Source organism: Biomphalaria glabrata, chromosome 11 (genome assembly GCF_947242115.1).
Source record: "Biomphalaria glabrata chromosome 11, xgBioGlab47.1, whole genome shotgun sequence".
In the NCBI taxonomy this organism is placed as follows: Eukaryota; Metazoa; Mollusca; class Gastropoda; family Planorbidae; genus Biomphalaria; species Biomphalaria glabrata.
Window position 1 is genome coordinate 13,764,961 of NC_074721.1, and position 72,089 is coordinate 13,837,049.

General features: G+C 36.1%; 6 protein-coding genes and 1 long non-coding RNA gene across 9 annotated transcripts in view; 2 read left to right on the forward strand and 5 right to left on the reverse strand.

Moving 5' to 3' along the window:
- Positions 1-7,433: 7,433 nt before the first annotated feature.
- Positions 7,434-8,447, reverse strand: LOC106067743 (serpentine receptor class gamma-16-like). Its single transcript, XM_013226999.2, has one exon. The coding sequence runs from the start codon at positions 8,445-8,447 to the stop codon at positions 7,434-7,436; it is 1,014 nt and encodes a 337-aa protein (XP_013082453.2).
- Positions 8,448-20,066: 11,619 nt separating this feature from the next.
- Positions 20,067-21,095, reverse strand: LOC106054858 (uncharacterized). Its single transcript, XM_013210926.2, has one exon. It carries the CDS (start codon positions 21,093-21,095, stop codon positions 20,067-20,069), a length of 1,029 nt encoding a protein of 342 aa, XP_013066380.2.
- A 2,680-nt stretch (positions 21,096-23,775) lies between these two features.
- On the reverse strand, positions 23,776-34,297 carry LOC106054850 (endoglucanase E-4-like). Of its 2 annotated transcripts, none has more exons than XM_013210917.2 (8): positions 34,141-34,297; positions 32,323-32,836; positions 31,357-31,512; positions 30,528-30,738; positions 28,356-28,492; positions 27,551-27,723; positions 26,047-26,188; positions 23,776-24,520 (listed from the first exon to the last, which is right to left on the reverse strand). In XM_013210917.2, exons 2-8 carry the CDS (start codon positions 32,811-32,813, stop codon positions 24,073-24,075), a joined length of 1,758 nt encoding a protein of 585 aa, XP_013066371.2. In that variant the 5' UTR covers positions 32,814-32,836; positions 34,141-34,297; the 3' UTR covers positions 23,776-24,072. The 2 variants fall into 2 exon arrangements, with proteins under 2 accessions (XP_013066371.2, XP_013066372.2); XM_013210918.2 differs by lacking the exon at positions 34,141-34,297 and adding an exon at positions 33,950-34,040.
- A 59-nt stretch (positions 34,298-34,356) lies between these two features.
- Positions 34,357-54,433, forward strand: LOC106054851 (uncharacterized). Of its 2 annotated transcripts, none has more exons than XR_008773554.1 (3): positions 34,357-34,479; positions 48,275-48,644; positions 53,267-54,433. It is a non-coding gene; the product is annotated as an uncharacterized LOC106054851 (long non-coding RNA). The 2 variants fall into 2 exon arrangements; XR_008773553.1 differs by having other exon boundaries at positions 34,384-34,474.
- LOC106054849 (endoglucanase A-like) lies at positions 36,465-44,491 on the reverse strand. The gene is made up of 8 exons (XM_013210916.2): positions 44,348-44,491; positions 42,363-42,859; positions 41,674-41,829; positions 40,732-40,942; positions 40,007-40,143; positions 39,390-39,562; positions 38,561-38,708; positions 36,465-36,992 (listed from the first exon to the last, which is right to left on the reverse strand). Exons 2-8 carry the CDS (start codon positions 42,848-42,850, stop codon positions 36,545-36,547), a joined length of 1,761 nt encoding a protein of 586 aa, XP_013066370.2. The 5' UTR covers positions 42,851-42,859; positions 44,348-44,491; the 3' UTR covers positions 36,465-36,544.
- LOC106054848 (probable serine carboxypeptidase CPVL) lies at positions 53,995-57,208 on the reverse strand. Its single transcript, XM_013210915.2, has 2 exons — positions 56,901-57,208; positions 53,995-56,490 (listed from the first exon to the last, which is right to left on the reverse strand). Exon 2 carries the CDS (start codon positions 56,480-56,482, stop codon positions 55,121-55,123), a length of 1,362 nt encoding a protein of 453 aa, XP_013066369.2. The 5' UTR covers positions 56,483-56,490; positions 56,901-57,208; the 3' UTR covers positions 53,995-55,120.
- A 13,683-nt stretch (positions 57,209-70,891) lies between these two features.
- LOC106072090 (probable serine carboxypeptidase CPVL) overlaps positions 70,892-72,089 on the forward strand; it is a 2,353-nt gene continuing 1,155 nt past the window's right edge. The window contains exons 1-2 of the mRNA XM_013232358.2: positions 70,892-71,020; positions 71,198-72,089. The exon at positions 71,198-72,089 is cut by the window's right edge and continues 1,155 nt beyond it. Of these exons, the coding sequence (XP_013087812.2) occupies positions 71,199-72,089 (891 nt within the window). The 5' untranslated portion in view covers positions 70,892-71,020; position 71,198. The remainder of the gene's footprint in view (positions 71,021-71,197) is intronic.

Sequence of the window (72,089 nt, forward strand, 5' to 3'; positions counted from 1 at the left end):
TAGACAGGGCCGGCCTTAGGCCACTGCAGCCTATGCGGTCGCAGTGGGCCCCGCGCTTTCATAGGACACGCGCTAATTCTAAGTGTACATTATTAAATTAAACCATTATAACGTATATAAAATAACAGGGTTTTCGTGACCTCCTGATTTTCCAGGGCCTCCAGGAAATCTCATGAAAAGGCAAAATATACGATAAAGTCCTGAACTTTTTTTGAATTTATTCAAATCTCCTGAAGAATAGACGAAATTGACATTTTGGGGTGCCAATAAATAAAAAGTGGCATTGCGAGCTTTCATTTGATAAAAATATATTGCAAAGACGAAAGTAAGCCTATTTTCAAATTAAAAAAAAAATAATATTGACATTATGCTCATCCCTACCCAGACTAGGCCCCGCGCGATCCGCTTTGCATAGGGCCCCGCAAATGGTAGATATCACTCTTAAGAACTTTAAAAGGAAGGGCGTGATAATAACTTCAAAAGGAAGGATGTGCTAATATTATATGATATTACGTTATTGTTTGTTGTTTATGTTTTGTGCGAAAGCAAAAGGATTAGATGGAAATAAAAATAGAGTTTCCATTGGATTGAGGAAAGATGAATAGAGGGGTAATAACTCGAGTGTGAAGTTTAATTCTGAAATTATAGACGCCAAACCCGAATAATGGACTATTCTAGCATTATTAAGAATAACTTTTGGATCTGTTATACTCGATTCTGTAAATTTTGCTTCAAGGTTAATTAGTATAGCCATAAAATACTCGCCATTTAGATCTATTATTAGTAAAGGTAACAAGATACCTGGAATTCGCTGTATATCATGCAGTTTTATTCGTGGCAACAAAGTTTAAAATGTAAAACTAACTTTAAAAAAAACTTTGATCTCTGTGGGAAAAAATATTTTTAAAATGTCAACAAAGTCAACGTACTGATAGACCTAGATCTAGATTTAGTCTTTGTGATAAATTTTTAATCCATAAATGTTGAAAAAAAAGACACCCGTTGACACTATTTGTCAATCAAATATATAAATTTATGTATTTACAAATAAATTTCGGACACCCATTTGGGGGCCCCCCCTAGGTGGGGACCCGGGGGGATTTTAAATTTCTCCCCCCCCCCTCCTTCCCCCCCTTAGTTACGCCACTGTACAAGATTATTATTCTTTTTAATTTAGGTCTAACTTATAATGCATACTAATTAGCTTTTTCTATTTAAAAAACTGCTTGCATAACTGATTTTAAAAATTAGATTTTTTTCCTTACAGAAAGAAAAAGTAGCCGTTGCATCAGAACTTTGAATGGTCTAAAATATTGTGATGTCGGATTTTCAATATCTTTTCTAGTTTACGAGATCTAAACGGGACGGACGGACAGACGGACAGACGTTTCGCACAAAACTAATAGCGTCTTTTCCCCTTTCGGGGGCCGCTAATAGGGAAAAAAGGCCAACGAAATAAAATAAAATAATAGAAGACATCTAAATAGTAGGACAGGTACAGGTTAAAACAAGCAAAGGACCGCCCATCACTGAGACACACTTCAGTCTTATCTCAAAACAAAAGTTTGTCTTTTAAATACTATTCGAACCTAATTTTGTATTTACAGTTAAAAAATAAAAAAAAATAATTAAAAAACACATACAGGTGAGAATAAGAGACTAAGTAGACGTTTAATATTTACAGAAACCAACTGACTTACAACATATAAATAAAATCTACTTGGCTAATTATAAAAAAAAACAACATTCCTATAACAGTGGAACACTTCAGAGCAAAACAGCAAAAGAATTATATAAACATTACATAGATTTAGTTCAAAATAATGTACACTGCTCAACCCAAAGACTCAAAATGGCCATTGAAAACAGTCAACAGTGTATTAACTTTATGAGCCATCTACAGTATATAGTAGTTTTCCAACAAAAGTAGATAAACATTCAGATCTGCCTTTTAGATTTACCATCAACTAGCAAAATATCGCTTTTTAAAGGGACTAACTCTTTACAAACAAAGTAAATACCCTCATTATCCCTCTAGACACATGTGGCAATATAGTTTTGAGTTTACTTTTTTTGACAGTGGTCATCGTGAGATCGAATTGGAGTATTAATCCTGTTTCTTATCTCTTCGTTCGTGATGCGGTCTTTGTAAGTGACACCTGAGATCATGGCGGAACTGAGAGGAGCACTAGCAATAGCTGTGGTCAAAACGATGTCGTTCATGCAACACTGCCTCCATCTCTACGCAGACAATCAATTGTCCAACCAGAGGAACAGCTAATACGAAATGCATCTTGAGATCAGCATCGTCTCAGGCTCTACCAGAATTTCGTACTGGATGCTGTAAGCTGCCCTAAGGGTTACAATGTTCCTGTTTTTCCTCAGGGTTGGCTCTAGAAGCTTGCCCTCGTTTGGGTTTTAGATTTGAGAGTTTTCATATTTCTATTGTGGATTAGCAGCCATGCTAAAGAGACCCTCCTTCCTTAAGCCTACTGGTACTAGTGCCAGTTATTAAATCTAAAATATTATACAATTATTGGATTATCCTCTACTTAGATCTAGCAACTAGTTAAAGCACATGTCTCTGTCAATATTTGTAACGATCATGTTTGACATGTGCAGAGAGAGAGAAAGGCCTTTTTAGCACAATGCAGATGTTGTGTAATTGATAAGGTTTTTGTTGTTTTGAATTAGTTGTCTGATTACATTTTTTCGTTTCTTTGTGTGTGTGTGTGTTTTAGGCATCATGCCATAACAAATACCCGATTTCTGATCCTCCACAATGTCATTCAATGAGCGAATTGAATCACAAGATGATTATGCATCGGTGTAGGTGTGGAGTTTTTATAAGTTTACTGTAAGGTTTAAAAAAAATCCTTAGAATGATGATCTAAACGTGTTATGGGTATGACAAATTTTCAGCTTCCAAAAATTTTTATCTGTGTAACTTTTCATTCATCGTCATCATCAAACTCTATTCGAGTGAGGGCTTGAGAGGCTTAAATGCTCTCTTGCAAAAGACATGGACAGAAACCTGCTGTGTGGCGTAGTACATAAAGATCGATAATAATTTGGTTTCCGAGACCTTTTGAGACGGAGATCCGCAAGTCAGGGGGTGATCAGCAATTCAGGGGGAGATCAGCAAGTCAGGGGGAGATCAGCAAGTCAGAGGGAGATCCGCAAGTCAGGGGGAGATCCGCAAGTCAGGGGGAGATCAGCAAGTCAGGGGGAGATCAGCAACTCAGGGGGAGATCTGCAAGTCAGGGGGAGATCCGCAAGTCAGGGGGAGATCCGCAAGTCTGGGGCAGTCAAACAGAATATTAAACACGGTTTCCTCTTCGTCCCCACAGCAGGCGCACCGTGAATCAAAATTTGGCCGTAGCCTTGAGAAATATGATCAAACAGGACAGTGGCCTTTCCTGCACTGTGCTAAAATAGCTTGATCAGGCCTGAACAGCCTCCACAATGGGTAAGTGCGGTCTGGGCTCCTCATGCGCTCCCAGACTCAGCGAGCTTTTTGGGACTTGTCTCTGCACTCAAGCCACATTTTCATTTCTATGATGATAACTCACAGCCTGCTCGGTGGGTTTTGTTTGTGGAGTCTGTATTGGTGTTGCCATTCATTTTTCATTAACTTTAATCACATATTCTCTTTGTTTTCCATCATAGGAACAAAAAAGAAACTTTATTTATAAAATGTACTTAGAAAGTATTAAGTTATACACTGTGTCGTAACTTTTTATAGTACATAGACCCTATATAGTAAAGATCCACCCCGCCCTAACACCAAAAAAAAGTTGTAATAATTGTGACTATTTTACGAAAGCATATAGCCAACAATTGATTGCTTCCTGGTCGTGTGGTATATACTAAGGACAAGTTCCCAGGTATGAACTCTACACGACATCCTCTGGGAGGTTGGGCTAGAATGTAATAATCACCATCCCTGATAGAGCATCTGAAATTTTAGACTCTATGTTCGAATCACAAAGGACGACATTTATCAGTTTTCTCTTTTGTTTAGTTGAGTATTGTGTTGTCAGGACTTAACTTGTTATTAGTAAATATACTTCAATAGGGTTTGTTGCTGAACATAAAATTTATATATGTGTCAGACGCGAATAGCCCAATTTTCAGTAAAAGAAATTACAAAAGTCATTTCTCTATAGAAGAAGTTACGAAGGCTATATAAAATACAACCACAGACCTATATATACTACAATAAATATAGGTTTTTGATTGCCAATTACGATTTATCTAGGTAGATGCTGTTTTACTATTACATACCAAGTATAAGAGTTTAGAAAAACCCAGGTTTGTTTCTTGAGCAACGCTATTAGCTAACACCTCATATCATCTCTCCATTAGTATATTTAGATCCATAATGTAATTCTAGTCTAGATCTATATATAAAAATCGAATAGATCTAGTAATAGTATAGATTCCATCTTGATACTCGATTGCCGAGTCTAGCCTATGCTATGCCTATAGTCAGTTTTTATAAGAAAAAAGTCTAGATATTAATAAAGACTAAAGTTTTTTAATTATTAGATTATTAGAATTAATTAGATATAGACATAGACATAAGACATAGATCTAATAATACTGTAATACGTTTACTATACTCTATACTTAATCTACTAAACTAGAGATCTATCTATAGATCTATCTATAATATACTCAATCTAGATCTATACAATATTCATTATAATACTTCTACTTATAATGACTTATTTAATAAGTTAGTACTTAGACTTAGATCGATTTTAGTTTATTAATAGATTTACTTTTCAATGCCTAGACCTAAAAATAAAATTGCGAATGATGTCTATAATGACTGATTATTATTTTTTTTTTAATAATAATAGGCCTATTAAATCTAGGTCTAGACTCTACTTAAATCTAGTCTAAAATAATGACTGTCTAAGACTCTAGATGATTGAGAAGTTCACTTAGAGGTGTTTTTAATAATACGGCATGTCGGCTGAAAGTATATAAAGTTCTTTTTATTTTGTAAAAATAAAAAAGAGGCTCCTGTACTCAGTGATAGATTGCCTAACTCTCAACTAATAATAAATTAACAATTAACGTTGAATTACAAGAAAAATAATCATTTTTCCCGACATTGAAAAAATGTGCCGGTACCCCGTACCAGTGCTTACCGTCACAAAAATATATGTATATCTCAATCTTCTTTCATTTAATTTTTTTTGCGGGGTTATTGCTACTTAATACATTGATACCGGATCGATTTAAATAGGGCCTAAGTATACAAGCAGGATTTCGAGCATTGGATAAATTTATTTTTTAAGTACAAAGTTTTATGGAAGAGGCAATATATTAGTTGTTTGAAGATTGTAACTTCTTAAATTCAGGCTAAAAATATCGAAGCCTACATTTTTACTCTCATTTCTAAATAGTCAGAAGAGATGGACTGACTCATGGTGTAGCTTGTGTACATCTGCAAAAACACAAACTCAGTTAGACTTTCAAAACTATTAAAAGAAAAACTTAGTGATTATTTTTACTGTATAATTCTATTATTATTCCTTTTTAGAATTAGGATATAAACAAAAATTTGCCATATGACTTTATCTAACAGAAAAAAAATTAAACTTACATCTATTTATGCGGTTATTTATAGTTACATAGTAATATAAAATATATTGAACTAACACGTACATTCATCATAATGCAGCCATGCGATTTTTCGTTTATAAACATAGCATTATTTAGGACCAATATTTTACAAAGGCTGCTTGGAGAAATCAGGTATACCCATTAGGAGAAAACGACCCCTTTACTCAAGAAAAATTTAAGAAACTAGAACAGACACAAAATAAACAGTGACATTCATAACAAAATAATATTCAAATTGATTAGAGTAACACCTTTTTAAGTAATCATTTAAAGTTTAAAATCACTACAATTTTTTTCAACAATTACTTTGTGTATTAAATTGTGTATCGGAAAATGCCGGGTACATGAAATAAGCTAGTCCTAAAAAAAAACAACACAGATCTTGGGTAAAATACTCATAAAATAAAAAAATAAAAAAAGAGACTTCCGGCCCAATACTTTTTAATCAAAGAAACGAAACGGACTAGTCCAACAAACCCTATTGTATTACATAATTATAGATACAAATATTATTGAATTTTCAATTATTACATACGAATACTTATATAAGTTGTCTATTTTTGGTGTATTTCTGTTGTGTGATAATATTTAAAATGTTTATTATTTACAATTAGTTCAGCCTGACAGAGACACAATGAACACAGTCGTACATAAAGTAAATAACTATGTGGATGATGATAAAAAAAAATGAATCCAATATTATGATATATTGTGTCATAAGAGATTAAAGCAGCAGGGCCGGCCTTAGGCATAGGCAAACTAGGCACCGGTATTGTTAACATTGTATGATTGTTACTATGAACTAGACGTTAGACTATCCAATTGACCTCATTTAGTCGTAACGATTATGGATCATCTCCTAAGCTAGATGAAAGCCTGGGCATTGTTTATAAATGAAGCGACGTCGCCTACAAACGTAGTTCCCCCTCTCCACGCAGCTGATGTGACCAAAGGAACGGAATATCCGAAACAGTTTAGGATCAGCAGCTCCTGATTTTGGGTATAGCCGCAAGTCAACGAGGTTTAGATTCAGTTTTCCTTTTCCAGTATGTCTTTAAAAAATTATCAAATCCTAGTCCTTGATCTGATACGGATGGTTATTAGCTCAACACTGTAGTATCACTGGGGCGTGAGGCTGAGAGGCAAAACCGATCGGCCACCTAACAAGGGTGAAGGGTCTCTCGTTCGAATCCCAACTCAATCCCCGTTCGCAGCTCAGAAACCTTCTTACAGAGGCCCCAAAAGATTTTGGATCATAGCCCACTGAGCATGCTGTAAGCATGAAAGAAGCGCTATATAAAATAAGCAATTAATCATTTCTTGTCATTTATTTAGGTTGAAAGATTCAGATGAGTAGTTCTATATCGAAACATGAACTTTGAAATGGTAGTCCAGATTAGGCAGCTCTCAATATTGCTATTCTTCTAAAAGGTGGAGGGAGGAATATCTTACTTGAGCCTCTCAAAAGAGATTACATCAAGAGATCAAGATCCAATTTTACTAGTCCCAACGTTTAGCTTGTGTAATTAGTCTCAATAACGGCTAAACATTCAACTTCTGGTATGATGTAATCCCTAATGTAACATATAGAGAAAATAAGCAAGGAATAATCCAAGTTTGTAAGCAGGCGGTAGACATAGCTGATAATTCAGTTGCAGTAGGACAGGTAATGCCATGCAATAAATATATAGGTCTATAATTATTGCATGCTAAAAGAATATTTTGTTAAGATAGTTCGTTAGATAATAAGTTTCTCGTACTAAATCCCGGATGAAACGTTATTCCTTTTGGGGCTAGTGTTTCTTTAGGCGTTTGGTCCCAAAAAACATGAGTCTAAGGATGTGTTTAAACTTGGAGCTCATGTGAAGTAATAGAACAAAACTAATTATAGAATTAATAGCGTCAGTTGGAAAGATAAAAGAACTGACAAGGTAAAATACGTTCTTACAAGGTCCGTCATTGGTAAATCCTTCCTGAAACACAGCAAGAAATATAAATATCATTGAGGGGATGGAGAAAATTAAAAATGAAATGGACATGAAAATGACCATCTTGACCAGTCTCTTGTGTTTGGTTGAAAGCTGCTCACTTTTATTGGACACTTGCTTTCTCCATTTTGTACTTTGAAGAAATGTATATGTCAATGCTATGGTGAATGACGTTATAACTCCTATAGAAACTATTTGAAAGATAGCCACACACAAAAACGAGACGCTCTCTAGCTGTGCTCGCGACTCAGTTTGAACAAGTCCTAATAGTGTTAGGTTGAGTTTATCATTAAACACTGGGCCAAGTCTCGTAGCTACAAAAGCTGGTATAACACTGACCAGCACACTCAGTATCAAGATTATAGAAATTGTGGCAGCAACGGTCGGGTTGAAGATCTCTTTAACCTTTAAAGGAAATGTTACGCACAAGAATCTCTCCACAGTGATGACTGCGGTCATAAGACTTGCGACACGACTGAAGAAACCGTACGGCCAGGCCACACAATAATAAGCTATGGACACTGCAACGTCAATGTACATGACAGCTTGTTTGAACAAAGGGTTGAAGACTGTACTAAAACCAACCATCAGTATTCCAATTCCAGTATCTGCAAGTGACAGGACGAAGAAGGAAATGTTGGTGCTGTCATTAAGTCCAAGTTTGAAAAACACAATCACTTTGATAACATTCACCACAAGTCCAGTAAAACCGATAATAGCGTTCAGAATAAAATAATTCACAGTAATAACAAGTTCTGCAATTTCATCTGTGATATTGTTATTAAAACACATGATTCCTGGAGACGTATGATTCACCATTGTCCTACATACACTAGATTGGTAACACACTAATGAGAAAGCGACATACAATCTGAAAAAAAAATTCCCCTTTTCAAATAAAGGAAATGTTTTTACTAACTTTAAGAAAGAAAAATTTATTTAAAAAAAAAACAACAAGTCGGTAAATGGAATCATAGTGAACATGGCTTTATTATAAACAATTATGTTTGATACATTATGTCTAGATTTTTTGAAAAGCAAGATGTCACTTGTACAAAGCTTATATCGACTCACTCTGTTTGTATGTCTGTAGGTCTGGTAAAAAGTGTGTACACGTTATTTCTCCGACACCCAATCTCCGATCAAGCTGAAATATTATTTCTTTTACCTGACACAAGAAACAATTTAAAAAAAAACTTAGTTAAATAGTTATTGGTAATAAATTACTTTGCTTGGTATCTCAAACAGGGAAAAGAAATAGTACTTGACCGAAGTGCTGGTATTAGCTGAATACCCTTTATATTAGGCTGCGTCTCAGGATTAGTGAACACTAGCATGAAATAGAAACAATATAAAAGTAAAGTTCCCCTTTCAGACCTTGTGGTCTATATCCCGGAAAGATGATGTAAAGGTCATCTGTCTCTGTGGCCTAGGGTTTACGAGGTTGTCATATGGCCAGCACACGTACCAATCGCCCAAACTAATGTTAGGTACCTATTAGAGCTGGGTGGACTTAGAGGCGCCGCAAGATCCCGAAATAAAAAGCCCAGTCTTCACCAGGATTCGAACCCGTGACCCCCGGCTCGGAAGTCAAGCGCTTTACTGCTCAGCCACCGCGCCTCCAGAAACAATATATAACTATACAATCTTCCATGTTTATAGACTCTTCGCTAGCAGAGTGGTTACCAAAGTTCGAATTTAGGTCGTTCCCTTTAAAAAAAGAATACATTTGAAAACCGATCACCCAAAAACCCAGTAAAAAATATTTCTAATAGCACTGATTTATTATTGTTATTCTAGAACTAGATCTACATTAAAAATTATGTATATGACTGGTCCTGTCTAATTGATACGTAGAAATATAAGTTTTGTTTTGTTTTTCTAAAGTATTTTTTTTTAGGTTTTTCTTGTTTGTTTCAGCAGTAGCCATATTGAATTATTAAAGTATAATATAAATCTATCTACCTGGCAGATTTCTAGGTTAGCTCCTACAAGATACTTAAACAAATTCCTAGATTTGGGAAACAGCTATACAGCGATACTAGGCTCATATAATGGATAGATCCGTTCTAAAAAAAAATAAGATTAATACAAATTGTAAAAACTTTTTTTTGGTTTTATTAACATTTATTTGGGGATGGTAAAAGTATTTTATGAGTATGGATGGCTTCTTGGTCGTGTGGTAAGCACGCTGAACTGTCTCTCGGTAGTCTCGACGGCCCTGGGTTCACACCTTGCCCTCTGCCATCCCCCGTTGTTCTGCGGGAGTTTTGGACTAGGAAGTAGATTATCTTCAACTCTGAAGGAACATTCTAAGCATGTAAAACATTTTACAACAATATGGCTTATCAGTTGACACATTTTCTACCCACAACTAATATCTATGTCATAAGTAAATGGGTAATTAAATGCATACTTAGATTCGTTGACCTCTTTCAATCGTAAGACGACTAGGGCTCTTCACGAGGAGGAGATAGGAGATTAGACTACGGCCTTGGTTGCAACTTTGCCACCTTCACAGCAGATCCCCCCCCACCCTCCTTTCCACGCAGCTGTTGGATACGAACGAAAGCAAATGTTTTACTGTTTGGCATCAGCAGTGTCTCAGGATCTGCCAGAGAGTTCACAATATGCTACACTCTACGTAATGCTCACCGGCTCCTAAATTTGTTCTCATGGTTCACTTCCAAAGACATCATGTGTTTGGGTTTCGTCCTCCTTAAAGCAATATGTTACCCATTGACAAGATTTGATGTTTGCGTTTGGACATGTTGATAATATCAAATATAAGGTACACAATAAACACTAGGCTATATTAAGTAAGGCAAAGCAAATTTCTCAGATGAATGGACTAAGGCAGTTAATAGGATTAATATTTTGCGCTAAACATCAATGTAGAATTCTATGCAAGCTATTTTCCCTGGGTTGTACTTTGTCTAAGAAATGCCTCTCAATGGTAATTCTATTAGTCTTTTTTCCCAATGTGTGGATATAAGTGAAAACTTTATTTTAACATAAGCCTTATGCCAAGGGAAAAAAATATATAAAACCTTATAAAAAAACTATTATAAGGAAGAGCACTGCAGATTTACAGCCATATATCTTAATACGGTAAGAGTTATTTACCTTTTTAATATTAAAAAAATAATATTAATTAATTAATTTATAATTTTTATAATGATCCATGTTTTGTTATTAACAATGAATAAATGTAAAAAGTTTCAACTTCATCCGAGAATGAGAAGTGGGAACAAGGACGTGTAAAATTTAGTACCAGACAGACAGACAGACAGAGTGACTTGATAAGGCTTTGTAAAAAGCACTCAGGAGTTCTAACAGGTTTCTTTTGAACAGACTTAAATATGCAAAACCCGATTCACGAAAGTGATGATTTTAAATGAAAATGTGAAGGATTTAATTCAATGGATGGACAGTATGTAATATAAGTAGAAACAAAAAACACATTGACCATACACTTAAACACTTTAGATCGATGTCTATCTAATAGATATTTGCTCTTTTTGCCGGACGTCTGGTAACATATCTGGCTAAAAAGGACATACGCTAGTATAGACATAATATTTATAAAATGCATTAATCTTATAAACAAAATACATAGCATTCATCTACGCTTCCACTCTAGGAATATTAGATTGATGGAAGGATTTAAAAATTACAAATAATAGAGCTACGTTCTATAAAATATATGTAATGTTAGACCGAAAATAGTCAAGAATAATAAGCTTTCAATTTGGCAATTATTTTAATTTAGCTATGCTGACCCTATATAATTAGTCGCTGCTTTAATTTTAATGTTTTTTTCTCAAATATTTCCCTCTACTTGACAAGGCCTAAATAATAATGAAATATTTAAAAAAAAAAAAACCTGCACAAAATCACAAATCATAAAAAATCCACAACTATATCAACCAAAGATTTACTTTTCTAACCAAAGATCTACACTCCTCACCTAAGGACTGCATATGACACCAAAAATCTACATTTCTCATCAAAGCTTTACATTTCAAACTAAAAGTTCAAAAATTTCACACTGAAGATCTACATTTCTCTCCAAATACTTACATTTTTGTCCAAAGATTTACATTTCTCACTAAAGATTTACATTTCTCACCAAAGATTTACATGTCTCACCAAAGATTTACATTTCTCACCAAAGATTTACATGTCTCATCAAAGATTTACATGTCTCAGCAAAGATTTACATTTCTCACCAATTATTTATATTTCTCACCAATTATTTATATTTCTCACTAAATATTTATATTTTTTACCAAAAATCTACATTTCTCACCAAAGATCTACATTTCTCAACAAAGGTTTATATTTCTCACCAAAGATCTAGACTATATTTCTCATCAAAAATCTACATTCCTCCATAACATTTCGTTGTACTTTTTCTTTCCGTCAATTGTAATTAATTAATGTTAACAAGAACTTTGGAGGCGATCTGTGAACAATGAGCAGATTAATGTCATTAAATGTGATTGTATAACGCTGCGTTAAGAACGTATCATACAATGATACAATTTTATCTTAAGGTAACCAACTATTTCCCAGAATACGTTGGTGCTGCCTAATCCCTCATTGTATAGTTGTGCATTCCAGATAACATTTTTTTTTATCTTTAAAAAAAATGTTATGTCATTCTTGTATGTAAAGAACGAAACAAGTATGCACTATCAAAGTCAATAAAAGTTCACTATATCCGTATTGAGTTAGAGAGGCCAAACACACGGTGGAGCACAAATAAATAGAGAATATAAAGCCAGGCTTTAATAAAATTATTAACATGTTAATACTTGTGTTAATGTGTATCGATCACTTCCACTGATCAAGCAGAGAACAAAATCAATGAAACGAGGTGCAACAAATAAAGTCACATTTCATTTTTAAAACAATGGTTTGTTTTGGAGTGGAGCCCAATAATGTCTCTCTTTACAAAGTTCTACTTTTAAAGACTTAGATACACAAGAGACAAGGGGAAAAATTCTTTATGCTCATTGTCTGCTCCGTCCTCATCAATCTATAGCTAAAGTAATATTAAACTTTTAAACATATCATTAGCATTATTTATTTTTTGTTGCCTGTAGTGCTTATTATTAAGTTTTATTTCTTATTAGTGTTGAAATGGAGTTCCTAACATCTTATAAAGCACAAGGTCTGTTAACTAGTGATGTCTGCTTAAAGCAATTAGTTAAACTGACATATTATTAAAGTAGCTAAGTCAATGTGTTTTTCAAAATAGTAACATTACTACATTTTATTCTTATTTTATTGGCTATCCTACGTCTATGACGTGCATTCAGAGTTACTAAGAAAGCCATTAGTAATAATAATATCTCGCACGAACTGACACTAATTTCCATCTTCATCAATCAATAAAATGGCTTTACTGAATGTTGAGAGCTAAAATTGTAGCTTCTGGCCAAAATAAATAAGCAACATTGCAAAGTTAATAGTTACATCTAGAGACTAATGATGTTAATTAGTTTTCAGGTTGTGTTTTTAATTGTTTAATAATGTCAAACATCTGTTCATCGGGGTAATTGTGTACACCACGGACGTGAAACTTGTTGATATTCAGAGAAATAAACATCGACATACTTGTTGATACATGTAATGGTGTACACTGTGTCGCAGGGCCGTGTCTACCATAACGTATTCTTTTGAATTACTATACTATTGAAATTAGAGTTATATTCCCTTATACTGCGTCATACAGACACTCGGCTCAAAGGCAGAGGAGTATCGGAGTTGTGGAAATCGATCTGAAAATTTCGAGTTTCTATTCCCATTAAGGAAGCGGTTCTCAAACTGTGGTACGCGGAACCACAAGAGTCAAGGATACGATTGTAGAAAGGTTTAATGACATATACTTAATATAACTACCAGGAAAATGGACAGATCTTTGTCTTTTTGTGGAGCATGAAAATAGCGCTGTTTGTAGCTGTTTCTACAGAACGTAAAGTTGAACAGAATTATGAAATCAAAACCATAAATATGACGGCTTTCGTAGTATGAGCCGCGAAGATAAACATCTCTAAGTTACGTCAGAGATTAGAGAATTGACGTGAATATTTACAAAGAAGGGACAAGAAAATGTCGGCAGGCTACAGAGTTGCTCACATTTTAAGTCGTGAAATGAAGCCATTTTTCGAAGGCGAGTGTGTAAAAAAGGTGTTACTACCATTGATGGAAGAAATGTCATAAAAAGAAAAAAATTAAGTTGAAGCTGCCGCCCTTTTTCCCATGGCAAAAAAAAAATGTTAATTTAAAACTAAGAGATAGAGCAGTAGGATTCGAAATGTTTTCTATTGCTACAAACATATCTGATACCGCTCAACTCTTGCTACTTATTAGCGGCAATTTTAAAGTCACAGAAGATGTAGATGCTATGTGGAGCAAGAATGGGACCACCACTGGCAAAGACCTGTTCATAGAAGTTTCAGACATCATGGAGGATATTTTTCTTCTTTCAGAGAAATTAGTTGGCGTGACTATTGATACCACCAGAAGAATGGCTGGATGACATAGCGGACAGGCAGCAAGATTTTAAAAAATGTGAAGTTAAACCGAACCTCTGTAACAATGTGTTGAACCAGGATCACGTGATGATGTGTTCAGCACTGTCAATTTTATAACATTTCAATCGCTGAACTACACAATTTCTAAGAAATTTTGTGACAGAAATAAAGTCCAGATATGAAGACGTTTTATTTAACAGTTAAGTGTGGGGCTGGTTAAGCGGAGGAAAGGTTCTAATTTTTTTGTTGATATGAGACACGAAACTAATTTTTATGACGAAAAAATGGTTGTGGGATTTAGCTTTTCTAAAGTGACATCACATCATATCTAAATGAACTCAATAACAAACTACAAGAAAAAAAAAGTTGATTTCGAACGTATAAGCCGACATAAGCACCTTCTCAATGAAATTGCAAATCTTCATCTAGCAGGTGGAAATGGACGAAATGTTGAATATTCGCCTCACAGACGAACGTCAAGATTTAGGGGGACACGACAATTCGTTCACTGACATTTCGTTCACCGACAAATCGTTCACGACTTTTCGTTCACGCGACTATTCGTTCACCAGACATTTTGTTCACCCGACAATTCGTTCACGCGACTATTCGCTCACGGACTATTCGCTCACAGACAACTTGTTCACCGACAACTTGTTCACCGACAGTTGGTTCACGACAAATCGTTCACGCGACAAATCGTTCACTAACAATTCGTTCACAGACAAATTGTTCACAGACAAATCGTTCACTGGATATTTCCAAAAACAAAAAATTGCTAGAGATCGGGCCTGATCCGAAATTCTTTGTAAACTTGTGTTTGTTTGTTGTTAATATTTTGTTAATGAGGACAGTATGTGATAAAAAACTATACTTCAAAGAAAAAAGAGATCTTACAAGCAAGCTGAAACATTTAAATGGGCCCTCACTTTAATATAGGTAACATTTTTAATTTCAACATATAGGCCTTCTTTTACACTCATGTCCATCATGTAGTCTTGTTCGACCTACCCATATTTGCTTATCTTCTTAATAGCGGTCCAGATGTTTAATTAACATACCCATTTTATTGATATCTTATTAACAAAAACAAATCTTATCTTATATAATACAGACGTTTCTTCAAAAAAAGAAGATGATTACGTCCTACGCGTCATGCATTCTGCCAAGTCACTGGTCTTCCTGGCTAGCTCAGACACACTAGTATTTTTTCCACAATCCTTTCAGTGTTTTTACGAGAGATAATTTAGATTTTTAACAATGGTACTAGATTTGGTACAATATATGGTTTCACTGTTCAACTCTGAACGTCACATACTAGAGACATATCTAAGGTTAATACTTATCAATTAAGACATCTAAGAAAAAAAAACTAATTACATATACAACACTAGGAAATATTTAGGTTCCCTGTCAAAAAATTATAAATTTATCACAATACAACAAAATAAAATTGTTTCAATAAATTTGTTATTGAAGTCCAAGCAATCAAATTAGTCTAGCAATAGGTGGTCACATATAGAAACAAGTTAACTAAAATAAAAATAAAATAAAACTTCTTTTAAACTTGATGGAAAGTACTATACTGGTGTCTATTTGATATAGATATTTTCACTGTTAAGAGATTGAACATGTGTATAGGCAATGTCCAATAAAGTTTTATTACTTCCAGAGGAGCCAGTCTGTCTAGCACTCCACTAGGTCTTAACTAGAGTATCCAGATTAATGGGTAGATTCTCAGTAGATGAAAAAAAAAAGATGGGGGTGTAAAGGTATATTAAAGGTGAACGTAAAAATGTTACCTATTGTACAGTGAGGGCCCGTTTACATTTTTCAGCTAGCTTGTAAGATCTCTTTTTTTATTTTTTTTTTAATTTAAGTATAATTTTTATCACATACTGTCCTCATTAACAAAATATTAACAACAACAACAACGAAATTAAAGAAACTCGGAATAGACCTGATCTCTAGAATTTTTTTGCATTTGGAAATAATAGCTACAAAAGTTTTAATGTAAATAAATTAAACACGCGACGAGAATATATAATATTAACAATATGTTACTATCCAGTGAACGATTTGTCTGTGAACAATTTGTCCGTGCCGTGAACGAATAGTCGCGTGAACGATTTGTCTCGTGAACCAACTGTCGGTGAACAAGTTGTCGGTGAACAAGTTGTCTGTGAGCGAATAGTCCGTGAGCGAATAGTCGCGTGAACGAATTGTCGGGTGAACAAAATGTCTGGTGAACGAATAGTCGCGTGAACGAAAAGTCGTGAACGATTTGTCGGTGAACGAAATGTCAGTGAACGAATTGTCGTGGAACCAAGATTTAGTGCCTCGACCAGGTGCCACATACAGCAAGATATTGAGAAGTTGGTTTCGGATAAACTTACCAAATCCCATGAATTAGTCTAAGTAATATATCCGTGGGTCTCTAATGAAAGTGATTTATTTTGTATATACTATTTTTTGTATCATTTCGTTTATGTAGCCAGCGACACGAATGTCGGAAATTATAATAGCCGTATGTTACATAAGGTTTGACATCACTGTTTTATCTAATAAATTGCATTCAACATTATTACATGTACATAGTTTTGCTATAACTTAATTTCCTAACATCGAACTGAACCCGAACTTTACATCTGACCTAACCGAACCGAACTTAAATCTGACCGAACCGAAAGCGAACTTTAAAAGTCGGGTTTGATTTCCATCTCTAATTCAATCCCTTCTTAGTTTAATTTAATTTTAGCTGCAAAATTGTCTTACTATTAGAAATGGTGCATTAAAAGAGAATAAGTTTTTGAAGCTCAGAAATGCAGGAAAAACTTTGACGTACTTTGTGCCCAAACTGGCCCTTTGTTTTCTATAGACCTACAACTCTGCCCACGTTACTATTACCAGGCATTTATTCTCTTCATAATTAAAGTTTGAAATGGAATTAAAACTGATGCATACGTGGATATACGTAACACATCGAATTTCTACGTGTTTTAGGGATACCAGATGTCAGGGAAGAAAAGAAAATTTTCTCCTTTTTTGAGGCCGCGTTCTCCGTACGACAGGCATTGATCTAAAGTGTGAAGATACCCGGCTTTTATTCTATTTTTTTTTGACCCATGCAAAAACATACTTCATAAAACAGGCTTAAATACTAAAGATACTCACTAACTGATAATGTGGTGCATACAGTACGTACAGGAATGAGTTATTTATTTGAATGATATCAAGTTGTTTCGACAGTACCGAAACTGATAATTATTAGCAAGACAGAAAGATGATATTATTTTTCTTCGTTAAGAATATCATGCTTAGGCTACATTCAAGGATGGCTTACCATCAACACTGAATTAATAGATACAAGACAAATACTGCAAAGAAAAACTTTTTTTTAATAATTTCGGCAAACAAATTTAATGTAAAAAGGATGTACATCAGTATCTTGGAGATCTTCTATCATAATGTATGCCATACAAAGACATTTATTATTGATTAAAGGAAAGTTATTTGTCATCTGTAGATGTACTATTGCAGCTAAAGCTCCTTGAAACCCAGAGTTATAGTCTGTCGCTACCTCGTTCAGGATGTAATCACTTCTCAAGTCGTGGTAGTTGTCGTTATATTCGGGCCCCCCGACTATGGCGCCAATCAAAACTTGAGGACTCGGGCCAGGGGCGTTGAGCTGGGCGAAGCTGCAGTTGGCGGGTCTGTCTGGACAGGAGGCAGCCCTGTGGTGGGGCGCAGTTTTACAAAGGATATATTAATGTATGGTGCAGCGGTAAACATTAATATTCTAGCGGTGGTTTACATTGACCATTCAAGTTCCTGATATTTTTCGTGATATTGCATATTCTTGATGCAGGTACTTTCAAAATTCCTAGAACTTCCACAAATTTTAGGAAAATTGTTTGGCCCTTCAAGAAACGTATGCAGGCAAACTTTTCAGTAACAGTCAATTTTCTTTTTAAATAATATCAACTCATATTAAAAATCTGTAAGATACCCAGCATCGGATGGGTTTGATGTTAGTGTGTGCGATGCCATCTTTTTTAGGATGTCTGGTGGAATGTGTTTTCTAGTGCCCAGTCCAGTACCGCTAGTGTAAAGTTAATGGGAGGGCTGGGCATACTCCTCCATGGAAGGCAAGTACTTTCCTACGGATTAGTACCCTGTCGGTGGAGAGTCCAGCGTTCATACGCAGATAACAATCACTGTGCATAAATGACTGCCGACCTATCCGTTTTATTTTCTCTTCACCGACTGACTAAAATATGGGTGTGGAGCCATGTGTCGCTCCTTTTATAACGCCACAGGGCTACAAGTACCGCCCCTTCTCTACTCAGGCCGAGAGGAGGCACGTTACACATTATTTCTGCAGCTCATGTTGGGCTCGTCCTAAAGGTGCCAGTAATGAACCTTAGTGCCTGGGCTTGCACTTTGTCGATTCTCTACATCTTCTCCGATGCACTGTTACAGGGATAGTATCCAAGCAAGTCTATCATGTACTTACTAGACTAATGACTAACCCAAGCTAGTCAAACACTGAAATAACCTGTCCAGTACAAGGCAGACATGACCTTTTACCAAAAGATATAACAGAACGACACTCTCAAAACACAAAAAAATACAGACACATACACACAGACACATATACAGTACACCTAATACACTTTGTAAAAATAATTGTGTCATAGGGTGTGTAACAAATTCCATTTATACCATAGCAGAGTAGCTCGTGGCTAAACAGTTTTGTGACTGCACCAAACGAAAAGATATTTATTTAATTTGAAACAAATCAATGTATAAGCTTAGAGAAGTACTGCAACTAGTGAAATGTTTGTGAGAATCACAACAGACAAGACTGAACCACATCATCAACAAATTAGGTGCTACCAATCCAATACATTAACACCAATATAACAGCGGCAACGTATGTCAGCTGATCAAGGGGAGAACGATGCCCGGGTGCCACCCTCAGGGGGGCGCCACGAGCAGAAAGGCACCAAAAAAATACAATCATTGTAGATATTTTACTTAGGTTATACATTCTAAGTTTATTTGTATTGTTTCATTATTAAATACGTTTTATTTATAAGCCAATATATTTTTATGAAATATTCCTAGAAAATGGAGGGGGGACACCAATAAAGTACCTTGCCCCGGGCACACATTTTGCTCAAAACGTCTCTGCTGCAGATACAAAATGTATAGCCCCTGTAGACTATAATTTATAAAACTGAACGTGTACAATAATGTTCATGTATTCGTTCACAATCTTTTCATTAACGTTTAAAATGTTTAGACATTCAACACGGAGAAATGTAAAACATAGAAATATCTATACAAAGAGAATACACATCAATGTATTTTATTTGTATAAAATTCACATATGCACGTGTCAATACAACACTTAAGTAACAATATTTATTTTTAAAAATATTACTTGATATATCTCTCTGTGGCCTATGGTTAACGAGGGGATCATGTGGCCTGCACAGCGACCAGCCGCCTTTATTTTTCCCCAACTAATGTCAGGTACCCATTAGAGCTTGGTGGACAGACGACCATTATATCGTCTGCCCTATAGACCGCAAGGTCTGAAAGGGAAACTTTTTTTTAAATTGCATATATCTCATACATGTTCATTTGTATTGTGACTTCCTAAGGTCAAATCACGACAAAATAAAAATATATAGCATAATCTCAATTTCTCATAATCAGTAGCTTTTCAATATGAACTTCAATTCTTGTGTATTGACTACAATGTTGTACAGAGAAGGTTTAAATTGTATTATTGTTTTGTTGTTGTTTTTTCCATGAAGAAAACGACCACACACTTGAACTAAGATTCAATAAACAAATTTTAAACGTTGTACGCATGTACGTTTTATTCTTCTGTCTGTCGTTTGTTTTTCTTTCCTCTCATGACCACTCGAAGCATCACGTTGACGACGTGTTGAAACTTGGAGCTCATGTGTACCAACAGAAAGAAACTGACTATGGAATTCATTGCGTCCGTTGGAAAAATGAACGAACTAAAAATAAAATATAAATTTTTGCACGCTCCAATAATGGTGAATCCTGCTTGGAATTCCGCAAAAAATATAAAGACTATAGCTGGAATTGAGAACAATAAAAATGATATAGACAGAAGTATGACCATCTTGACCAGCCTCTTATCTTTGCCTGAGAGTTCTCCGCTTTTATTGGACACTTGATTTCTCCAGCTAGTGATTTGAAGAAATCTGTGTGTCAATGCGATGGTGAAGACTGTGATAACAACTATAGACAGGATTTGAAAGAAAGCCAAGAAGAAATAAGAGAAAGTCTCTAGTTGTACTCTGTATTCAGTTTGAACAAGTCCTAGTATGGTCTCGTTCAGTTTCTCGTTGAACACGGGTCCAAGATGTGTAGCTACAAAAGCTGGTATCACAGTGGCCAGTACAAGAAATGTTAAGGTTATGGACGTAATGGCGGTTATAGTCGGGTTCATAATCTCCTTCACTTTCAACGGAAATGTTATACATAAAAATCTCTCCACGGTGATGACCGCGGTCATTAAGGCTGCTACTCGGCTGAAAACACTATACGGCCAGGAAACGCAATAGTAGGATATGGCGAACTCGACGTCTATGTTTGAGATCGTTTGCTGAAACAGTGGGTTGAAGACTACGCTGAAGCCAAGCATGAGCAACCCGATACCAGCATCAGCAAGAGACAGGACAAAGAAGGAAATGTTGGTGCTGTCATTGAGTCCAAGTTGGAAAAACACAATCACTTTGATAACATTCACCACGAGTCCGACGGAGCCAATTATGGCGTTCAAAGCGAAAAAATTCACTGTGAAAAATATTTCTACAAGTCCATCAGTAATGTCGCCTGTAAAGCAGGTGACGTCAGGGGACGTTTGATTCATCATAGCTGCTGGTAGAGCTGCTGCTGGTAGAGCAATAAAACCAGGAGAAGTATTTAATTAACTTTTTAAAATAAACATCATTATAGTTCTTTTTTTTATAGTTTTGTTTATTTTCTTTGAAATATTTTGACACCTTTTTGGCTTCTTCAGATTTTGAATATTAAACAATTATTGCATTTTAAAAAAGGAAATACTAGTTTTTAAAATGTTATAGTAAAAAAAGTATTCCCGTTTCAGACCTTGTGGTCTATATGGAAAAATGATGTAAAGGTCATCTGTTTCCATGACCTACGGTTAACGAGATTTACTTTTCCCCAACTAAAGTCAGGTACCCAATAAAGATGGGTAGACTCAGAGGCGCCCTAAAATCAAGAAATTTAAAAATCTCAGTCTTCACCATAATTCGAACCGGGAACCCCTGGTTTGGAAGCTAAGCGCTTTACCACTCAGCCACCGCGCCTCCTCAGATCTATAGTGCTCACGGTAAAAATCACAACACTTCTTGATGTTCTCCTTCCAATGTCATCTTTTCTTTATTGTTTTGGAAACATTACAGTCTGTGCATTATATATATTTCATGTTTCTTTTATTTCAGCAATTCAATATTTACATTCAGGTGTACAGTCTGTAGTTTTGTTTTAAGATTATGAGCTTGCGCATTTACTCATTTGTTTGTTTCATAACAAACTTGCCGGCTTTGTGAAATCCTCGGTCCTACGATAAATTAAAAGATCTTCATAACAGATGACGAATGCTGTTTTTTTAAGCTAGCTATTTGTTTAGCTTTTGTCAATACAATAATAAAAAATTGAGTGCTAACTTCAAGAATCGTATGCCGTCTACAAAAATTGATTCTAATTCTATAGTTGATATAGACTAGTATGACTTCATAGAGAGAATAGATTTTGCAATAAAGAAAGTTAATTATAATAAACATAATTATATTTCTTTGTGATATTTTCAGTCTAGTAAACAAAAATGTTTACAATAGGGAAATAAAATCTAAAAATTATATTACCACAGTAGATACTTTAAATTGTAATGCTGGTTAACCATTTAAACGCGTGTGGTAGATTAACCTCTTAGCATCAGAATTGTAATTCCTTTTTGTATGCACTCATTGTAAAACAGCTTAGCACATTAAGAGTTAATTAATGAAGTCATATTTCTTATTAGTTAAAGCGAATATTAATTGTGAGCTCTATAGAGATTACTTTATTAAAATAGCTGCAATTGTATTTTTATTTTTACATTTCACTACACTGGACTAGATTTCCTTTTTGTAAAAAAAAACTTTACTTTAAAGACTTTCTTTACATTGGCTTTTCTATATCTTTTCAAATGGCATCTGTGAAAAGCTAGTAAGCTTTTTTTGCCTCAAGCTTTTCGATGTCATTAAATAAAAAAAGTATCCATTTCTGTGTAATAAAACATTATATTTTGGTTCTTTAAGAATGTTTGTATGCCCCCAAAAATCTTTGAGTCAACCAATAAAATACGTGTACAGAATGATATTAATATTTGACATCATTGATTCTCTTTTCGTCCTAATTATTAATACTTTTTTAAATTTAATTTCGAACTTCACGACAACAATTATTTAGAGAGAATAGCTTGTTACTCGAGAGGAAGTCACTCCATGGGTATCATTGAAAGGGGAAATAATTAATAGAATACAAGTAATTAGGAATGAAAAGTGGCGTTTCGAGAACCAAGCCTCGATCATTATACAGCTGATCACCAGTTGCCATGGCTTTTCTGGCTTCACCCCCACCCCGCTTTGTAACGACTTCTTTCTCTACCCTCTTTACGCTTAGTGCGAAGTTCAAGATTCTAAACGCTTACACATATTGACGTCTTTTTTTTTGGTATCCAGGAAACAAAAAAAATATAATTACCTTAATAAATAAAAAAAAAACAACCTCTGGCACTAATTGCTACTTTCTACAATCTCAATAAAAGAATGTATTAACCGTTTTAGAAACAAGGGCTAGAAGATAGATAATGAAAGTTTGTACAAATGTTACTAGATCTAAACCTACTGAGAGCTGAGATAGTGTAAGCTCTACCGTCGATGAACATCTTTCTCTGCTTTTTTGTGTCTGCTCTTGTAAATGGTGTGATCTTCGGGCGTAGTGGGTGCCCGTATCGACCCTTACAACATTGGCTTTCAACGCTGCCCATGTTACTCGTGCCAGGCATATGCTCTCTTAATATACGTAAAGTTTTATAATGTATTTAGAACTGAGTTCATGCATGCGTGGATATACGTAATATCTCGTAGTTCTACGTGTTGGAGGGTTACCAAATGTCCTGGAAGAGGATTTCATTTTCTCCTTTTTGATGTCGCGTCCTCCATACGACAGGCATTAGTGTAAAATATGAAGATACCCGGCTATTATTTTTTTTTTGTATTAATGCAAATAAATACTTCTTATTACTGGCTTAAACACTCAAATATCATCACTAACTGAAAATGTATGCATGTAGTACCTAAATAAATGAGTAATTGATTTGAATGATATCCAGTCAGTACCGTAACAAGTAATTATCAGCAGGACAGAAAGATGACATGCTTCTTGGTTAAGAATATCATACGAAGGCTATATTTAAAGATGGCTTACCATTAACACTGAATTTATAGATACATGACAAATACTGTACAGAAAAACTTCTAAGATAATTTTGTCAAAACCAATTTAATGTAAAAAATTATGTACATCAGTATCTTGGAGATCTTCTGTCATAATTTATACCAGTGTTTCCCAAACCTTTGAGCTATTTGTACCACTTTTATAATTTTTGTAATGTTGAGTACCCCTCGCTTCTCCCCACCACTCTATAGTTTATTAACAGAACATAATAAATGGGTATTTTAGAAAATCAGAATAGTTAATAAGTTGCAACCGTACCCCCCACCTCCAAAGTCTTCCCGTACCCATGGGGGTGTTCCTACACCACTTTGAGAAACACTGATTTATACCATACAAGGACATTTATTATTGGTTACAGGGAAGTTATTAGTCATCTGTAGATGTACTATTGCAGCTAAAGCTCCTTGAAACCCTGAGTTATAGTCTGTCGCTACCTCGTTCAGGATGTAATCACTTCTCAGATCGTGGTAGTTGTCGTTATATTCGGGGCCCCCGACTATGGCGCCAATCAAAACGTGAGGACTCGGGCCCGGGGCGTTGAGCTGGGCGAAGCTGCAGTTGGCGGGTCTGTCTGGACATGAGGCAGCCCTGTGGTGGGGCTGCAGTGGGTACTTGTCGCCGTAGCCGATCTGAAAGCTGTAGCAGCCTCCATCGTGCTTGTTGTCCCCCAGGATGTAGTTCATCTGCTCGACTGCCCACTTGCGATACTGCGATGGGTTGATGCCAGCTTCAGCAGACAGAAGAGCGACAAATGCTGAGTTGGCAGCATATCTAAATGAGGAAACATGCATCTGTATTTCACTGATAATATTTTAAAATACTAAAGCTCTATGGAATAATTTGACCCCACGGTGGCCTTCTAACTACTGTCAAAAAAACGAAAACTCTATGGCCATAGCACAAGGTCCTCAGGGCTGGCAAAGATCTTCCTGCAGGGAAAATTAACAGGAAAAAGCAGAGGCTGGCAAAGATTTTCCTGCAGGGAAAATTAACAAGAAAAAGAAGAGGCAGACAGAGAAATCGATTGGAAGACAACACAAAGGAATGGATAGGCCTGTGATTGAAAGATATTGATACAAGGCAAAAGCCATAGAGGAATAGAGAACAACGTTCAACAAACTAAGGGATAACTGAAGGTGATGTTCTAAAACGTAAATAGTTTAAAAGCCAGGACCAGGGGTGTAGGGGACAGCGGTCACTTGTTTTATTTGATACGTTTTTGCCGTTCATTTAAGAATAAAGATTATTAAGTTCCAGCCCAAACATCTAGCAGCACAGTCATGGAATGGATGGAATTCAGGGCCATAGTGACCACGTTCCGAAGTGCGATTCACATGAAACAAGAACAGCAATATATTTAATATTAAAAGAACAACACTAGATCTTAAATAAATGTATAAGGATGAAAAAACAAACTATGCGATTCTTTACACATAATAAAACAGAGGAAAATATTTGTTATTTAAGTTTCTTTATATTTTTAAGTCTATAAAACTGTGTGGCTTAAGTAATGGCCAGAAAAAAATAAATTTCGGAGTTCTATACGCTTTGGACGAAACAAATTATAGAGCAACGGTACTGACAATAATGTCATGCCCCTCTGCCCTAAAAAGAAACCTGTCTGAGCTCAAGACGATTGTGCAGTTCATTTCAAATATACAAACAGATTCCTACCTTTTTTAAACTTTTATTTCTGAACTACTATTGAAATAGAAGAACCAACTCAATTTGATGCGAAACCACAGAAGTATCAAATAGAACTCGTGTATTACACAAAATGAGACTCACACTAATCTGGAGGGAGTATCATACGTTATCGACCTCTAATCTTTTACTTGAACTATTGACCTTGCTTTTTTATATATTAAAATTAAGGAATGCGTAAGAAAAGGAGGGGGCGCGGTGGCTGATTGGTTAAACGATTGGCTTCAGAAGCTGGGGTTCTTTGAAGACTGGAATTTTGAACTTCGGGATTTTTAGGGGGCCATTGAGACCACCCAACTATAATGGGTACCTGACAATAGTTAGGGAAAGTAAAATGGTTGGTCCTTGTGCTGGCCATACGACACCCTGCTCTTTAACCGTTGGCCAAACAAACAGATGACTCTATTATCAACTGCCCTATAGACCGCATGGTCTGAAAGGGGAACATACTTTTCAGGACAGAGAGAAGTGAATGTTTACTGAAAGGTGAGAAAGATAAAACTAATTTGTTACTGAAAGATAACTTGGAATGTTTTTACAAACTTGGGAAAGTTAGCCCTGAATGTTTATTGACAGGTGAACTATCGAAGTACCTGTTGGCACCCCACATATCTCTCCAGGCCAAGCCACAAGGAGTGTAGTTGATACCGTCCAGCCAGGCCTGCATAAATCCAACTACTGCCTTGCTGAACCTGTCATCGTGCGTCTCTTCGTACAGTATAAGTTGGCAGGCAACTAAATAGATAATATAGATTTAGAATCTAGACATTTAAAACTTATGATGTAGTCTACTCTATAAAAATGTGAAAATACATAAATAGCAATGAAAGAAAAATATTCAATTTTATCTAACGTAAATCGATGTAGATTGTTTCAACACAATAGAGCCTGTTTGTAGAGCAGTGTTTCTCAGACTCTTACTAGCGATGTCACCCGGACTACAAAATATACATTCCCCCTTCCCATTTTCTCAGACCATGCCTTGAGGAAGCGAAGTAAGATCATGCAGTGGGGTCCAGGCGCGGAGTGTTTTCCCAAAAGTTATTTTTTTTGCGTCTTAGAATTCAATTATTTTTCCTAAAATGAGGAGTTCATGTCAATCTGAGTTAATTAAAGAAAAAAAGACACCCCAGTGAGTAGAGCGTGTACATTGATAATGAGTTTGATCGTCTTAAGAACGTCTTAGTGTTCAGTGAGACTTTATTTTTTCCCGAGAACGACGTCAACAAAACGATAGTATGGCAGTCGGGATGTATTTCAAAGTTACGACAGACAGTCAGACACTAGAACACATTGGAGAAGATCAAATGTACTCTTGAAAAGAAAGATTAAAATTGTTCTCCTTGGGGACACATTTTGAGAAATCAACATGAAAGTTTCTGGTTAGAATATGAAACGACGTCACTAAATGTAATCCTTTATTTTCGTACACATTTATAATGTGATGGGCTTTGACTCGATTCAAAATCAAATTTGAATTTACAGCTAGAACATAAATGCAGTAAATTTTTCCCATTTTATCACAATGTTCGTCCTTACAATTCAAACGACATTTTGAGTAACGCTGTTCAGGTAAGAGGGAACAGAAGGCAGTGTTCATATCCGGCATGGTATCTAGTATACATATATAGGCATCACATATCATACTTGTTTTAGTGTTTTTATATTTATTACAAAATTTGTGAAAAAAGTTGACTCTCACTTTATTCCACTTATAACAGAATTCGAACATTTTAAAAGTTGTTTCGATAAACCAATCATTGAAAAAAACATTTCTCTAAAGATGAATTACAGGCGGCGAGGCCTGAACAGATGTTTCACGAACTACTGAGTTAATTAATGTCTCTAAAATAATAAACATAAGTGTTTCACTAGATACTCAGAATGTGCGAAGTGTTCCGTTAGAGAAAAGGTTTGGGAAACACTGATATAGTGTAATATAGTGTATAGAATATGATAAAATTATATCGTTTTCTTTTCGCGTATTCTCTGTTACAGCGGGTGGCTCTGCAACGCAGCTTGCTTTCTAAACAAAGGAACACTGAATTAATAACATAATATAGTTAATACTGGAAGCAGGGATACCGAGATACTTACCCTTTTTATCATCCCAGCTTAAAGCCCAGGCCCATAGATCTTCCACATAGTCGTAAGCGTCATGGAGGTACTGAGTGTTGTGTGTGGCCCTGTACAGCCAGAGCGTAGCCATACAAAGTTCGTCCTTCTCGTCACGTGATGAATAATAAGTAGCAGATCCTTTAAACACACCCCTGTAAATGTGAGTTTATAACACGTAAAATACGTACTGAAAAATTTAAGCACTTGATACTGTAAGCACCTTGAAAGTTAGGTTTATCTAATTGTGGCACACTGTTGAAATAAGTCATAAGCTATGTGCAGAATGTTCGTTAGCTGGAGAATTATTTCTTACATGCAAACTATATTACACATGTGTGGAGAGAAATAGTGGTAAGACACTATATGGATGGAGAGGTAGCAGAGAGGTAGCAATCATATGAGCCGACAAAGAAAACCAAGCCAAACAGAGGAAGACTGACTCCTCTAATTTACAGGAAGGCGTTACTTCTCATACCCCAAGGAGAAACGCTCTTGGAGAAGAGCTGTAATTTTCTCATGACAGAAGACTGTTGCCTGGTTTAGCATTATACATTGTCATTTCTTACTTGTGTTCTTTTACATGTATTATCATTTCTTACATTATTATAAATTTTTACCTGTTGAATCATGTCTTTCTTGTGGTATTTCTTGCCTGTGGTATAATGTGTTACCTTTGATATCATTTCAAACTTGTGGTATCATGTGTTACCTTTCATATAATTTCATACCTGTGGTATCATGTGTTATCTTTAATATCATTCCTTACCTGTGGATTTTGTTTTACCTGTGGGTTTTAGCAAAACTATAAAGACTCTCAGCTGCTGTTAAGAGTTGGGTGCTGTAAGCGGCATCGCCGTTTTCTTTGAAGGCTATTGACCCTGCAGCTAGAGCCGCAGCTGTCTCAGCAGCAATATCACTTCCCTAGTGATGAAAGACATTATTGTTACAACTTTAAGGAAACAAATGAAAATTGATGCCTTATCTAGTGAAAGATATACTCCTACATTGATTGCAGGTTCAATGTATATCTTTTTTAAAATGTAAAAGTTTGATGACAAAAAAAACAAAAAAACTTTGCCAATCTTTAACCAGGTGAAAAGGTCAAGGAAAATATCTGTTTAGAATGTAATAAACTGTAATAATGATTTAGTTTTCCTCTTCTCTTTTGACATCTTACAACAAAAGCACAAAACGTTCCCGTGTGGTTCTTTCCTTAAAGGGAAACTCCGAAGGTTTTTCAAATTTGAGTTATTGACCTATTTAAATTATGCGTGAAAAGTTGTAATAGTAAACATTTTACCATTTTGTATTTAAATGCTTAGAAACATTTATATTTAATAAAAATATTTAATAAATTATTCAGTAAATTCTTGACATCTCAAAAAAACGGGATTCTTTGAAATTTTGTTTTAAGCTATTTCATACGTCACTTCCCTCAACAATACTGAAAGAGAAACTAGATTTAACCAATGGTATCGCTTCATTCTTACAGTAGCTGTTAGGCTTAGTGACGGCCTAGTCCAGATCTATGATACAGTTATATATAAATATATATACATATACTTGTATAAATAGATCTAAAAGCATTGGATAACAAACTTGAGAAAAAAAAGTAACATTTTCATCTAAGCCTTTCCCTGTCCCAAGAAGTAAATAGATCGTGTGTCTGATTGATTCGAACAAACTGGTCAGTGTAAGGCTAGTCGAGACTACGTGTTGTCGGTCATGACAAGACAACTAAGCGATAGTGTTTGTGTGTTGAGTGGTCAGGCGAGAAGATGCACACTGCCGTGGTTAGTCAAGCATGTAAATCTACTTTTAATACGAATTTTATTCTTTGCATACAAGATCATAGATCTAACTGTATAGACGAAAATATATTTCTTTTACGAGAATATGAACTTTGCTATACGGTCTCCCAATATACAGAAGTAAATAGATTAAATTAAACGTAGTTGTTACGTCACATAGAAAGCCGGTGAAAGTCTGACTGTTTTGGATGCGCAGGAAAATTACGTTGGAAAAACATCAATTACTATGTTATTTTTGCAAATAAAAAAAAAGAGATAATATATTCATTATCTGTAAATCAAAACATATATTATATCAAAAATTGTCAAAACCATCGCAGTTTCCCATTAACTCAGTGGTCCTCAACCTTTTAGGCTCGGCGACCCCTTTTTACAACCCCCCACTCTGCCTCGACACCCCCCCCCTCACACACACACACAGCCATAGAAGAATGGACAAAAACAATCCATTTTTGGATGGTCTGAGGCGACCCCTGGAAATCGTCAATCGACCCCCAAAGCGGTCGCGACCGACAGGCTGAGAACCCCTGCATTAACTAAACCAACGAGACGAGGGGTATGGCTGTCAATTTTTGTTGAGATCCTCCCCTGTCTTTCTCCCACTTCCCATTCTTGGAGCAAGTTGAAATTTCGCATAATTAGTCTTAGTCTATAACAATGCACGAATCAATCCAAATATTTAGTAATCATTTAGTACTATTTATTTAATTTTGTTTTCTATTGCAGGGAGGGAGCTAAACCCTGTAATTTTCAGATAAATGATAGTAATTACGAGTTATTCCCCCTTAGATAAGCTATGGTTTTTATTTTTAAAGTATTATTTTTTTTTGTTTGCTTGTTTTGGCATTGATTTTGTTTTGGACGTAAAGTATCAGTTGCATCCCTTGTATTATCTTATACATTTTCTCTTGTCAGATAGTGCAGTATGAATGTTTTGATGGACGTTATGTCATAAACAGAGTAGATGACGACTTAGAAATAGCAGACGACATATATTAATGTTGCCTATGTTGTTGGATCTCTTTCTTGAAACTAGCTGTTTACTTAGTGTGTTATTCGTGGTCGCATCCGGAGATGTATTTATAACTAATCAACACATCCTCACAGTTCAATCAACACACAAACAGACACACACACACACTTACGTTAACAGTTTCGTTGATAAACTGACAGGGTCTTGGCATAGTCATGTCCTCTGGTCGACCCCAGTAAGAATGGTCCGCCCGGCCATCTCCCACTTGGGCGACAAGCTGCTTTGTTTGGGGGTTCCAGCCTTTTAGGAAATAATCCAAAGTCCATTTGACCTGGTCCATTGCGTTGTTTAGTTGTCCAGATTGGACGTAGCCATCCTTGAACCTAGTCGTTGGGTTAGGGCACGATTTCGAATTAATTATTTGTTTCGTAAATAGGGGAAGTTTTGACATTGACGTGACTAGTAAAAACAAGACTAGGTTTTAAGAGAAGATAGCGAAATATCAGTCGATGTAAACAGACTACTTTCGGGATGGATTGGAGATAGAAAGTTTGCTATAAACGTAGAGAGTTAGCTGACATTCGACGGTTCCCTTCGTTACTATTACACTTCTTGTTCTAGATTTCAGTATCAGCCTCGACTACCTCACATTGATTGCTCGGCCTTTCGCCGGTGTTATTGGATGTCGTTGAGTGTTAGCCCCGTTTGATTTATCCACATTAGACACCGCAGAGGCGCCTAACAGTTGAAAAACATAGGGAACAGGCACATAGTGATCTCTGATCTAAATACTAGTAGTATAAGATTCGAATAAGCTCACTAGCATTTGAAGTTAGAGACTATATGTTCTATCAGCTGACTTAGCTTGACTACATGAATTAATGTTTACAAAATATGCACTAAGTGAAATATTATTTACAGCATTGAGCCTAACGTTGGACTTCTATAAACTACTAAAATGACCCAATTGTATTTCAGGGTGCGCTCATCTCGTAGCTTACTTGAGAATGGACCACAGTAAGACTGTTGTGGTGGACGCCATTGGCAGACCAAACTTCACGTGATCTCCTGCGTCATACCAGCCACCGGGCACACAATCATTCAGGGCGGAATCACCACGCCACGGCACCCTGTTATTGGCTGGTAGTTTTCCTGATCTATAGTTGAAACAAAAAGTGGTCGGTTATTAGAAAACATAATAGAAGTGTTCACTACATTAATTGCATATAAAATATTCTATCTTAAAAATATTTCAGATTTTCATACAGAAAAATATTGACAATAATATCTTCTTTGTTTAAATTTTTATTTTCTAGTTAATTCTACAGTGCTAAAACTCATCAAAGAGTAAACAAAAAATATTATTTGGCTTTAAAAATATACAAGTTATAAAGATTTTCGCACACCCTATACTCCAGAAATCTTACTATTTGTTAGTGTGTCTAAAAGTGTTTAAAGATTCCCGATAAGAGTCTGAATTATGAAATCTGTCTTGAACAGCTAACTTATGACATCGCCCTGAATGCACCTTCTATCCACTGCTCATAGTTTATCTCGGTCCTAGCCGTCTGATTGTCACATGTCAACACTATAGAACAAACTTCTTGTAGACTTTGCACTTCATAAAGTTATTACCATAGAATGCATGAGGAAGAAATAACGTGAACTATTATTTAAGGGGACTAAACCCAACAAATTTAACCACAAATGCGAATACTGAAGTATTAGTTTCCCTTGTTGATTTTTGACAAAATAATGAATTACAAGTAATTAATTTTCTAATTGGTTTCCTTTTTTTAATGATTCTTGTCGTGTCTATGTCAATGAATAATTGTGCGAAGTCTTAGCTGGATCCGAGAATGGGTGTGGGAGAAATAACGTGTACACACTTTTTACCAGACAGACAAACAGACAGAGTGAGTTAATATAAGCTTTGTAAAAATAAAAAGTTATTTTTATCTACTGACCTCTGAGCTTCATAAAATAAAATCGATTTCCCCAAAGCGTCAGTGTAGTTCTTCCTTACTGGATGGAGCGCGTGCGTGGGACCCGGGGGCGTCGTTGGACCGGTCGGCACGTGAGTGGTGTTGAGCCCCACTGGCTCGTCCATACCCTCCACGTACACGCTGGCTGTGGGCACGATGTCCCCGAGGCCGTGCCCTATGAACGTGAAGCACAACCTGTCCCCTATGTGCTCCTGAGTTTTGTACTGCGTGTTCTCGATCAAGTACTCCCTGGGGGAGATCTTGGTAGCCACTGCCACCCAGATGTCCAGAGAGTCCACGTCTTCACTAAAGAGGATATGCGCCTTCCAGCCGTCAAGTTCCTTGGTGATTGGGATGCACGCCTGACCCTGGAAGCCGCCAGTCCAGTGTCCCAGGATCGATATTGGAGTTTCAGCGACACAGATAAGTGCTGGATGAAGGATCAGCAGAAGCAGTAGACTCCAGTCGATCATGGTTAATAAGGAACTCGTATGCTCTAGACGAAAGTATTATAAAACCACTTCAATTAATATATGCATGCTTAATATCTGTAAATCGTAAGATAAAGTTAACAGTCTTAAGTCATAGAATAAGAAAGTTATACACAAATTCGTTCGGACAGTTTTTTTCTATAGATTGTACTAAAATCCCAAAATGAAGTAAATATATACATTAAAGATGTCACAATTTAAAAAACATATAAGTAGCACCGTATAGAACTGCTGAATAGATTTACTGGAACAACTACGTTTAAAATACTTCTAGTCAACTCAAACCTTTATGGAAGATGGACCCGGATCTTGAAAACGGCTCAAATGATTTACCTAGAAATTTGACAGTTGTTGTATATCTTTGGGAAAAGAATTACTAGCTCATTGGCCACAATGGGAGAACTCTAGTTTGACAATTATAATTTTTCAAAGTATAACAAGAAATTATTTTTTTAATTTAGTGAGAGTACTAGAAAATATTTATCTTGAACGGACTAGATCTATATGTCCTCTTGAATTAGCGCATTCATTTAAGAGTTTAATAAATGTATGCTCAGGAACATTTTGAGCAGTCTAGATCTAAAGAACTATCTTTGGAATATTATAGTCTAGTAGATTCTGTACATTCACTTAACCACGATTCACTCTAAAAGGAGGAGGGGGGGGGGGGTTGAGTAGAAAACAATTTTTTGTTTAAATTGGCATTCATTAGTTATTAACATCAAAATAATTGCTCTATAAGTTGTAAAAGGATGTTTAGCCTTTTTAAAATTGTATTGTCCTATTAATTACTTGATTAAAAAAAAACATTTTCAATACTTCTACGGTTAATCGTATTTCAATGTCTAGATAAAAAAAAATTCTCGCCTTCAAAACCTAAACATCTGGTATTACATCATCTTGTATTTTATCCTCTAGTGTTACCATTAGCAACTATTACAGTAGGCTTCATTTCTCCTTATTTGTATTTTATTTTTTCTGCAAACATATTTTTTTTTAATTGACAACTTGAGAACCCGGGCACATTAACAGATTATAGTAAATATAGAACTGCTCATTGGCCAGCTAATTGAAAACGGTCTCAAAGTTACCTAAATTATTCTAAATCATAATCATACCTGCCAACTATTAGAGATTTGGAAAAGAAAATGGTTCATAAATGTTTTCAAATGAATAAACTCTGTCTTCATTACAAATCTAGCTTGAGGTACAAGTCAACCAAATACAATCATCAATTCCCACCAAATAAAGTCTTATTTTTTGTTACTTAAAAAAAAAATAATATAATATTAAAAACTAATCAACTTACTGTAAATGTTAGAAAGTTTAGCCAATGTGTCCTCAGAACCGTGTCCACGACCTCCTACTGTCTAGACAGTCATCTAATAAAGTAAGGAGCATGACTAGTAGAGAATCAACCATCGCTAACTTCTTTTCTGACCCAAAACAAACATCTGATAAATATTTTCATGTCTTTGTTGTTTTCAAAGTTCAAAAAGACGGAACACTGATAAAAGTCTGGACACTGAGTTTAGGATAAAATAAGAAAGCTCTTCATCCTTGTGTTTATGTATATGTGTCTGTAATAGTGTCTATTCGAAAGGATTCCCCCAATTCACTTGTGCATCTTGTTCATGATATCGGTATAGTGAGTTTGGGAATTTTTAAATAAATCTTAAGTTTATACTTCATCTTTTAAACAATATTTTTACAATTTATATTCTAGATGAATAAGAATCGTGTCAGTTATTAGAGCTGCCTAGAGTTCTCAGTTGGTCCCTTGGTGCGCTATAGACACACAGTCCATTTTGTTAATCTCATTTATGATCTCCCCTAATGTGATCTACATGTTGATTGATAGCCTTTTTTTTTAAAGCCCAGGCCTCACCTTACATAATAGATTTGTCTTTTCCAGCCCTGATTTGTTTATGACCGAGATATCGGCCTGTGTTTATGGCTATTTTTCCAGCTATGGTCAGAATGTCCAGACGACACTAAGTCTGTCACGCTGTGTCTCATAAAGCTTTAAAACTGTAGTTCCGGTTCCTGATACTTTTCAGGTTTCTAGAACATTTCGCAGCCGTGTCTTTCCCATCGTGTACACTTCTACTTTCAATCTTCAGATCGTCTGTAGAATTAGCAGAGAACTCAAAAAGTCGACTTTCCGAAAATGGGCCTGTATTGCTGCGAGGAAAAATTGTCTGAATACTGCCAAAATTGTATTCTAGCCTTGGGAACGCTTGATTTAAAACATACATTATCTTAAATATTTTATCTTAACTAGTGTAGTTTGAAAAGTTTAGTGTTTCTTGTGTCTGTGTATTTAGAGGGTGGGGACTTATAAAAACGCTATTAGATTAAATAAAAAAACACATTCCCAATGCGGTTTTTGTGCCAGATGACGTAAAGCTCGTCTGTTTGTTCAGAAGACATTTAACCAAAGTGTCTTGTGTTCAGGACAAATCCAACTGGCTTTACTTTTTTCCCATTAAAGTGGACATTAGAACTGAGTCGATTCAAGGTTATCATACAGTCACAAATTTCACTGATCTGCAAACTCATGACTTCTCGGTTCGGAAGCAAGGCTCTGTAATCACTCGGCCACCACGCCCTACACGTTATTCCAACAAGCTATTCTTTCTCTCCAGCGCAGAGTTATATTTAGTTTTTATACATATTATCTAATCATAGTGAAGTCAAGATTAATTGAAAGTAAAGAAAAGTAATATGACCCCCGTTAAAGAGGAGTATACAGTGAAAGGAACTTTCGATGATAAAACTTATAGGAACTCACTCCAAGTCTGATACAAGTTTTATTTCTCGTTCTCTCTCCATATCTCCAATGGTCGTATCAAGCTGGAACTTTGTACACATTAGTCATTCACAAAATATACGTAATTAAATATTTAACAAGTTAATTAAATAACTACAAGTAATTAATTAATTGAGTATGATATTAAGGGAGATAAATCATACAGTATTAATATATATGGACATGAGGGTGCAGTTCTTTCCCTTGACTAAGTGTGTCTCATTTAGTATTTTGTTCTTTACATTTAGCTAGTTTCCCTTTGTTCTGGGTGATTTTTGGGTTATCGACTCCTTGTTTGTTTTCCTCGCCTTTTTGTTACCTGGTAATAAGAGGCGCGATGGCTTAGTGGTAAAGCGCTTGCCTTCTGAACCGGGTTACCGGTTCGAATCCTGGTGAAGACTGGGAATTTCGGAATATTTGGTCGCCTCTGAGTCCACACAATTGTTACCTGGTATTAGTTGGGGGGAAAAGTAAAGGCGGTTGGTCGTTAAACTGGCCACATGACACCCTCATTTACCGTGGGCCACAGAAACTGATGATCTTTGCATACAAAACATTACAGATCGCAAGGTCTGAAATGGAAACATTATTTTTACTTTAATATGAATTTTTAATGATCATGTGATGCAGACCATGATTGTTAACGGCCATTTCTTGTAAGGAAATGAATACTAAACTATGAACCATTTGCAATGCTGTATGCGAATGAGTGATGAAATGGTCGCAGGAAAACTACGTTGTTCTTGCGTCGCTTACACGTTGGCTTTCGTCCTGCTAAGAAATCAAATTTATAAAATGTATAAAATAAACAACATACGCTATTTCTTGCAGAGCTTAAGCGCATTGCATGTTTATTCAATATTTATATAGTAGACAAACAATAATTGTATCTTTAGACTTTTTATCCGTTACATTGACATTTGTTGTGAGTGACTGGAAGATTGTTCGTTGCCTGAAGGTGCACGATGCCAGCGAGTGCGCCTTGGAATCCAGAGTTATAGTCCGTGGCTACCTCGTTCAGGATGTAGTCGGTCCTGACGTCGCGGTAGTTGTCATTGGCTTCCGGTCCTCCAACAATGGCGCCAACGAGGATCTGTGGGCTTGGGCCAGGGTCGTTAAGCTGAGCTCCACTGCAAGGGGCGGGTCTGTCAGGGCAAGAGGCTCCTCTGTGGTGAGGCTGTCTGGGAAACTTGTTGCCGTAGCCGATCTGGAAGCTGTAGCAGCCGCCGTCGTGGTTGTTGTCCCCTAGTATGTAGTTGATCTGTTCCACCGCCCACTTCCTGTAGTCCGCTGTATTAATTCCAGCCTCAGCAGCCAACAAGGCTAAGAATGCTGAGTTTCCAGCATATCTGAGAACATAAGTTAGACTCCAATCATCAAATATCAATTAAGCTCATTTTCTAAATTCATTTTCTAAATTTAAGCTATATATGTTATAGGCCTGCAGAGCCGGATTTAAACGATGGCACACAGAGCTACAGCCCTGGGGACTACACAAGAAAAGGGCCTACACAAAGGAGATAAAAATATATTCAGATTTTTTTTTTTCAACTTTTTTATCGCATTTTTACATTTTTGACAAAATGTCGTGATTAAGAAGTGTATGCTTGCATCACGCTAGGAGTAAGAAAATAAAGCTCCGGAATTACCAAGCGACTTGACTTCCATAAACTCAAAACTTTACACGTTTTAAATATAATATATATTAAATAATGTTTGACGGAACGTGACATTAAATATAGACAAACTCTCTAGTTCTTTCTTCTCAATCATATCAGACTTTTAGATATATGTATTTTCATTCGTTAGTGAATCCTTATTAAAGCTTTCACAAAAAAATGTAGAGGCCTCCCCATACTTAAATCCGGCCCTGTAGGCCCTTTTCTTGATATCTTATACTACGTTAAAATGAGTTAAGCCTTAAGCCTAGATTTAGCTGTATTTTTTTTTTCATTTTGTTAAATTTATTTCAATTCAATCACTAAATTAATTCGATGCGGATCTAATTTTAGTTTATTTTGTCTTGACATGTACTTATGATACCACTAAAGTAAAGCCAGGGGGCTGAGTGGAAAAGAACAAAGCTTCCGAAGTCTTGAGTTCAAATTCCATCGAAGACTAGGATTTGGAACTGAGGGATTATTACGATATCCCTGAGACCCAATTCTAAAACGTACCTGACGTACGTTTGGGAAATCAAGAAAGTAGTTCATTAAACATGACACCCTCATTAATATTTTGTTAAAGAAAAACAATTGAGCTGTAAATTATCGGTCCCAATTGGTCTGAAATTTATTTTCTAGAAATAAAGCCCCAAAAATGTTCGTTCATAAAGAAGGTCTTTATATTGTGTGTTGCATTGTGGTATTATGTAATAGGCTACATTTTTCCCTTTCTTTAAACAGTTAACTTACATCTAAATGTTACCCTTTACAAGTTTACATGATGCCTTTTAAATTGTACTTGCATGACTAATAAAGTAGACCTATAGTTATCTGTGTTATGCTAATAATCTGTATAACTTTAATTATAATTGATTATTTTGTTTAAATGACAAATCTAAAAAAAAAATCGTTGGAATATCCTTATTCAGGCAGATCTATAAATATTTTTTTTTTGTAAGTCATAAATTCATTTCCATTCTACTGGTTCATAATTACTTTCAGTGTGATAGTCACGCCATGGTGCAGGTGTACTTATTGATACAATCTAAGGTTAACTACTGACAAGATAAACAAAACAAGACAAATGCAAATATTTATCCTACACACTTTGCGAGTGAAACAGACAAGACACTTCCCAACAGGTGTTTCTTTTCCGTCAAGATAAACAGGCCAGAAAGATAAGTTTTAAGTTGATTGTGTCAGCAGAAGTAGTTGACGTTATTGAATGCGTGCATACAGGAAACTGTTCTGACCTGTTAGCGCCCCACTGATCCCTCCAGGCCAGGCCACAAGGTGTGTACGTGATGCCACCCCCAGGTAACCAGGACTGCATGAACCCGACCACTGCGTCCTTTAGTGTAGACTTTTGTGTCTCCTCATACAGTATAAGCTGGCAAGCAACTGAAACATGAAATTATGGTGACGGGTATTACAACAAAGTAATGAAGGGAATTTAAAGGCATAAACAAAACCACAGGAAATAGAGGAACATTGACGTGAGTCAGTCGGCGTTAATAAGCTTCTTTAAATATGTAGTCCAGTGATCAACATTTGCTCTACATTTGTTTTTCTGCCACTGGATCTGGCATTGGACGTCCTGTTAGATTTGGTCCAACACAGTCATCGGGAATTGACCGCTCTCGCAACATGTCAAGTTATCCCTACGGATTAAAATGTGTCGTTTCTGTAACAATTGAGGTTTTTCAGACCTTCAAAGAAACAGCTTGTCGCCCAATACGCCGAAGTAGGCCTAATAGTTTTTACGTCGCGTGGGCCTATTCGAATATTGTTTTACAAAGGCCTATATCATTACTGCTGTGTAATCTAAATGTATTTAGAGTAAGGTGCATCCTCCAGCGAATGGCCACGCCCACATTATGACACACTGGTGTATGATTCGAGAGTAACCTGCTCCATATCGTGTTGAGAAGTACTATGAAGTAGATGTAATAATAGCCTTGACCGTCAGCTTGTATGACTAGCAATGGTAAAACTTCCAATTTAACACTTTCGTGTTAAAGATTGGTTTTCAAATCAAATGTATAAGAACTGAACAACTAAGAAACACTCAAAAGAACTTACTTTTTTTGTCGTCCCAGCCCAGAGCCCAGGCCCAGGCGTCCTCTACAAGTGAGTTGGCATCATTGAGATATTGGTTGTTACGTGTGGCTCTGTACAGCCAGGCAGCAGCGACGCACATCTCATCTTGGTCTGCACTTGATGAGTAGAAAGGTGCCGAGCCTCTAAATATACCTCTGTAAAACACAAAGACTGGGTTGAAAATACCGTATACCTCAACTGAGGGTATAAACAGCGGGGTAGCTACCATGGCGCGATGGGGTGCTTTGCGGGACCACGTAAGCGATTGGAAAATAGTTGTTTCTCTATTACGACACGACACTGTTACTTGTAAGAATTCGAATTGAATGTTATGACTATGTTACTTGTTACAGTATTAAACTGTTACTTGTAGAAATTCGTACCTACTTTGGAATGTTTTTTTGTAAATGCAGTGATATATAAGGAACTGCTTATTTTTTTTTAAAACTCACAATCTACCTTCTAATTGATGATTTGACCACCATTCTATTCTTGAATCCGTGCTCATTAGCACCTCGCTGCGCTACTGAGCATGCATAAATTCAGATCATGCATAGGCCAGTGTTTAGACAATTCATACACTCATACGTATTATTTACCTGTTAGACTTAGCAAAAGCAAAAAGACTTTCCGCAGCCGTGAGTAGCTGTGTGCTGTAGGAAGTATCGCCCTTCTCCTTAAACACGATAGATCCAACGGCCAGTGCAGCGGCTGTTTCACCAGCTATATCACTACCCTAGAAATAGTCATTTTATAAAAATAGTTTTATTTGATTATTTATATTTTATTTGCAAAATATTTGACAATATATTTCGAAAATTTCCTCTCTATTATTAAAAATAAGTAGTTTCATTTATAGAAAAATGACTGAAATCTAGATTCTAGTTTTCGATATTCTCCTTAAAATGTGTATGATTTTCTTTAAACATCTCCCCTTTGGAATTTTCAGGTTAGTTTCTGTGTTCTTTAGTTGTTGTTTGTTTAATATGATCTGAGCTTGAAATAACACAACAATAACCTACCATGGTATAATATCATCTTTACTTACTTAACGCACTCGTCTGACAGCCTGTCTGTATAGTAACAATGTTATACACGATTAGTTTTCTTAATTTACATTATGGGATCAATTAGAAACATTGCAAAACGAGTCGTAGTCTAGACTCTAGACAATACACTAGTCAATAAAAAAAACGAATTAATTAATCAAGTAATAGTAATTAATAATTTTAAAAGGGTGAGGCTGGTTAAACCTTTCAATATTGAGAAATAAAGCAGTGATATTGCGGTTCTTCCTCTTAGATTTTGTTGAATATTGTTTTACCTTATTCGAAGAACTGACTGTCTGGCAGGGGCGTGCCATGTTCATGTCCTCGGGGCGCCCCCAGAAAGAGTGGTCAGCATTGCCGTCTCCGACCTGGACCACCAGTTCTCTTGACTGTGGTTTCCAGGCCTTGAGGAAATAATCTAACGGCCATTTGATCATATCATACATCATGTCCAGCTGTCCAGCTTTCGAGTAGCCGTCTTTAAATCTGCAGTGAAGGGAAATCAGTCGTCTGCTTAATGTGGTACTATTTTTATATTAATTATTATTAGATCAAAATGTATGTGGTCCTATAGCAGAAGTTTAATTCAAATGATCTTTTGAAACCGCCTTTTTCAATGTTATGACAAATGTGAGTACTATCAAGTACGCGAATTAGTGTACAATACAGTACCAAATAAAACACTGGGGGGGGGGGCATTGGATAATTCTAGTTAAAGAATTAGAAGTAAACATGGTTAATGAGGACTGGAATACTAGTATACCACTAGCCAATTTCTCTAGCAGCTTTAAATAAAATAACATCGTCTAGAATTGTTTTTTCTTAATTAAAAATTACTACAATGTGAAGTATGTAATGATTTAACTCCATACAACAAAGATGTATATAATTCACAGAAACTCCCAAAATTGGCACCAATGTTGTCCTTAGATAGCAAGAATCAAGAACACATTTCTTAGATTTGTATGTGTTGATTTGATTATTTTTCAAACGACAATTTGTTAAAACAACGTTTTAATTTCAAACGTTCACCTATGAATAACAATGAATATTGTTAGGAACAAAAAGTTGATTCGAAATTTAACCCCTTTTATAAGACATTTCTCAAATTCTACAATTCCTAGACTTCTCATTGTATATGTCGTTAACCAATGAACAGAAGCTTTTTCTAGCCTCCTATATCTGGCTACTGTTTGTATATTTCCCATAATACTTACCTGTAGAGTGACCACAGGAGGAGGGTGGTGGACGAAGCCATTGGAAGGCCAAACTTCACATGGTCGCCAGCATCGTACCAGCCCCCCGGTACACAATCGTTGACAGCTGAATCGCCTCTCCAACGGATCGGGTTGTTAGAGGGTAGTCTACCAGATCTTTAGAAATATGATCATTTTGTTAACATCTAATGATAAGAATCTTTTATTACGTTTGGGGTAAAGATTGAGATTGGAGTCTCAGAATGACGTCAAGTGCATTATAAGTAATGCATTCATCTTTAAATATTGAATTTGGTTTAGCGTAAATAGATTGTCAAAGAAGATATGAATGCAAGTAACTAAATCAGTAAGTTTAGGGCTGGAGTGGCTCGTTAGCCATTGCTGGCTACCCATCTTGGAGAAGGAAAGCTGAATTCAAACCTCTACTGTCTTACGTCTATACCCAATCATGGGAAAGACTTCGGGAGTCAACCCTGTGGAAAAATCTGGAGGCGGCGACCCTTAGTCGGCCTTAGGCAGTTTGTACCACATAGTGCAATACCCCTGCAGAACCTGCGACGCGGCAGATCTCAAACTGTATAGGCACTTGCCGTACCTTTGGATACATCAGCTGCTTGGGGAGGGATGGAATTGCTGAGTAGGCAACATTGTTCATCATTATAAAACTAAAACTATGCAATGCTACTTACCTCTGAGCGTCGTAAAATAAGATTGAATTGCCCAGAGCTTTGGCGTAGTCCTTCCTAGCAGAGCCACCACCAGTGTTCGGTGCCGAGGTACCCACTGGATTTTGAGGACCTTGAGTAGGGTTCGAGCCAGGGCCGTCCATACCTTCGATGTAGAGTGTTACGGTCGGGGTGATGTCCTTGTTGTTGACACGGGCTACAAACGTGAAGCAGAGCTGATCCCCTACGTGCTGCTGAGCGTCGTAATCCTTGTTGATGAGCAGGAAATCTCTTGGAGTTAGCTTGGTGACCTCGGCCGCCCAGACTTCAATAGTGTCCACGTCCTCACTGAACAAGAGGTGCGCCCTCCACCCGTTCAATTCCTTGGTGATGGGGATGCATGGTTCCCCTTGGAATCCTCCGTTCCAGTGATTGGTTATGGCAACATTCGTGGCACACTGGCACACCGCGCAAAACGCGGCGGCCAGGAAAAGACGTATTGCCCTATGCATAATCAATATCTAATAAGAAAGAAAGAAAAACAAAACTCATGGGCTACCTAATAGTTAATGTAATTAGTACCTGACATACACTGGGTATTTCCTTTTTAAGGAATTTGCGGTCGAAACATAATTCGTTATTATAATATCTAATATAATTAGTTTCTCCTTTCAAAACTTGCAGGGGATGTAAAGGTCATCTGTTTCTGTGGCCCACGGCTAATGAGGGTGCTATGTAGTCATCACAACGACCGCCTTTACTATTCCCCAACTAATGTCAGGTGGAGCTGGGCAGATTCAAAGGCGCCCTATAGATCCCGAAATAAAAAATCACAGTCTTAACCAGGGTTCAAACCCGAGATCTCTCTTTTCGAAGCAAAACGCTTTACCAGTCAGAACGACTCATTTAAATTTTTTTTTTTTATATACAAATTATAACTTTTTAAATTTTCCTTTCTAAAGATAATTTTAATTTTTTTTTTATTAAAACTTATATCAACTTAATCTGTCTGTCTGTCTGCCTGTCTGTCTGGTAAACACTTTGAACATGTTTTTTCTCCCATTGCCCATTGAAGGATCAAGTTAAAGTTTGCACAATTATTCATTAAATCTGACAAGACATGAATCAATTTTAAAAATGAAAATATTAGTATATTAATTGTTGGTGATTAAATATTTTGTATGATATGGGATAAAGGGGAATAAATGCTACGTAACGAGAGATGTGGATATATAAATGAATTAAATCCCTTTTTTACGTTTTGACACGTTTTTTTCTTCTATTCTCAGATGAAATTAAAATTTAGCATAACTATTCATAGTCGATGACAATACACTTATCAATCCAAAAATAGCTAATTAATTAATCAATTAGAACTAATTAATTAATTTTGTTCTACATATCAGAAAGGGAGATAAACATTGCCATTTTCAGATAAATGGCAGTAATTAGCGGTTCTTTTCCTTAGATAAGCTTTGTTTTGATTTATAAGTAGTTTATTTTCTATTGGTTGATACTAATTAAACTTTTTAAAATGAACTAATTTCTTCATCCTAAACATTGAAATATTTTTTAAAAGAGAAACGGAGTTTAGTTTTATGGTATAGTATTTAGGTATGATTATTTTGTTTAGTACTAAATAGAATAAACATATGATATATTTTATTAGTAGTTTCTGATAAACTAAGATTGAGACATATCGTGAAATAATCTTGTAACGATAGAAATCCCTTCCTCAGTAGTTCACAATGCTATAGCTAAGCATTACATTTAATCAGATATGTCTCCAGACCTCTGAAATGTATAATTTATCATATAACTTGACATTACTGATTATGTTAAAAGAAATAGAACATGTATTAATAACATGGATAAAATGGACTATACATTACTATACAATGTTATCAAATATAGAGACGTATTGACACAATGAATATGTATCGATGTTTCTTCTACATTGTTTTAATAATCGACATTTTAACAAGTTAAATATCCACTGATGTACTGACCTGAGTAGCTGGAAGCAACTAGTGTCTGGAGTGCGCTATCTATTTAAATATTTCAAACACTTGCACCGCTTGTCCTAGTGTCTTACTTTTGTTTAGTTTTTTTAACCACTCACAGTCAACACGGATGTCCTAATTGTATTTCATATCAAATAAATGCACCGTAGACCTTCAAAATGAAAATTTACCTAGTGTTCTTTTTATCCGAAACACCGTATAAACAATATGCGCTAAAATACCTTTCCCAGTTTTCATATTTTATTGATGAAAAAAACAACACACTTTCATTTCTGTCTATTTCTAGGGTGTCTATGGTTAAAAAGCTTTTTTTTTTAAGATGAAAATAAAGCATGATTGGTTTACAAGAACGACAATACAATATATGGACTTGTATAACGACCCAAAATGGCCGCTATTGTATCTGAAATAGTTAAGTGCCTTTTCAAGCCTAAATATGGCACTGTGGTTTACTGAACTATGGCGTAGAAAGGTGTACTACTTAGGCGACTAGGATTATAGGTTTTATAGTTACATATTGTTAGTTTTTTTTATGTTTAGCTGACGACCTTATTCTTTATACGAGGCCTATCTCCCCTTGAGTAGTATTGTCTCTACATATAACAGAATTAATTCGTTATGATTCTTTGATAAAATAAGTTTTCAATGTTTAGATGGATCCATTTGTTGCTAGGGACAGTGAATAATTGTGAAGAGTTTCAACTTGATCCGAGAATGGGAAGTGGTAGAAATGACGTGTTCCAAATGTGTGTCAGACAAACTGACAAGAGTGAATTGATATAAGCTTTGTAAAAAAAAAAACAACTGTAACTTGAACCATCCCGATACCTCAGATGTTGTTGTTCTATAAACTGTATTTAAACATTGTTATAGATATTTGTTATTAAGCGAATGTAATGTAAAATGAATTCTATTACGTCCGTGACCAAACATTATGGACGTTAGCACTAACTGACATCATCATAAGTACTTGTTACATGTGACTAATTCTCAATAGACAGACAGAAGCGGCCTCGGCCGGTGGCAAGTGGGACAACCGTCCCAGGCCCAGGATGAGAGAGGGGCCTACAAAAGCAGAAGTTCGTTTTTATCTTGTTTGTTGATGTTACCATGAAAAATGTTTCTGAATCATTAGTTACGTTGGTCACTAAATCAATATTAGTAGACTGAGGATAAAATCATTCCCGAGAAATCCTAACTTCAGAACAAGTACATAATCCAACAGCCAATAGTGCAGTAGCAACGTAAGGTACTATGTTTTGAAACAATAAGTTAGCTTGATGTGGTAAGGTATATATAGTCTACATTTAAGGCTCTTAGGCCCGCGTATGACAGTAGCCCGGGCCCCGTCGAACTGTTAAGGCCGCCTATACAATAAATTCACTTGACTATTGAGTGACAGAGCTTAGAAATTATATAGGCCTTCTATGTAGAACCCCAAAAGGTCACTACAAAATCATGGTCGTGATGATACTGTAAACATGGACAAACTAGCCACTCGACCTGTCTCATTGTTCTAAATGTCTCCACACCCACGCAGTACACTTTTGTTTGCTGACTCTTGTTTAATTAGCTTACAAGTGCCATCATCATTCTTATCTTTTGTTATGTAATGTTTTCATTTGACGTTAGAAACTTACCTGGCGTGCGCAGTCCTACAAAAAAAACTGAATCTTTTTATTGAAAATGTATGTCAATATCTTTTATTGTACTTTGTTTTGATTTGTATCTGTTTATTTATTCAATATAATGTGTTCATAACCTCACAGATGTCCATTACTATACAAATCCTTATAAGCTCACATAACTTTAGAGATATTCATAACCTCACGCTCATAACTTAACTGATGTTCATAACCCTCATACTTTTCATAACCTCACACAAGGTCAGAACCATATAGAGGTTCATAACCTCACAGATTGTTATAATTTTACAGATGTTCATTCAAAAATTGTCAATACTTCAGAGATGTTCAATAACTTCACAGTAGTTCAACTTTTGAAAAGACTTGTAATATTATTTAAATAGTTTATAAGGGCCAAATTAATAGTACAACACTACTATAGTGAAGAGCGTACGTCATGTGGTACTGACATATCAGTCAAAGTGCTATCGTATGTTTCGTTAGCATGTGATGTAATGTTTAATGCACAATTGTAAATTAAATTGTAGGATAAAAAAGATTATTTTTATTGTTATTTTTATTTTTAACAGACTTCAGAATGCTAGAGAACATCATCCATTCAACGGGTCTTTCAGACGTTACTAAAATTTTTTTAAGAAGTGTGCATCTTTAAGAAGTGTGCAGATGACGTCAGAAAAAAAAATAAACTTGGACTGAGCTGAATCAGTCAACGATGAAATGTAATTCAGGCATATGTGACAGGGGAGTGTACCCTTCCCTCATCATTTCGTAAAAAATGTCTTCAAAATTTAAAAAGACACTATTAGTTTTGTTTGTCCGTCCCGTTTAAATGGTATTTTAGATCTTTCAAAGCTCTGATGCAAAAGATACTTTTTTTTTTTGAAATCGAAAAATTTAATTTTTAAAATCAACTATGCAAGCATTTTAACATTAAAAAATGTACTATTTTTACAACTATTTAATATTAATAGTAGAGATATAGATGCATGTGTCCTCACGGTGGTCTACACTGCAATATATTGCTATATAGCATATTTGTAACACATTTATGCAAACGATTTCAAATATTTTTTGCAAAATAAATAATAATTCAAAAAATTGTATTACTAAATAAATGCCATTTTTTAGCGGCCCCGAAAGGCAAAAAAGACACTATTAGTTTTGTTTGGCCTGTCTGTCCGTCCGTCTGTTTGTCTGTCTGTCCGTCCCGTTTAGATTTCAGAAACTAGAAGAGAAAATGAAAATAGGACATCATGACATTTGATTTGTAATCATTCAAAGTTCTGATGCAACGGCTACTTTTTTCTTTTCTGAAATCGCAAAAATCTAATTTCTTAAATCAATTATGCCAGCAGTTTTTTTCATGAAAATACACCATTTTTACAACTATTCACTATTAATAGAAACAAACACTGGATGCTGTTTAGTAAGGGAGATGAAATTTACAATTTTTATAACACGTTAATGTAAATAGTTTTAGATTTTTTTTTTTTTTTTTAATTTTTTTTTTCAATTGTATTGCTAATTTTTTTAAGGTCTGTCATACTAAATACACATTTACAAACAAAATAATTAACTTTTTTTTTAAAGAGAAAAAAATCTATTTACTATGCAAAAAGGTTGGACATAATTTCAAACAACAATTAATAAGTAGTTTTTCATATTATCGCGTGAACTGCAGAGGGTATAGCGTACTTACAACACAAAACTAAAGGAATTTTTTACGTAAATTTTTCTTTCTTGAGGCTTTGAATAATAGATTGACACTTTGCAAAACAATTAGATCAATTAGATACTCATTATAAGACATCAGATAGGCCAGGTTCACATCTAACTTCAGATTCATTTTCACCTATCCTTTGGTCTGCTGGACCTTTGGGGCACCACACAGTATCTTTCAACCTTCTTTCTCCATTCTTCTCTGTCATTTGCCTTTGATAGAGTTTCATTATGATATTCTTTCTGAAAATATTGAAACCTACCTTTTTACCTGCCTGTGTGGACCACTTCTGATAGAATTTAATACCGATATTCTTTTGAATATATTGAAACCTGCCTTTTTTCCTGAGTTTGAGTTTTTACACAAACTGTCTTTGTAACCATGTTATTAAATGTATTACGTGTACCACATTCATTTAACTTACTTTTCTGTTTGTTCGCGGTGCAGTGGGGTGGAGACGGTCGAACGAAAAGATAAAACAAGTCTCTTTCTTCTATTATTTCTATATTTTTGACTCAATAATTACAACATTTATACTCCAATAAGTGAACATCAATACTGACCATTGGGAAGACATAGCTCTAGACCGCACCAGATGGAGAGAGACAGTGACCAAGAAAGCTATGGACAGCGAAAGAACATGGGCCTCAGCTCAGGAAGAAAAACGTACATTACGAAAAATGGCCAGCTCCTCTACCACCGAAGCAAAAGCCACTTTAACCTGCGATATCTGTGGACGGGAGTGTCTCTCCAAACTAGGGCTCCACAGCCACACGAGGAAGTGCGTGAGATGAACCATAGTCGTTCTACGACTGAAGGAGGCCAACAACAACCCAATACTACACCAGAATCACTTTTATCAAAATATTACATTTTGTGTTGCGGGAATGGCTCGGGCGACACACTATAAAATTAGGTAAAAATATTAATAACATTTATAAGCTTATTATTGATATCAAGTGTGTAGCTTTTGCACTGAGGTAAAAATTATCTAGCTCGCCTCCTCCCCAAGGGTTAGCGTATTTTCGAGCATATAACCCGCTTACGCGTATAAACCGTATACGCGTATAACCGCACAAATTACAAAATAAGTATTTTAAAAAATCATACAATGCGCACTCTTATATACCCCGGATGTGCAAAGCGTCACTTGGAGTAAACTACCGGTGCATTAAGTAATATCAGCGGGTACTATTTGTTTTCTTCAGGTTTATAATGAGATCATCATACAACGCGCACTCTTATATACCCCGGATGTGTAAAGCGTGACTTGAAGTAAACTACCGGTGCATTAAGTACTATCAGCGGGTACTATTTGTTTTCTTCAGGCTTATAATGAGATGTTCATTAGCTTTCCAATACAGTTTTCGCCTCCCAACAGCGAACTAGAGTAGGTATAAAGAACCACCGTTATGTCCATAGTTTAATGCTATGTTTATCAGTGAAATAGGGCACGACATGGCCTACATTGTGCCGATGTGCCTAAACTCAAAACTCAAACTCATCAGTAAAATACATTGTGTAAACCCCGCGCCTTTGTATAGCCCGCACATCTATCATTAGAAAAGCGTAAAAACCCCGCTGTTTATATGCGCGTTTAATACGGTACATTTAGGATGAACATGTATGTAAGTCTCAATGTGTCTTGCTTGCCATGTCAACTCCTATATTGCCCTAATGTTAAGTCCAACTCGAACCAAAACAATGTCTTACTTTTGAGTTTTGTTAGTAGACTTATTGATTCTATGTCGCTATATTCTGTTGTCATAGTAGTTAGTCTATCTTAAGCCCATTATAAGACTTGATAGACTGATGGTATCCTCAACATCAAAGACTAGAGATTAAATCATCTAATTCTTCATACTGTTACTAATTCAACACTACATGCAAAAACAAATACTACAAATGTACAACAAATTCAAAAGTATGTAGGCCGACTTAAATCTGAAGTACTTCACATTGCTACAATGGCAAAGATAAGGAAATTGTTCGACAATAAGGACCTATAAGTTCACGGATTTAAATTAAAAGATCAAGGGAGATCATTGATGTTTAACAGTTATTCTAGAATATATTTTATTTTCATAGATTAACTCCCTTTAATATTAAATGAAATGCCACATTTTCGTAACATATTTGTTTATAATTTAAATTATATCTCCTAATTATCTAAATGTAAGCAATCCTATGATATATTTCTACTTTCCCAACCTTCAATCCTCCATTTCTAAATAAGTAAAGAGCGGTATAGATTTACAGCAATCAAATAGTGTCAAATAGTTGATCTGTTGTTAGTTTAAAGAAGAAACTAAATAAGTGTTAAACAATTACAATTTTTGTTTCCTTCCTCTGAAACATCTGTAGACTCAACAAATATTTTAAAAGTTCAATCACTTGTATTTTTGTTTCTCAATCTTGAATAATTTATATTTATTTGGACAAGTTTCGGATGCCCCTTTGGAAAGACGGATGCTATAACGCCAACTCCGATAAACACATTCCTTGCAGATAAATTTAATGGCCCTTCAGAACATACCACTTGGTTTACTTCTGCCATGGAACAGACTGGCAGACACTTCACTCACATAAAAAAAACATAAAATATAAACGCATTTAAAAGTTCTGGATACGCTTTTATCTTATGATGCATTATCCCACAGACTCACCAATTGACCTCATGCCTTACTAATTGACTTAGTGATTGTCTAATTGACTTAATGTCTTACCAATTGACTTAAGGAATTACCAATTGACTTTCTAACACACTAATCGACTTTTTGACCAATTGATTCGCTACTCACCAATTAACTTAATGACTTATCGATGACTCACTTTGATCTGGTGAACTACTCACTTTCCTTGAGTCTTCCTGTCATGTTTAGTAATGTATTATAGAGCTATCAGATTAGGTTGCTTACTAGACATCTTCCTCTATCGGATAGAATAAAAGGTAAATGTAAACAGAGGCATGGAGGTCGACTGCTTACTTTGCGTTATGTTAGAAGTACAAATGATAATCATTTCTTTTTACAAAGCTTATATCTATTCACTCTGTCTGTCTGTCTGTCTGGTAAAAAATGTGTACACGTTATTTCTCCCATACTCATTCTAGGAACTAGCTGAATCTTCGATCATTTATTGACATAGACAAGACATGAATTAATAACAAAAAGATTGTAAAAAATGTTTTGCTTGTTTCGGATGTTCCTTCAGAGTTGAAGATAGTTTACTTCTTAGTCCAAACCTCCCGCAGGACGACGGGGGATGGGAGCGGGCAGGATTTGAACCCTGGACCATCGATAAATCCGAACGACAGTCCAGCGCGCAAATCGCACGACCAGGCAGCCATCCTGGTAACCAATTACTGGTAATTCCTTATTATGTATAACTCTTTCTCTCCGTAATTTTTCTCCTCGTTCCGATAGAATTATTCATTTTACTCAATTGTATTTCACTATCCTGAAAAAGATTCCTGTTCTGATTAAATTAAAATAACTTTTTGTTTGTTATCAGAAAATTCTATACTTAATATCGAATTATGGGTAAAAAAAAATCAAAAAATCAATTTAGTGTAATGGGGTCAAATCAACCTAGGCATCGTCAATTAGGAGAGAAAGAGTTAATATCAATAAGGGAAACTAATACACCAGTATTTACAGATAAGGAAAAAATTGTTGGTGTAGTCTCCTTAAAAAACTTTTAACCCTATTTCTCCCTCACGCATTCTCCAATCAAGTTGATACTTTAAAAAATATTTATTATGCCTAACAAAACACGAATCATTAAACAACAAGATTACAAAGAGAGTTTGTGTTATCAAACAAACTCAGAGGCGGCCCCCATCAAATTCACCAACGGACGAGAAATATATTCAAGCCATATTATTGTTTTGATCGTTTAAAGAAATTTCAAAAAAATTGACGTTATTTTTCACATAAATGCAAACAGTGCAACACGTCGTCTTTGATAACACTCTTCTAGCTCTTCTGAAATAAGTAGAGTAGCGTTAAGTGATCACCCAAGATCAGCATGGAAACCTCCCGATACAGTGTCGGTAGCGCCTAGTGCATTAGCTCACGGTGTCACCCTTCCCCATCAATGGTCCTGAAATATGTTCCAATGAACACTATTGCTAGGTAGTTAATTTTTTTTGTTGAACCAACACAGTGAGCTTATTACCTACTTGTATTGATTTTTACTCAAATGTAAAATCAAAATGTTCATTACATTTATTCAAATGTTATTGCAAATTTTACAATGATATTTAATTAAACAGACTTAACATCAAATGAACAGGTTTCTTTTGTTATACTTTAAATGGTATAATGTTTTGCTGTATCATTTACTTTTAAATTACCATTTAGATGTGTCAAGACATATTTGGGCGTATATCTCGAGATTTTATTACTATCTTTTTCAATGTGTCTGCTTTTGCCAAGATATAATTTTTCTAAACATGGTTGTCTACCCCAAAATGGTGTCGATCGGTGCGGACCGCACCCTCCCCGCTTGATTAGTTCTAGATATGATATAAACTAGAATCTAGACTAGATCTAGCAATCTAAAAATAGAATCTAGATCTAGATCTACTAGAGCTAGATCTGGGTCAATTATATTATGATCAGGACTAGTAAGCCTACTAGCCTACTGGGTTATAGTGCACTTATGTTGTTCACATCAGATTTATTACATGATGTGATAATACTGCTTACATAATACATAAATCTGCATCCCTGAGCTATGAGAAGATAAACTATTTTCTTGATGGATTATAAATGTAAATTTTGTTCAAACTGTTTAATACAATTAAATCTAAATCTACATCTATGTCTGGCCTCTATTAATTGTAATTTAGATTGTTGTCAAGTGTATAGCCTAATGAGGATATGTGAAAACTGCGCGCTTTTTTTTAAACTTACAATTGAAACGAAGTTCGTATTAAAATTCTTTTTAAAAACTTTTGAATCAGTATTCTATTCCATGAGTTAGTTAATAAATGGAAAATCTATTTTATAATGATCCATTATTACTTTTTCCATTGTGACCTTAGATGCAAATTTTTTGTACCAACACGCGAATCTATGAATGAAGCTTGATTTATTTATGACGAAGTCTGTGACCTTCTGTAAACACATACCTCCCTTGAAGTTTTTCATTTAAAAGTGATGTAATTTTTTGAAAATCTGCTTGCATGTATAATTTATAAAATTAGATAGTTCACTTTCGGAAACGAAAGAAGTAGCAGTTGTATCAGAACTTTGAATGATCTAAAATATCATGATGTCCGATTTTTATTTTTTCATCTAGTTTCAGATGGACAGACAGGCTACACAAAAATAATAGCGTCTTTTTCCCTTTCGGGGGCCGCTAAAAATAGTCAATTATTCAATAACTCATTGATAATTAATTATTTTGTTTCATATAGAATAAGGGAAATAGCTTTTTATATATTGCTTGTTTTTATTTTGCTTGATTTTATATTTTGTTATATAAATGCAACTTTGGTTTACAAAGTAACTTTGTTTATTTGTCCACCAGTCTCAAGAAACAGAAGTCAACTTCATTCTCCATGAATCCCTAGCTCCAAATGGAGAGTAAAAAGTGAAATAACAATCTTGGATGAACTGCAAACTAGTCTCTCGATAAAGTTTTATACATGTATAACATTCATTGTAATTAATGTCTTGAAGCCAAAATGTATTGTTTGTAAATTTTTTCAAATATATTCTCACAAAGTTCTGGAAGTTGCTCAGTGCATATTTAGTATTTATGGGCGTTTGTGTTAAAGCGATTTTTTGCCTAACCAAATAGGACTAGCGTTCGAATCCTGCTGGACTGGGATGAATTTCATGTTTTTCTAGAAACCTCTCCCAACTCTACTGGATACTTGACTTGAGATGGGGAAAGTAATGGCGGTTGGTCGCTGCGCTGGTTTCGTAAACCATCGCCAAAGATACAGGTGACCTTTACATTTAAAACTCAAGGTACATTTTTTTTTTAATTATTTAGTTATGATTGTGAATCAGGAGAAATTCCAAACTAATGGCTGAGGGTGTGGGTGGCGGTGGGAAATTAAGTTGGAATAATTAAAGGAGTTGTTCCCACTTTTCTCTTGACATTTTCAACCCGGAAGTGGAAAAACCAGCAACCTTTGTCCCATTACGTCACGATACGTCACATGGTCACAGCACAGGACCTTTCAAAACTGAGGTCAAAAGTTCAGCTACTCAATGACTCGACGAAGAAAATGAAGAAGTCCAGACTAATTCCGTTTTATTTTACAGTATTTTACTTTATAATTACATAATATACAGCAGCTTTTATTCATAATGACAAGTCGCATGATATTTACATACAATTATCTTATCTTATCTTAATTGTTGATTGCCGTTTACAGTTACACTGTACAACAAACACGCTCCATGTTTTAGCTTTACATTTCATTCATACATAACTAAAGTCATATTAGAACATAGACTTCTATTGCACACCGTTCATCAGTTCAATCTTATAGACATTAGAGGGAAAAAAATCACACCTTTCATTTCGTTATAATTAACTTGACCTTATTCCACAAATTGACTACAATAACAATATGGTAATGTTTATGAATTTTTCGCAGATTACATTTAAATAACAACAAGTAAAAGAGTTCATTTTGTTATTTTCTATTTAAGAATGTGTGAGAGTAAAACAATTTCACTTGACCTTCTTAGCATTGTACTAAACCCTCTTGAAAGATGTTAATAACATAGGCGATTTGACATACACTTGAAAGACGAGACATTGAAGTACAGGCATTGCTAATACAACGTTTTATTTGGGCTGTACATTTGTCTCACAAGTTTGTTTACTTTTGGTAATTGAAATATTGCATTAACTACTTTCTAAACTCATTCTAATGAGACAAAATACTGATAGGTAGCTAGGAATGTTTTAAAATAGAACGATCAATAAGATACACAAAAAAATTCTTTTTCTTTTATGATTTGATCTTACACTTAATGTTGGATGCATGGTGGTAGAGTGGTAAAGCGCTTGGTTTCCGAACAGAGGGGTCTCGGATTCGACCCTCGCTGTAGACTGGGATTTCAAATTAAAAAAAAACTTTTAGGACGCCTCGGAGTCCATCCAACTCTGATGGGTACCTGGCATTAGATGGAAAAAGTAAAGGTGGTTGGTCGTTGTGATGCCCACGCGACACCCTCGTTAACAGTCAGCCATAGATGATATTTACATCATCTGTTCTATAGATCACAAGGTCTGAAAGGAAAATTTACTTTTTATAATAATAACAAGAAGAGATAGTCGTTTAATAATTATAATAATAACAAAAAGTATCAATGCTTGCTATCAAAGATTAACGAATATAAAAAGCTACAAAAAGAAAAACTAAAGCAAAATGTGTTCATTCTGAATGCATCCATTTTTGATAAACTGGCTCATCATGTCTAGAGATAGTACTGGCTGGTCATAAGGTGCGTTATGTCCTGCTCCGTGAATGACCACGCGGCAAAATTTTCCGGTCCAGGTGAAAAACCCTTTTAATTTGTAGCCGTCGGTCCAAACATCCCTCACTGATTCTCCGTAGCGGTCCTTGAGCGACCAGCGCGTCACCGCCAGCGCGGCGTCCACCATAACCGAGCTAACCACGGCGTCCAAATCTCCATTGTAGATGAGTACCTTGTAAGTGTTGAGCAGGACGGCCAGCTCCGCTTTGACGCTCTTCGTCCAGTCCACGTTAAACTTCGCCCTGAAGCCGTCGTCCCCAATGACGAACGTGGTGTTCCCAGCGTGGACTAGAGTCCTCATCGCGGGAGTATTCATAAGGTACCATAACTCTTCGTACGGAGTAACAGACCTTGCGTTGTAATTGTTCGCCCACAAGCCCACGATGGAATTGTTCATGAGCAATGTGGTTACAGCCTGGTCTGCAGAGATCTGTCTCACGCGGAGTTGATCAAAAATGCTGTCCACGAGCTTCTGATGGTCTCTATGTTGTCTTAAAGAAATGGCCCCGCTGGAGTAGAAATAACCACTCATGGCCTTACTCTGAGAATACGGGTCAATAAACGGAGCGCCGAGGTAAATTCCTGTCAAAGGAATGTTTGACTTTTTATTCAAGATCTGCTTGTGCAAGCGACTTGCTAATGAAGTCACATATTTCCCAGCATACGATTGCCCACCAATGTAAAGCTCTCTTTGCAAGTATTCTGGAAACATGATGTAGAATTGTTGAATAAATTCATACAGATCTTTAGAGTAGCCTTCTTGCGTTGTTCTACAGCCAATCTCTCCGCTGTCACTGTAACTATAACCAACTCCTACTGGATTGTCGATATACAACATTGAAAATGTCTCGGCCCAAGAGCCGTTCCATATTTTGAGCATAAAAGTTCCGTTACCATTCGGCTGTAATCTTAACGGCCCGTTCTCGTGAAACAACCCCAGCATAGACGGCTCGCCTGGTCCCCCGTTCAGCCATACTACCAGCGGTGCACGAGGGTTGGAGTTGATTGCCGGGAAAAACCAGAAGAACAAATGATTCCCGAGTCTTTCGTCGACAGTAATGAAGCCAGAGTGGCTAGTGGCCACATTGTCATCTCTGTATGTCACCGAGCTTAGTTCCCGGGCTGTAGTAATGTTTCCTTGACGTATGTATGGCGTCAGGTGTAGTCGGTCGTTCGGGTCGTAGCTTGCTACCTTATAGCAGGAAAGTAGACCAAGTATTAGCAATGAAACACGTGATGTCATTCTGAGTTCTGAAAAGAGAGAAATAGAAAAGGAAAGATTATATGTGAGACATAGAGGATAAAACATAAACACTACTGTAGTGAACTCATTGCAAATGTCAGAAAGTTTTCATACAGCATACAAGTTGACATCAGTTACTGTATGTTCTTTGTAAAAATTTAAAAAAAAAAACGCTTCTATAAAAACATATGAAATATAGAGTTACAATTTTCCAATCAATGTTATCAACTTAGTCTAGGTGTGTGTATTGTACAGTAACTACATTATACTAGTACAGCAAAGTAAAAACACTATTTACAAAAATAAGTTTAATATCGACATTTCTTTCAAATCTGGGAAATTCTTAAAAGTAATTTAAGCATACATTTTTACACGAAACAAATTTTTTTAAAATAAGTTGGACTGTACTGACACTTACATGTAATGGATCTGTCCCGATAAAAAGTGATTTGCAATCACTTATGAGTTTCGGAGAATGTATTGTCAGGCTATTTATAACAGCCTGTCCACAAATGCTTTAATATAAAAATCTATAACAATCCTTTTTTCTGGAAATAAAGCTTTGTAGCTTCATTTAAATGTATACATGTATATACAGCTTTTATGGTCTGCACCACTTATTAAAAACTAACAAAAAAAAAATATTCCGGATCCACTGTTTGTACACACAAGGGCAGCCCCCAACAAGGAAAGTGTTTTGACGTTTTGTCTCCCCTGGGAAGGGCAGGTGTAAACACAGACTGGAAACAGAAGTCAAGATTGACACAAGTTTACGTACTTTCTCTTCTTACGTGACTAGGTCCAAGATAATTTTAGCCACAGTCAACAAGGATATGGTAACTTTTCCGCAATGGGTTGCTATCTGATCCGGTTTTCTACTGGTTTGTGAGTGGGCAGTGTTTTGTATTAAGGGTAATGTGTCTAAGAGGTTTGAAGAAAGAGAATGGCGTTGGGGTTAATATTTTGTAAAAAAAAAAAGTAAAGTTCCCCTTTCAGACATTATGGTCTATAGGGCATGTGATGTAATGATCATTTGTTTCTGTGGCCTACGACCAACCGCCTTTACTTTTCCCCAACTAGTGTCAGATACAAATAGAGCTGGGTGGACTCAGGGGCGCCAAAAGATCCCGAAATTAAAAATTCCAGTCTTCAACAGGATTCGAACCAGGGACCCCCGGTTCGGAAGCGCTTTACCGCTCAGCCACAGCGCCTCAAAGTTTTGTAAAGGCCGTTGAGAACAGAAGTAGTCTAAAAGATCATTTATTTAAAACAACCATAGGCTCATAATTTAATAGTTATTAGAGACAACCATTTATTTAGAAACTATACTTAGGTGAAAGGTGGTCGACGCAACAGAGTAGCTCAAGGAAAGCTTTAAAGACCGTTTAGATGTCCACGTATGATTCGAGATGACCGCATTCCTTTTATGAACCTTGTGACCCGGGACAGGATTTTATGCCATGGCCAAGATGAGGAATCAGCTCTTCACCAACCCCTATGCCTGAAGTCCCCCTCAACCAGACCCCTCAACAATATGATCATTTAATCACATCCGTTTCGTCATGGGACACGGTCCCTTGAGCCAACGACATGAGCTCCTTCTCTCATGCGAGGCCGGAGGCCGAGCCCACGGGGGCCCCTCCATATGCCTTTCATGGGCCACTGCCCCTGTAGTAGGACCATCACCGCCCCGATTGACCCCCATTGGGGAACGAACCAATTGGTTTCGAACTTGTTAGTAAGCCTTTCTCACATCCCCACCACGTGCAGGTACACTCGCTAGAGCATACAGTGGTAGCTCACTGGGAGCCTTGTTTGCTCAGATAATTAGCTTTTCCGCTTCCCCGGGTGGACGTTTCCACGGAGGTGCCACGCTGAGGCGACAGGAGCATTTCCTCAGGCTTTAAAGACCAGCTTAGGTGCCAACTTGCTTTAATTGACATAGAACTGATCACCTGGTTACAGGCGGCTTCAGAACGAGATTTTACAGTTGGAGGTCACTTACGAAGGCAGCGGGATACACATTTGAGACCGAAAGAAAATTCGCTGCCGAGGACAGACGTAGACGGCGAAAGGAAAATTTAAATCGATCACCGGCGGACAATGATTTCGCAGATGTGGCGAAATATATAAGTCGCAGGTGGGCCTGAGTAGCCACAGTGAAATGCTGCATTCCTCATTAATCTTCGGACTCGAAGACAAGCCTTATTATTATTATTATTATTAGAGTATTATTATGGGCCTAATTTAATTAACAACTTAAATTTTATATTTTGAAATTGTCAAGGACACATCCGTTAATTAACAACTAACAAGGACACGACATCGATCCGACCATAGTTAATGTCCAGACTTCGCCTCATTTCTATCAGCCCTAGTCTATCTGCGAGTAAAGAAGGTTATACCTAGGACATCATTTGTTGTTCAGACAGGCTGATGGAGGGGAACTTCCCTGAGCCTAGAGTTCCAAGAGTCTTTGCCTCAACCCTTAGGACAATCCCATGGAAGAAGAAGAGTGTATACTACTTTGGGATGACGTCTTCTTCTTTTTCTTCTTTCTCAATTTTATGTTGAAGAATTCAAATGACTAGACCGATATATGAGATGAACTGCGCAGTGGTTTCCGAATCAGAGAGCTCTCCATATAGTTTTCTTTCTATTTGTGTGTTTAGGGGCCAGTGTCTTGTTCAGGTCTCTTGGTAAGGAATGCAGTTTTGAAGGACATAGTCATTATTCCACATGGGCAGACTTCACTAGTTCCTATTTTGAGCTTCAGTTGACTGTGTTACCTTATCAAAACTAAATATTTACACATTGTTGGATATATATGTAGTCTTATAAAGCTAAAAAAAAAAACAATAGATGGACACATTTAATATAAATACATATTGTTGAACGCCTATCACCGTTGGACAATTGATTTTAGATTTTAGAAGGCCGAGAATATTGACATATACAAATCATGTGAACTTATAGTATCGCTAAGCAAATAATAGCAAGTACCCCACTTCCTCTATAAATTGAGAAGACTACTCAAGTCCTAATGAATCTTCATCTAACATTGTCATTATTTAGGAGAAGACTGCAGCTTTGCGCAAGCGGTGCCACTACAACTCTTCCTAACTATGCTCCATTTGAAACTGTGTTCTGTTTCAAATCGATAGAAAGAAGTTTCTAATAGAAAGTGTGCATTAACATTGAGATTGTTCAGTTTAAATTGACAGTTTTGTTCATTGTTTTATTTCTATTGTTAACTACAACTTTCTTCTATAACTTCTCACATATATTTTTCTTTCAAGTATCAAAACACATTCGGAAAACGTCAATTTTTGAGATTTAAAAAAAGAAGGCATTGTCAGCTATCATTTAATACAAATGTAGGGCGACTTTTAACCAAAACAGGAAGTTCCAGTACTTTATTTACTTTAATTGTCACTTGCATATAAATATAGATCTACATTTATCTCGATCTCTTAAAAAATCAAAAGATATTATTCTAGTCGATAGTAGCCTAAACGTAAAAGGCATATCTGAGTCCTTATCGGCCCGAATGGGGGAGGATGAATTTTAGTAAAGAAATCACACAATTTGTATACGAATTTATTATTTATGTTAATTATATATACTAATTATTTATATTTTAACCTATTTTTAGATTCTTTCGCCCCCACCCCCTCTAGTATGTTGTCCGATTTGGTGGGATTGAGAAGGAGGCGATGGCATCCATCGCGCCCCCCCCCCCCCCTAAAACTTTCGAGTGGAGGGCGGTCCAATTTATTTGTAGAAATCACAGCTTGTCAACATAATTAATTAAATATCTATATAATTAAAACGTGTTATTGATATTTTAACCGATCTTTATATTATGTCTTTCCCTGTTAGCCGAATTAGGTGTGGGGGGGGGCGAATACATTTACTGCCCTAAACCATTTGAGTGGGGGGGGGCGGTTGTACTTTTATTTTGAAATTATGATTTGTGATTAAAATAAGTTGAATTACTAAATAATTTTTATATTGTATGGCTACAAATCTGATATCTTAGTCAATTCTGTGAGATGGGGGCTGGGGCGGTTGATTCCATTGCCCTCCCCACTCTAGCCCTCTGAGTTGGGGGGCGGTCCTTTTTTAATGGAGAAATCATAGTTTGTGAACATAATTGATTGAATATCTATATAATATAAGGTACATATTGATGTTTTAACCCATTTGTATATTATGTCGCACACAGACTCTGATCTCAAATTTTATCATTAGTAAGTATAAAATACCAGTACCAGGAAAAAGAAGAAGAGGCAGACAGAAAAGCGATACGAGGACAACATAAATGAATGAACGGGCCTGCCATTGAAAGAGGTTTTAAACAAGGCAAACGACAGGGGGAATGGAGAAAGACGGTCGACAAGTTTTGCTTGGTGCCCCAACGGTCTAACAGACAAAGGGATAGGTAAAGGTAAAATATAAAATGAAAAGGGGTTGTACCAGGTGGGAGGGGCCATACATGCAATCGCCCTCCACCCATCGGACAAACCACATACTTTTTTTCTTTTTGTATTTTAGTTATGAAATTACAAAATGTAAAACAATATGTCCCTAATATAATTCATATATGCTATAAATTAAATTCTTTAATCGAGTCGCCCCACCCCCTATTCTTAAATGTCAAATGCAATCATTAGCAGAAATTATAAAAGGAGAAAGGATTAACGTTTTCACTCTACCGCCCTCTCCCCCTTTACAGATGAACACATGACGTTTTAAAACAGAATAGTCAAATATGGCGACAGAGTTTATGTAATTGCACACGTATTTATCATAGTTATTTTATGAAAGACTTTGTTTTGGAAAATTTTCTGAACCCAAATATTGTTTTCCTAGTCACCTTTTTTCAACCTTTACTCTACTGATATTTTTCTATTGTATAAACAAATTTGAGACTATAATTCATGATATAAATTTGAATCCTAAAAATGCAAAGGAGAAGAAACTAATTGGCCACATAATTTCTCCTTCCACTTCCGAAATTTTTTGTTAGAGCTTTGAATTCTAGTTCTGTAACAAAACAAAGTTATAATCATGTCTATTGAACTAATTTAACGACCTTCAAATCCTAGCTCTGGAGACCATTAATACCTTCAAGCCCAGTGCTATTTTTGCATACACTGATGGATCGGCATCAATAGATTCTGGAAGAGCAGGCTATGGAGCCTACATCGACTTTCTTGGCTCTCACACAGTCAAAATCTTTGGACCATGTGGTAGTGTTTGCAGTTTTAATGCGGAGACCATGGCAGTCTGTGAAGCCTTAAAAGTCATTGACTCTCAACTCGGCGAGGGACATTTGAGGGCAACACAGATTGTTGTGGTCACTGACTCAAAATCTGTACTACATGCTTTGCAAAGCCCCGGACCATGGCCCCCCATTATCAACACTGTCATCATGGCTTCACATAACATCAAACAACGCTATGGTACCCCTGTAATAATGCAGTGAGTACCGAGTCACATAGGTGTGACTGGCAACACAATCGCAGACTCTTTGGCCCACCAGGGAGGGCAAATTCCACCCACTGATCAGGCTGTAAGCTTTCATCAAGCCCTGGCTATAATACAAAAAACAGAAATGGAAAAGTGGTTTGAGTGCTGGGACAAGTCCCAAAAAGCCCGTGGAGTCTGGGAGCGCATGAGGCGCCCTGACCGCACTTCCCCGTGGTGGAGGCTGTCCAGGCCTGAGCAAGCTATTATAGCACAGTGCAGGACAGTCCACTGTCCTGTTGGCTCATATTTCTCGCGGCTATGGCCAAATTTCGATTCACGGTGCCCTCGCTGCGGGGAAGAAGAGGAAACCGTGCCTCATATTCTGTTTGACTGCCCCAGACTTGCTGATCTCCGTCTCGACAGGTCTGGGAAACCCAAAATTCTCGACCTGTATGGCGACATTCATGCACTACGCAAGACAGCAGGGTTTCTGTCCAGGGCTTTTGCAAGAGAGGATTTGAGCCTCTCAAGCTCTCATTCTAATGGAGTTTGATGATGATGATGATGATGATTGAACTAAATATTTTTCAAGTAAAACATTTTAAAATGGTCCTTTTTGAATAGGATGAATAATGAGCTGTTGATGTCAGGAGAATGAGTTTCTCCTGTGAAGAATGCAAGGAAACGCTTTTGGCGTCGGTGCTTCGCGCGTTTATGCCTAGGGTTAGGATTTAATGAGCGTTAGGGTTAGGGTTTGGAAAAAAATCCTCAATCCCCACTCCAAAGTTCTGGATAGTCTAGTGATCCTACCCAGACTAGGCCCCGCGCATTCCGTTTCGCATAGGGCCCCGCAATTTGTAGGACCGGCCCTAGTCACAGTGTGCATAAATTATAGTTCCATTGTCCTTGTTTTCCCCTTTACATAGTTTTATTACAAAGCTTATATCAAATCACTCTGTCCGTCTGTCTGTCTGTCTGGTAAAATGTTAAACACGTTTTTTCTTCCGCACACAATCTCGGATCAAGTTGAAATTTCGCACAATTATTTTCTGTATCTGACAAAACAAGAATCAATTTTTTAAAATATCCAAATAGTTAATTTTAGGTAATTAATTTTTTTTTCGTATATAACAAGAGAAAGAAATTGTACTTGACAGATGTAAGTTGAGTAAGTATAATTTATACTTTGTCTAAGGTATAAGCTCGTCGATTAAAAGCTTGAAACTAACAATAGCTAGTAACGAGACATCTATTTTCATGAGCACTTTGCTGGCACAGTGGTTAGTGTGTCGGCTTGACGATGCTTGAGCCCTCGAGTTCGAATTCAAGTCGTCCAACTTTTTTTATATATAAAATTCATTTTAAAACGTTCACAATAACCTTCACCCAGATAAGACCTTCTTTCTCCCTCACCCTTTTTTTGTAAAATATTTCCAATGGCACAGACTTATTATTGTTATTCTAAATCTATTGCAAATTTAGTTACATAATTGATACAGAGTAATTGATACATTAAAATTAATAAAGCCTATATATTGTGTGTGTGTATTTGCACTTTGTACTAATGTGATGTTAGTGTCTCGTTAATTCAATACAATACCTAAAGTATCCTAAATGTGTGTCTTTAAAATAGTACAGGAAAAATGTTAATACTTTTTAAATTATTTTTTTAAATATTTTTATTGTTCTTGTTCTTTAACTAGAAATAAAGATCTAAACTATCTACATCATTTTTTGATGTTCATGTTTCGGTGTCAACACTGTCAGTTCTAAGTTCAACTTTGACACTTCTAGTTTTACCTTAATTCTCTCCCTTGACCTACTTTTAAAAAACCAGCTATAATTAGATCTAGGCTTTCAGTTCCCATTGTCATTCGTCCCAACCGCGTCACTTCATCATTGACAATGTCATAGAAACTTGAAAGTCATAAACTGAATTCACATCCTGCCCAATTTTCAGCCAACTGCATGTGACTTTAGGTTTTGTAAACAAGTATTAAGGAGGAGGCTGGGGAGGGAACGGTGTGCTACTACTAAACATGATTTACCACAGGCTGGGCTAACACGCAATTTAAAACTTCAAACATTTCATTTAGAAACAATGCTTCTAGTATATATATATATATATATATATATATATATATATATATAATATATATATATATATATATATATATATATATATATATATATATATATATATATATATATATATATATATATATATAGAGAGAGAGAGAGAGAGAGAGAGAGAGAGAGAGAGAGAGAGAGAGAGAGAGATAGAGAGAGAGAGAGAGAGAGAGAGAGAGGCGTGGTCAAGAGGCCAAGTACTTGAACTTGGCTTGGCTTGGCTCAAGGTTCGACACCCGACTCGAGCAGAGTTATGTTTACTGAGCGCTTAAAGGCAGCACGGAAAACCTTCTCCCAGATACCCCTCTCCACCCACTGGTCCACATGGCGCTCGGAGCATGAAAGTAGCGCTATACAAAAGCAATAATTTAATTTAATTGTTAAATGTGTGTGTATGTGTGTGTTAATATATATTTAGAGAGAGAGAGAGAGAGAGAGAGGCTTCTCACAGATTCTCCCACTTAAATAATTGGAAATTTCTCACGCTTATTTCTCAACATGTACTTGGAATAACTTAAGCAGTTTTGTAAATCTGTTGCGTAAATGGCCACTGTGAGCAACTTTTTTCAAATCCCCTTGTTTCACTTTCTTTTGTTTAAAATGTGTATGTTGAACTCGACTTTAATGACGTCATGTTATACGGCTCATTACATTCACAACTTTAGTTTACGAATGTGACACAGGTCAATTTAAAAACGCTTTCTAAAAGCAAATTGGAATTTTTTTCGATAACCTAAACTATCGGTATAAAATCTGGCTTGTGAGTGCTGGTAAAATTACTACAATATGAAATGTAGAATTAGACCAGTTAAACACTGTATTGTTTTGTAAAGACTAGATCTAGATCTACATTCCCGCTAGGTGTAGCACTAGGAATCCAAAGCATTGTTAACGTGAATATTTATTTATGCTTGACTCAGGGATATTTTATATCAGCGGTTCTCAACCTTTTAAGCTTGGCGACCCCTTTTTACAACCTCCCACTCTGCCGCGACCCCCCCCCGACACACACATACAGCGATAGAAGAGTGCACAATAACAATCCATATTTTCGATGGTCTTAAGTGACCCCTGGCAAATGGTCAATCTACCCCCAAGGCGGTCGCCACCCATAGGTTGAGAATCCCTTTTTTATATGGTTCGTGTGAAAAGGGTTATGTTATCTTAATGAGCTAAAACTGACAGGATACATTAGAGCATTTCTAAGAGATATCTATCAATAATGTCAGGATCTAAGTTGCTCTTTCAGACCTTTCGAGCTATGGGGCAGGTGATGTTAAGATAAGCTGTTTCTATGGCTAACGGTTAACGAGAAGGGGGTAATGTGGCCAGCATAACGACCAACCGCCTTTATTTTTCCCAACCTAAATCATGCGCCAATTACAGATGTGTGGATTCAGGGGCACCCTAAAAATCCCGAAATTCAAAACTCCAATTTTCACCGAGATTTGACCCAGGACCCCTGGTTTGGAAGCCAAGCACTTAACCACTCAACTACACCGCTCCCATTAGTATATACAGACCAACCTATTTACATTAGTATATACAAACCAACCTATTTACATTAGTATATACAGACCAACCTATTTACATTAGTATATACAGACCAACCTATTTACATTAGTATATACAGACCAACCTATTTACATTAGTATATCCACACGAACATATTTACATTAGTATATACAGACCTACCTATTTACATTAGTATATACAGACCAACCTATATACATTAGTATATACAGACGAACATATTTACATTAGTATATACAGACCTACCAATATACATTAGTATATACAGACCAAACTATTTACATTAGTATATACAGACGAACTTATTTACATTAGTATATACAGACCAACCTATATACATTAGTATATACAGACGAACATATTTACATTAGTATATACAGACCTACCTATATACATTAGTATATACAGACAAACATATTTACATTAGTATATACAGACCTACCTATTTACATTAGTATATACAGACGAACATATTTACATTAGTATATACAGACCAACCTATTTACATTAGTATATACAGACCAACCTATATACATTAGTATATACAGACGAACATATTTACATTAGTATATACAGATCAACCTATATACATTAGTATATACAGACGAACATATTTACATTAGTATATACAGACCTACCTATATACATTAGTATATACAGACCAACCTATTTACATTAGTATATACAGACGAACTTATTTACATTAGTATATACAGACCAACCTATATACATTAGTATATACAGACGAACATATTTACATTAGTATATACAGACCTACCTATATACATTAGTATATACAGACGAACATATTTACATTAGTATATACAGACGAACATATTTACATTAGTATATACAGACCTAACTATATACATTAGTATATACAGACGAACATATTTACATTAGTATATACAGACGAACATATTTACATTAGTATATACAGACCAACCTATTTACATTAGTATATCCACACGAACATATTTACATTAGTATATACAGACCTACCTATTTACATTAGTATATACAGACCTACCTATATACATTAGTATATACAGACCAACATATTTACATTAGTATATACAGACCAACCTATTTACATTAGTATATACAGACCAACCTATTTACATTAGTATATACAGACCAACCTATTTACCCGCTCTCATAACTCGTGGGGCATGAGAAAGGTGTCAGGGCAGAAAGATTTATAAGAGAATTCATTTTATGACACTTGGAAATATCGAATGAGCGTTCTTTGTAATAAATCGGGGAAGAGGTCAAAGGGAGTGTTCAATGTTTAAAGCTAGAAAGACAGAAAGTAATATAGATTAGAAATTTGTATATTGTATAGTCTCTTCATGAAAAAAATAATTAAAGCATGGTTCCAATTAAAATGTAATTGATTGAAGAGTCTTCATCAAAACTCCAAGCTATTTAATTAAATTAAAATGGTATCGAAGAATGAGCTTAGTAGGCCCAAAATGCAAGGATTTTTTGTTTGAGTCTAAAGAAAAATGCGGATTGCAGTATTTCACGAGAGTACGCAGACATAACTATAATTTACTTATTCCGCCACATCTAACGCAATGAATACCGTGGTCTGCCTGTGTCTGTTTAATTCTCCTTTGGCCGTCTACGCTTCTCGGCAGTATTTACCTTTTTTTTGGTGTCAGAGGTGTATTCTGTGACCTTTGTATCCAGTTGTCTCTTTCGGAAGCCATTTGGTTCTTTGCATATCGTGCTTTTTTTAGATACGCCAAATAATCTACCCCAACTATAATCTTAAAGTTCACATTGACCTACAAAGGCACAATCTTAACATGACGTAAGAAGAGAGAATTTACATGCCAGAAAAACGACCTTGACATACTCAAGTAATCTTTGCTTTAGATCCGATTCCTTTGCCTTAATTTTAGTTGTTGATTTTGTTTTCACGACAAAGTAATTTATCAGTTAGAACTACCTCCTATTACACAAAGATACAATAAAACAAGGTTTCTAAGACAGTTTGTTTGGAAACACAAACCCAAAATCGGCCCAGGAAGTGGTAAAAGGGCAGTTTTCAATATTTTCAGAAAGAATATCAGAATAAAATTCTATCAAAGACAAATGACAAAGAAGAATGGAGAAAGAAGGTTGACAGATCTTGTGTGGTGCCCCGTCGGTCCGTAACTAAATAGCCTCCCGTGTTTGTTACTATAATAGTGAATAGTTGTAAAAGTGGGGTATTTTTATGAAAAAACTTCTGCATAATTGGTTTTAAAAATTTAATTTTTCACTTTCAGAAAAGAAAAAAGTAGCCGTTGCACCAGAACTTTGAATGGTCTAAAATATTTTGATGTCGGATTTTCACTATCATTTTCTAGTTTACGAGATCTAAACGGGACTGACGGACAGACCAAACAATACTAATAGCGTCCTTTCTCCTTTCGGGGCCTCTAAAAAGGATTATTTTTTATTAATTATATCTTCTTTTTTTAACTTAAGATTTGTGATAAGACCAACAACCTAATAAAGAATGCTGGAGTTAGAATTCTGATATAGACTAGCAATGTTTAATTAGTGACTCGACTCAGGTTGATATCTTCTGTACAAGAAACACGAAAAACTCTCTTCCTGTTTCCATCTCTCAAAAACATGAATAAAAAAGAGCTTTAAAATTGTATTCAATTCATAATTTTTAAATCGATTACTGTCTGGCTGTGTGGTATGCACATACGAGCATTGTAACCGAGGTTCAGATGTCGAGCCCTGCCCGCTACCTGTCATACAGTAGGAGCAGTTTTGAACGATGACGTAATAGTCTTTAGTTATGAATAAGCGTGTGAATTTTATACCAAAAGAAAACAAAAACAAAATAACGAAACAATCTATTCCAAAAAAGTTTATACAACTGACGGAATTATAAAACAATTTTTAATGATCTCATAAAAAGTTGGATTTCAGTACAATTCATGAAAATAATAATGAAAGAAATGGATACAAAGAAAGATAGACCAAAGCCTATGCTGAAAACTTTTTTTTTAGCCTCACACACATTCACACAGATACATTGACACACGATTGTTCTAACTTTTTTTTTTTAATTCCTTATATAGACAGTTTTTTTTTTTTGTTGTTTTTTTTTTTTGGTGATGTTTCATTATTCTATACTTAAGGGGTTCTCTACCTACGGGTCGCGACCCCCTTGGGGGTCGATTTGCAAGGGGTCGCCAGAGACCATCGAAAAAATGAATAGTTTTGTCTATTCTTCTATTGCTGTGTGTCTAAGCGGGGGGCGGGGGGTCGCGGCAGAGTGTGGGATTGTAAAGAGGGGTCGCGGAGCTTAAAAAGTTGAGAACCGCTGCTATACGTGATGATAAAAATATAGACATGGATTGCATGAAAGTTACTTGTGACCCGCAGCAAAGAAGTCACAAACTTAGGAGCATGTTTATAAATTCTTATTTTCTTTTGTGTTTCGAAGTAAATGGAAGTACTGTAAGGATTCACTCTTATTTGGAGTGGGAAAAGTGATGGGCTGGGGGGGGGGGAGGTAAAAGTAGATTATGTCGAGTCCTTATGTGGTGAATGCAATGTTCTAGATCATTTTTATGTTTAGGATCTAAAAAAAAACGAGATTGTCTTTTTTAAAAAAATTCTCAAGATCCATATTTGTAACTAGACTTTTCATAATGTATAATTGTTGTTTATCAAAAAAAAAAATGTAACCATAAAGTTAAGTCAGTATAGTCAAAAGAAGTTTTATAAATAGTCGTTAAGTCATACGATGTATAAACACAAAAATAAAAGAAGAATAGAATATCTAACAGGAGGCGCTTTGGCCGAGGGGTAAGGCGCTTGGCTTCCCAGGTTTGAATCCTGGTGGAGAATGGGATCTTTATTTCAATTCTTTATGATGTCTTTCAGTCTAGCCAGCTCTAATGGGTACCTAACAGTAGTTGGGGAAGGCGGTTGGTCGTTGTGCTGGCCACATGACACCATCGTTAACCGTAGTCCACAGAAACAGATGACCTTTACAATATCTGCCTTATAAATCGCAAGGTCTGAGAGTGAAATACTTAATGCTGGCTTGAATGGTTTAAAGGGTTGCATAATATTAATAAAGTTATGGTTTATATAGTTACTAGTCGACCGGCGGCGTAGCACACGCCATGATTTTGCAATACCGGCCTTAGGTGACAGGTAGAAATAAAAAAAAAAAGAGTCATATTTCTTGGTTACAACTGTCCAGCCCTGCTATTTTGTGACTACGTGTCCCCCCCCCCCTCTTGTTTTCTCGTGGACTATCCGCAGAAATAAGAGAGTGGTCTTTCCTTTACTTCTTCTCGTTTAAACTGTTGAGGGAAGAAGAAAATAATATCTATAGATAGTTATATTTTATCTCGTCTGTAACTTCGCTTACGTCTGGGCTTCAGTTATCTTTCCTTGACAGGGGAGACAATTTAGGTTTTAAAGCTACACAACTTGCAGCAGAGATTGCAAGATAAATTGACAAGAGTATCACACCTGTACAAATTTTTCATCCTTAACAAATATAAATAAACAATTAAGTAATAATATAATTAGCTCTTATATTCCGTTTAACCAGGTCAATGATCAATGACAATCCTTTGCTCTAAACTATCACAAGAAACTGATACGTCTGTGTTTGAGAACTTCAGACTGTACTTATCAATAAGTAACACCTCGACTATTATGTCTCTTGAATCGAGACGGAAGTCTTGTCTTAGTACTGAGTTCCGTTTCCGCTGTGTAAGTTTTTTTGTTCCGACATCCAGATAGACCAGTGGTTCCCAAACTTTTTCTTTAACGGAACACTTCCGCACATTTTGAGTATTTAGCGGAACACTTTGCTTATTTTTTAAGAGATGTTATTTCACTGGTGGCCTACTAGTTAATTATTCCAATAGTTTGTGGAACACCTATTCAGGAAAACTAGGGCCCCACGGAACAAGGTTTGGAAAACACTGAGATATACAATTATCAACAGCAAAAATGTCCAAATCCTGGACATCTCCGGGACGTGAGTGATTGGATTTCGAGTCCACTTCCAGATGTCCTTGTCCTACAACTAAAACAGAGACGTCCTAAGTATCAGTACAACTACATTGACAGGATTTAGTAACTAATGATTTCCCTTTACCAATTACTTTCAAATAATGGAATAATGTCATATGTCAAGGCCAAGATGGTCGGCTATTTTTCCGGTTTAATACGTTAATCGCCAGACTATTTAACAAAACCTTTTCATTCACACTAGTTAAAGTGGATAAAGTGATCAGAGTGTACACGTTTTTAGCATTGCGGATCCCTAGAGAATTTTGCCTTTAAGAAATTACTTCAATATTTTGATGTCATCATCTTGCCTGTATACCTTGGGCCATTGCAAATATATATCTTCAGGTATATTTTGATTGTATTAAAACACTGGCTATATCTTTAACTTTCTGATTGCGTTTGGTTGTTTAAAAGTTTAAATTGTTGTATTATATACTTTGAGCTACTGTTGCTTTTATTTTGTTGCATTAAATTGACATTGCTAGCCAATGCTATGTGATTGTCTTATCATTTCTTTTAAAGGATGAACAAACATTGTACGGATCTACTACTATTGTCAATGTATCTTGTCATCTCTGCCACAAACTGTCAAACCTTAAGACCTCTTCATCTGTCGCCATTTATTCGTGAAGGGAAGATAACTGAAGCCCAGAAGCTAAGCGAAGTTGCAGACGAGAGAGGAGTTATCCCCAAAAGCTATGCCGGTTTTATCACTGTTGATCAGAAAGTAGGAAACAATTTATTTTTTTGGTTCTTTCCCGCCATCCAACCCAGCGTTAGGTCTTCTGCTCCACTTTTATTGTGGTTAAATGGCGGGCCCGGCGTGACGTCAATGTTTGGTCTGTTTCACGACAACGGGCCGATCAGACTAAGCTCGAAAATCAATGAATCCTCAGATTACGAGAAATGGAGCGAATCATGGGCCGAGACGTTTTCAATGTTATATATCGACAATCCAGTTGGAGTAGGCTATAGTTATAGTGAGAGTGGCGAGGAAGGTTATAGGTCAACACAAGATGGCTACTCTGGAGATCTTTATGAGTTCATCGAACAGTTCTACGTCCTGTTTCCAGACCACAAGCAAAGAGAGCTCTACATCGGCGGCGCTTCCTATGCTGGTCAGTATGTTACAGGGTTCGCTTATCTTCTGGCTCAAATGATTCAATCTGGCAAATCAAGTCTTCCTTTAGCTGGTATCTACCTCTGCGCTCCCTATTTGGACCCCATGTCCCAAAACCTGGCATACATGGACTTCTATCACTCCAAAGGGGCTGTGACCCCAAGGCAAATCGATGACTGGAAAAGGGAGACAATATCAACAATAACAGCATTCCAGAAGGGGGAGATGACCCAGTATGCTGTAACAGAAATAATGGAGTCGATACGACCGACGTTCGGATGCCCAGACGTGGGC

What these genes read in the sequence shown, in the direction of transcription:
- LOC106054858 (XM_013210926.2), bottom strand. Translation starts at nt 21,095, where the DNA reads ATGAATCAAACGTCCCCTGACGTCACCTGCTTTACAGGCGACATTACT.
- LOC106054849 (XM_013210916.2), bottom strand. Translation starts at nt 42,850, where the DNA reads ATGCATAGGGCAATACGTCTTTTCCTGGCCGCCGCGTTTTGCGCGGTG. An exon ending in TTATTTTACGACGCTCAGAG is followed by an intron (nt 41,830 to 42,362) that starts GTAAGTAGCATT and finishes ATATTTCTAAAG; the next exon opens with ATCTGGTAGACTACCCTCTA. An exon ending in GGGCTGGGACGACAAAAAAA is followed by an intron (nt 38,709 to 39,389) that starts GTAAGTTCTTTT and finishes TTCATGTTTCAG; the next exon opens with TTGCTTGCCAGCTTATACTG.
- LOC106054850 (XM_013210917.2), bottom strand. Translation starts at nt 32,813, where the DNA reads ATGATCGACTGGAGTCTACTGCTTCTGCTGATCCTTCATCCAGCACTT. An exon ending in TTATCAACGAAACTGTTAAC is followed by an intron (nt 28,493 to 30,527) that starts GTAAGTGTGTGT and finishes TTTCATCACTAG; the next exon opens with GGAAGTGATATTGCTGCTGA. An exon ending in GATATGTGGGGTGCCAACAG is followed by an intron (nt 24,521 to 26,046) that starts GTACTTCGATAG and finishes TTCCTCATTTAG; the next exon opens with ATATGCTGCCAACTCAGCAT.
- LOC106067743 (XM_013226999.2), bottom strand. Translation starts at nt 8,447, where the DNA reads ATGGTGAATCATACGTCTCCAGGAATCATGTGTTTTAATAACAATATC.
- LOC106054848 (XM_013210915.2), bottom strand. Translation starts at nt 56,482, where the DNA reads ATGACATCACGTGTTTCATTGCTAATACTTGGTCTACTTTCCTGCTAT.